Source organism: Cherax quadricarinatus, chromosome 4 (genome assembly GCF_038502225.1).
Source record: "Cherax quadricarinatus isolate ZL_2023a chromosome 4, ASM3850222v1, whole genome shotgun sequence".
Lineage (NCBI taxonomy): Eukaryota > Metazoa > Arthropoda > Malacostraca > Decapoda > Parastacidae > Cherax > Cherax quadricarinatus.
Window position 1 is genome coordinate 67,728,626 of NC_091295.1, and position 72,089 is coordinate 67,800,714.

At 41.0% G+C, this 72,089-nt stretch overlaps 1 protein-coding gene across 1 annotated transcript; it reads right to left on the reverse strand.

The window, feature by feature from the left end:
* Positions 1-10,363: 10,363 nt before the first annotated feature.
* On the reverse strand, positions 10,364-48,206 carry LOC128684315 (all trans-polyprenyl-diphosphate synthase PDSS2-like). Its single transcript, XM_070097161.1, has 8 exons — positions 47,946-48,206; positions 45,045-45,242; positions 44,011-44,139; positions 43,514-43,712; positions 31,187-31,325; positions 25,040-25,149; positions 12,575-12,739; positions 10,364-11,875 (listed from the first exon to the last, which is right to left on the reverse strand). Exons 1-8 carry the CDS (start codon positions 48,086-48,088, stop codon positions 11,717-11,719), a joined length of 1,242 nt encoding a protein of 413 aa, XP_069953262.1. The 5' UTR covers positions 48,089-48,206; the 3' UTR covers positions 10,364-11,716.
* Between the last annotated feature and the right edge of the window lie 23,883 nt (positions 48,207-72,089).

Below are 72,089 nucleotides of genomic sequence, written 5' to 3' on the forward strand. Positions count from 1 at the left end.
AGAAAAAAAAAAAGTTTGTGCACACATAAGCATTATGTACTCGCCTATGGAAGATTCTGAAGAGAAGTCGCAGAGGTTGGTGGACGAGTTTGGCAGGGTATGTAGAAGAAAATTAACCCTTTCAGGGTTTCGGACGTACTACTACGGCTTACGCACCAGGGTTTTTGACGTACTAGTACGCCTAAAATCTAGCGCCCTCAAATCTAGTGAGAGAAAGCTGGTAGGCCTACATATGAAAAAATGGGTCTATGTGGTCAGTGTGCGCAGTATAAAAGAAATCCTGCAGCACACAGTGCGTAATGAGAAAAAAAAACTGACTGTTTTTGGATTAAAACAGCGACTTTGCAGTGTATTTTCGTATGGTATTTATTGTTGTATTCTAGTTTTCCTGGTCTCATTTTATAGAATGGAAGACATATTACAGAAATTGAGATGATTTTGACTGGTTTTACAATGAAAAGTACCTTGAAATTGAGCTCAAAGTAGCAGAAATGTTCGATTTTTACCAAAGTTCAAAAGTAAACAAATCATGCTAAGCGTCCAATACACGTCAACTGGCGAGTCTAATATTCTTTCACAAGTGCGCCGATATTATTTATACCATTTCCACACTAATGCAGTAGTCTGCACAACAGTAAATCTTCTATTTTTTTGTGAGAATAAAAATTCAAAGTGGAAAGCAAAAGAATGTAAGAGGGGCATGGGGACGTGACTAATGAACAGAGGAAATGTTATTTTAGTTCCAGGAATGACTTTCTTGTTTATTCTGGACCCTATTTGGAAATTGGCATCTTTTGAAATTTGTGTGAAATTGGCAAAATTGCTAAATTCTGACCACTGTATTGGATAGTTGAAATCGGTAAACAAGTGGTTTCTTGTACTCATTCGATAGAAAAAAAATGGAGTTCTAGCAAAATAGTTATGATTTTTGTCGAATAGTACACTGGAATTGCCCGAAAATAAGGCTCAAAGTGGGCAAAATCGCCGACGCATAAACATTGTCGAGACGACTAACTTCGCAAGAGCATAATTCCCTAGGTTTTCCATCAAATTTCATACTTTTGGTGTCATTATGATCGGGAAATTATTCTCTATCTTTTCACAAGATTTTTTTTTTTTTTAAATTTGGGCGACCCTGAGAACAAGTGGGAGAGGGCCTGGGGACCCTGAAAGGGTTAAAAGTAAATATAGGAAAGAGTCAAGTGATGAGTACAACAAAAAAATTAGGTAACGAAAGATTGGACATCAGATTGGAGGGAGAGAGCATGGAGGAGGTGAATGTATTCAGATATTTAGGAGTGGACGTGTCAGCAAATGGGTCTATGAAAGATGGGGTGAATCAAAGAATTGACAAGGGGAAAAAGGCAAGTGGTATGCTGAGGAGTCTGTGGAGACAAAGAACTTTGTCCATGGAAGCAAAGAGGGGAATGTATAAGAGCATAGTTATACCAATGCTCTTATATTGGGTGTGAAGCATGGGTGGTGAATGTTGTAACAAGAAGGCTGGAGGCAGTAGAGATGTCATGTCTGAGGGCAATGTGTGGTGTGAATATAATGCAGAGAATTCGTAGCTTGGAAATTTGAAGGAAGTGTGGGATTACCAAAACTATTATCCAGAGGGCTAAGGAGGGGTTGTTGAAGTGGTTCGAACATGCAGAGATGTGGAACAAAATAGAATGACTGAGTGTATAAATCTGTAGTGGAGGGAAGGTGGGTTAGGGGTTGGCCTAGGAAAGGTTAGAGGAAGGGGGTAAAGGAGGTTTTGTGTGCGAGGGGCTTGAACTTCCAAAAGTATGCATGAGCATGTTAGATAGTAGTGAATGGAGACAAATGGTTTTTAGGACTTAAGTGCTGTTGGAGTGTGAGCAAGATAACATTTATGAAGGGATTCAGGGAAAACGGCAGGCAAGACTTGAGTCCTGGAGATGGGAAGTACAGTGCCTGCACTCTGAAGGAGGGGTGTTAATGTTGCAGTTTTATAACTAGTGTAAGTGTGCCTCTGGCAAAACAGTGATGGAGTGAATGAAGTGAAAGTTTTTGTTTTTCAGGCCACCCTACCTTGCTGAGAAATGGCCAATGTGTTAATAAAAAAAAGTAAATAACCTATGTATATGTGATTGCAAACGTCTAGTCCTAGCTCCTGGCCCTGCCCCTCAACTTGCCGCTTAGGAGATTTACACTCTCCTAGCCTCTTGGCCTCTATTGTGTCTATTCTTAATACTACATATGGAGCCTACCTCCACCACTTCTAAATCATTCTACTTCCTCTCAAATACTAATAATAGTACATGACAATTACTTTTTCACGGTGGGGAAAGGAGAAATTTTCTTGTTTTAATCATGGAATTCAAATTATCCTCCATTAAACACCATTGTACACCATAGCATTATCTAAATACTTCAAATTCAGCTTAATATTTGCTCATTATTTCACTCAAAAAACATGTGCTAACTAGACATATAGCTTAATTTCTTGTATGTCTTAGATAAAATTATCTCCTAATTGGCTAACAGAAATGGAGTAAAAATTTACATGGTAAAGATTTTTAATGTTTTAAATTTATTAAATCTTTCAGCATGATAGCCTAATTTCTTAATGGTCCAGAAGAGCATAACTTAAACCATATTACTAAAATAGCAAACTGGAGGCAATAAAGCACACTAAAAATAAATTTTAATTAAGATAGTAGGTTGGTAGACAGCAACCACCCAGGGAGGTACTACCGTCCTACCAAGTGAGTGTAAAACGAAGCCTGTGATTGTTTTACATGATGGTAGGATTGCTGATGTCTTTTGTCTGTCTCATAAATATGCAAGATTACAGGCATGTCTTGCTACTTCTACTTACACTTAGGTCACACTACACATACATGTACACATTTATTTATACACACTCATCTGAGTTTTCTTTGATTTTATCTTAATAGTTCTTGGTCTTATTAATTTTCCTTTTATATCCATGGGGAAGTGGAATAAGAATCTTTCCTCCGTAAGCCATGCGTGTTGTAAAAGTCAACTAAAATGCCGGGAACAATGGGCTAGTAACCCCTTTTCCTGTAAAGATTACTAAAAAGAATAAGAAGAAGAAAATTGTCAAAGTGGGAAGTCTGAATGTGCGTGGATGTTGTGCAGATGATAAGAAAGAGATGATTGTGGATGTTATGAATGAGAAAAAGCTGGATGTCCTGGCTTTAAGTGAAACAAAGCTGAAGGGGGTGGGAGAGTTTCAGTGGAGAGGAATAAATGGGATTAGGTCAGGGGTTTCAAATAGAGTTAGAGCTAAAGAAGGAGTAGCAATAATGTTGAAGGATAAGCTATGGCAGGAAAAGAGGGACTATAAATGTATTAATTCAAGGATTATGTGGAGCAAAATAAAGATTGGATGTGAAAAGTGGGTTATAATAAGCGTGTATGCACCTGGAGAAGAGAGAAGTGTAGAGGAGAGAGAGAGATTTTGGGAAATGTTGAGTGAATGCGTGGGGAGTTTTGAATCAAGTGTGAGAGTAATGGTGGTTGGGGATTTTAATGCTAAAGTGGGTAAAAATGTTATGGAGGGAGTAGTAGGTAAATTTGGGGTGCCAGGGGTAAATGTAAATGGGGAGCCTTTAATTGAGCTATGTGTAGAAAGAAATTTGGTAATAAGTAATACATATTTTATGAAAAAGAGGATAAATAAATATACAAGGTATGATGTAGCACGTAATGAAAGTAGTTTATTAGATTATGTATTGGTGGATAAAAGGTTGATGGGTAGGCTCCAGGATGTACATGTTTATAGAGGGGCAACTGATATATCGGATCATTATTTAGTTGTAGCTACAGTTAGAGTAAGAGGTAGATGGGAAAAGAGGAAGGTGGCAACAACAAGTAAGAGGGAGGTGAAAGTGTATAAACTAAGGGAGGAGGAAGTTCGGGTGAGATATAAGCGACTATTGGCAGAAAGGTGGGCTAGTGCAAAGATGAGTAGTGGGGGGGTTGAAGAGGGTTGGAATAGTTTTAAAAATGCAGTATTAGAATGTGGGGCAGAAGTTTGTGGTTATAGGAGGGTGGGGGCAGGAGGAAAGAGGAGTGATTGGTGGAATGATGAAGTAAAGGGTGTGATAAAAGAGAAAAAGGTAGCTTATGAGAGGTTTTTACAAAGCAGAAGTGTTATAAGAAGAGCAGAGTATATGGAGAGTAAAAGAAAGGTAAAGAGAGTGGTGAGAGAGTGCAAAAGGAGAGCAGATGATAGAGTGGGAGAGGCACTGTCAAGAAATTTTAATGAAAATAAGAAAAAATTTTGGAGCGAGTTAAACAAGTTAAGAAAGCCTAGGGAAAATATGGATTTGTCAGTTAAAAACAGAGTAGGGGAGTTAGTAGATGGGGAGATGGAGGTATTGGGTAGATGGCGAGAATATTTTGAGGAACTTTTAAATGTTAAGGAAGAAACAGAGGCAGTAATTTCATGCACTGGTCAGGGAGGTATACCATCTTTTAGGAGTGAAGAAGAGCAGAATGTAAGTGTGGGGGAGGTACGTGAGGCATTACGTAAAATGAAAGGGGGTAAAGCAGCTGGAACTGATGGGATCATGACAGAAATGTTAAAAGCAGGGGGGGATATAGTGTTGGAGTGGTTGGTACTTTTGTTTAATAAATGTATGAAAGAGGGGAAGGTACCTAGGGATTGGCAGAGAGCATGTATAGTCCCTTTATATAAAGGGAAAGGGGACAAAAGAGACTGTAAAAATTACAGAGGAATAAGCTTACTGAGTATACCAGGAAAAGTGTACGGTAGGGTTATAATTGAAAGAATTAGAGGTAAGACAGAATGTAGGATTGCGGATGAGCAAGGAGGTTTTAGAGTGGGTAGGGGATGTGTAGATCAGGTGTTTACATTGAAGCATATATGTGAACAGTATTTAGATAAAGATAGGGAGGTTTTTATTGCATTTATGGATTTAGAAAAGGCATATGATAGAGTGGATAGAGGAGCAATGTGGCAGATGTTGCAAGTATATGGAATAGGTGGTAAGTTATTAAATGCTGTAAAGAGTTTTTATGAGGATAGTGAGGCTCAGGTTAGGGTGTGTAGAAGAGAGGGAGACTACTTCCCGGTAAAAGTAGGTCTTAGACAGGGATGTGTAATGTCACCATGGTTGTTTAATATATTTATAGATGGGGTTGTAAAGGAAGTAAATGCTAGGGTGTTTGGGAGAGGGGTGGGATTAAATTATGGGGAATCAAATTCAAAATGGGAATTGACACAGTTACTTTTTGCTGATGATACTGTGCTTCTGGGAGATTCTAAAGAAAAATTGCAAAGGTTAGTGGATGAGTTTGGGAATGTGTGTAAAGGTAGAAAGTTGAAAGTGAACATAGAAAAGAGTAAGGTGATGAGGGTGTCAAATGATTTAGATAAAGAAAAATTGGATATCAAATTGGGGAGGAGGAGTATGGAAGAAGTGAATGTTTTCAGATACTTGGGAGTTGACGTGTCGGCGGATGGATTTATGAAGGATGAGGTTAATCATAGAATTGATGAGGGAAAAAAGGTGAGTGGTGCGTTGAGGTATATGTGGAGTCAAAAAACGTTATCTATGGAGGCAAAGAAGGGAATGTATGAAAGTATAGTAGTACCAACACTCTTATATGGGTGTGAAGCTTGGGTGGTAAATGCAGCAGCAAGGAGACGGTTGGAGGCAGCGGAGATGTCCTGTCTAAGGGCAATGTGTGGTGTAAATATTATGCAAAAAATTCGGAGTGTGGAAATTAGGAGAAGGTGTGGAGTTAATAAAAGTATTAGTCAGAGGGCAGAAGAGGGGTTGTTGAGGTGGTTTGGTCATTTAGAGAGAATGGATCACAGTAGAATGACATGGAAAGCATATAAATCTATAGGGGAAGGAAGGCGGGGTAGGGGTCGTCCTCGAAAGGGTTGGAGAGAGGGGGTAAAGGAGGTTTTGTGGGTAAGGGGCTTGGATTTCCAGCAAGCGTGCGTGAGCGTGTTAGATAGGAGTGAATGGAGACGAATGGTACTTGGGACCTGACGATCTGTTGGAGTGTGAGCAGGGTAATATTTAGTGAAGGGATTCAGTGAAACCGGTTATTTTCATATAGTCGGACTTGAGTCCTGGAAATGGGAAGTACAATGCCTGCACTTTAAAGGAGGGGTTTGGGATATTGGCAGTTTGGAGGGATATGTTGTGTATCTTTATATGTGTATGCTTCTAGACTGTTGTATTCTGAGCACCTCTGCAAAAACAGTGATAATGTGCGAGTGTGGTGAAAGTGTTGAATGATGATGAAAGTATTTTCTTTTTGGGGATTTTCTTTCTTTTTTGGGTCACCCTGCCTCGGTGGGAGACGGCCGACTTTTTTAAAAAAAAAAAAAAAAAAAACAGTGAAAATTGCAAGCCAACCAGAAGCAGCATTTTCCAGTTATTGCATGGAATCCAAGTCCTAGAAGAGTATTAACTGTTAATAAATTGGCAAATCTGAAGCTACAGAGCCCAGTATCAGTTCAAATTTTCCTCTAAATAAGATACAACAGTGCTAAAGGTTTAAAGCTTGTCAGAAGAGGCATTCTACTTTTTTTGCAGCAAATTGGCTGCATCCCACCAAGGAAAGGTGGCCCAAAAAGAAAATTTTTTTTTTTAAATTAATACAGTGGAACCTAGGCTTACGAGTGCCTCACCATACAAGTTTTTCAGGATATGAGCAGTTGCTCAGTCGATTTTTTGTTTCTGGACACGAGCAAAAATTCAGGATGCAAGCTTTCCCCTCAACTTTTTTTAGACCTCCAGATCTTACAAAACTAAAAGGAATATATAATTGTTCACTGTCATGATGTATTATGTTGTTTTTACTGATTAAGACTAACTGCAACAGAAATAATAGTATTTCTTACCTTAAATTGTGGGTGCTGGTGTTTGTTGATGATTGTGAAGAAAATAGTTATGCTGTTGCCCTACTGGGCTGAGGTGGATGGTAGAGGTTCTGGTACTGAAGTCGATGGTTGTATTGGAGTATGCATAAATTCTGTATTGGATTTCTTTTCTATTTTACCTTGCAGTACATTATACAACTGACGGTAAGGCATCAGCTGCTCTAGACATCATTTCAGGGCCCTCTTCAGTGAAAAAGTCTAACCAAATCAGTCAATTCATTCAGTTGGTCAGTCAAGTCATTCAGTCAAGTCAGTAAAGTCATTGTCAGTTAATCACACAAGCTCATATTTACCTCATTTTATGTGCACAAAGTGAGCAGGAATTTTGCTGGAATGGATTAATGGCATTTCAATTAGTTTAAATGAGAAAGTTGACTCGGCATACAAGCAGATCAGGATACGAGCAAGGCCACGGAACAGATCAAACTCTTAACTGAGGTTCCACTGTATATACATGAGAAGGGGTTAGTAGCTCCTTGCTCTCAACATTTTAGTTGCCTCTTACGACACGCACAGCTTAAGGAGGAAGAATTCTTTTCCACTTTCCCAAGGGCATTCTCTACTTAGATAGAAAATCTATTTTAAAATTTGCTTAATAAAATTGGCACTTATATTAAGTAATAAATGCAGAAATAGCAACTGTAGAGGAATAAGTTACTTCCGAGATATAGGCCTAGAACGCCGGCCGGCCCACCGTCTCAAAAAAAAAAGTTTTTTTTCGCGAAAATCGCGTTTGTTTGGGTGTATTTCTTAGTAAACTGATGTTCTAGTGCAGTTATCCTCTTCAAAACACCGTTTTCTCTTACTCAGAGACCAAAGAATACGACACGGAGACGACATGGAGAGCAGTAACTCAATATTTATCGAAATATTCCCGATAATCTTTCGCCATATTATGGTCTATTTTTTTCAGTCTAGAGTATATAACATGTTTGTATGTTATTTAGAGTGTTTATTATATCATATTAGAACAATTCTGATAGATAAATAAGCTGTAGAGTTGATATATAAGCTGATATAAGCGTAATAATGAAGTGATTTCTCCTGGCGCGGCAACCCTTCCGCGCATTATGATATGATTAATGACTGTTGCTCAATCTAGGGATAAGCTCATTCTGGTACAGCCCAATAACAGGAACTTTCCCTTGAGCAAAGCAGTGCTAAAATTTTGAAGATGACCAGTGGAGGCATTTTCAAGTTATTACATGGAGTCCATTGATTCCAAGATATTTAGACCAAGTACACTGGCAAAATTATACCTAGACAAACTAGTAGGATATCATCCTTCACATAAGATGCATCAACAATTAATAATTACCATTTAGATAAGGCATAGTTAAGATATCTCATTTTTCACGAGATATCCTGACTATGCCTCATCATCGTTTTAAAAATAAAAGCAGTAGATTGGCACCTACACTAACAATCCCAACCTACATCAAGGTAAAATGCAATAAACCTTGAATAGATTTTATATCATGAGCAAAATCTACTGGTAAAATTGTACATCCAACCCCTTTATTTTCAATGTTTATTGCAGTGTATCTGTAAATTGTGTTTTTTTTTTTTTTCAACAAGTCGGTCGTCTCCCACCGAGGCAGGGTGACCCAAAAAAGAAAGAAAATCCCCAAAAAGAAAATGCTTTCATCATCATTTAACACTTTCACCACACTCAAACATTATCACTGTTTTTGCAGAGGTGCTCAGAATACAACAGTTTAGAAGCATATACGTATAAAGATACACAACATATCCCTCCAAACTGCCAATATCCCAAACCCCTCCTTTAAAGTGCAGGCATTGTACTTCCCATTTCCAGGACTCAAGTCCGACTATATGAAAATAACCGGTTTCCCTGAATCCCTTCACTAAATATTACCCTGCTCACACTCCAACAGATTGTCAGGTCCCAAGTATCATTCGTCTCCATTCACTCCTATCTAACACGCTCATGCACGCTTGCTGGAAGTCCAAGCCCCTCGCCCACAAAACCTCCTTTACCCTCTCTCTCCAACCCTTTCGAGGACGACCCCTACCCCTCCTTCCTTCCCCTATAGATTTATATGCTTTCCATGTCATTCTACTTTGATCCATTCTCTCTAAATGACCAAACCACAACAACCCCTCTTCTGCCCTCTGACTAATGCTTTTATTAACTCCACACCTTCTCCTAATTTCCACACTCCGAATTTTCCGCATAATATTTACACCACACATTGCCCTTAGACAGGACATCTCCACTGCCTCCAACCGCCTCATCGCTGCTGCATTTACCACCCAAGCTTCACATCCATATAAGTGTGTTGGTACCACTATACTTTCATACATTCCCTTCTTTGCCTCCATAGATAGCATTTTTTGACTCCACATATACCTCAACACCACTCACCTTTTTTCCCTCATCAATTCTATGATTAAATTGTGTGTACAGTACTATATTAGTTACACAGAAGAGTACTTTAGTGCATTTTAACATGCTGTACAACATTTGTTACTTACCTTCAAGTCAGATAGGCGATGCCTAACATCCTAGAGTGGAGAGGGTGGCTGTGGCCCTAATATGCTGATGTGTAATCTTGGATTGTCTAATGCCTAACACCTGTGCAGTCTCCACGAAACATGCATCACCACTCAGCATCTCAGTTACCTTCATTTTTTTCTAAATAGGTATAGTTTCACACTTTTAATTTTCTTCCTTGCTTCACCAGTGTCACCTGCACTTGGTGTGTATTTTTTTTTTTAACTGGCTGTCTCCCACCAAGATAGGTTGACAAAAAAAAAAAAAACACTTTCACCACTGTCTTGCAATCGGTGTACTGATACTACAGCTCAGACATCCCTCCAAACTGCAATATTCCCACCCCTCCTTCAGAATGTAGGCACTGTACTTCCCATGATAAATAGCCAGAGATGAGATGGGGCAAATTTATAATAATAAAGAGACAAGACAGATGTCTCCTCCTGAAAGTCTATTATATAGACCCTTTTTTCTTTTTTACATGATGGGGTGAAGGAAAAGCTGAGTAATGTGCACCAAGGGAAATTATAATGGAAATGATGCGATACTACTAGAAATGAAGATCCGAATTTAAATCGCAGATTACTGAAAATGCAAGCTTATGCTCACACAACTTGCAGTTGTATCTGAGGAAAATCACCAAGCATAATCAGTACCAGGGTCCTCCCCCTTCCTACCCTCCAGTCTGCAAGACATCAATTCTAGGCGCCCTACCCCTTAAGTCACACAAGTGCCGGCTCTCTCAATGCACCGTGTTAAAACTTATTGATATAAAGTAGAAGTTCTAATGAAAGCAATTAATAAAATGTTTAAATAAAAATTTTCAATGAAGTGTCAGTGTATTTTTACAAATATCCTAATAAAAATATACATATTCAAAAGATAAATTATAAATAATTCAATTATTTTTTATTACATTGTTCTAAACAAAAAGGCATGTAGTAATGTACATTAGATAAAATTTGCTTATATCCATTAAATATTTTTTTTCAAATATTCTACTAAACAGGAATTTTAAAACCTACTTCACTTCTGGCCTCATTGGTATAAAATATGTCAATAACTGCAATATGATAAATTATACCTGTCGGAAATCTGTGGTAGAATAGCGGCAAGACAAATCAGGCTCTGCAAGCATATCAGTGCTAAGGAAAATTTTAACAAATTAACAGTTTTTGCATGGAATATGACACAGCAAAGGGAGAGCAGCACTTAATGTTTAGCCTGCGGAGACGGGGGTGGGGTAAATTACATCAGGTAATAATTAGAAATGTACACAATGCCTTCTAAAGTTTAAGGGATTAAAGGTGTCATGACCATTTGTTCCAGTGAATGGCTGTAAAGAGAAAAGCATTTTATTCCAGAATTAACAAGTGAACATCTATATAAAACTGGCAAGTATTGCCCACTTCCATCAAGGAGGGAAAGGGAAAGTGGATAATAGCACAAATATTCTTTATCATAAGCCATGGAAAAACTGGTACTAAATTCTTTACAAATGCTTAGTTATTAATATATTCAGTATCACAATGGCTGGAAGCTCAGATAATTAAAAATAAATGTCTGCCACATGGTCATATACAACCCTCTCAACATCTATTATTATTACATAGAATAAACAGTGACAACACTGAAGTCTTCTGACCTCTCCATTTATAATAAAAAATAAGGAAAAATCCTCAGAGTACATCAACGTAAAGTACTATACTTATGAATACCAATGTGAAAGACTGACATTCACTCATGTCTAGCATTGTTTTTTTACACTTCATTCTTAAATTTTCTTCGAGATAACTTTGCCATAGTTACTATACTGTACGTGCATGTTGAGCCATTACTGCATAATAGCCTCAGTGCTATTATGCAGTTATGGCTTAACACAAATGAAGATAAAACAAGCTTGTCACCAGAATTTATTAAATAATGACTAAAATATTTCGGTTAAAAGCAGAAGCCAAACAATACAACTTTATAATTAATCAATAGAACTAACGATATATTTAAAATTTTATTGTTTGTGCCTAATACTATTAAAATTGATTGACTAACATATTAAAAAATAATTACACAAGTCACAATGATTTTACAAATGAGATAAAAAAAATGATTAATTGGCCAGAAGACATCCATGCATGTGCCCATACCAACAGCCTCTTATGCTGTATATAGGACATTAGGTAGAATAATAAAGGATGTCAAACTCTATTATAAGAGCTGTACCCAAATACTCTTCAGTGCCTGACAATTCAATAGCCATTTTGACAAAAAAATTATGACTAATAGATTCTAAGTGCATTGATAATGTTTTCCAAGGCAGTGCGAGCATCAGAAGGCTCGAAGACATCCTGCAGAACGTCGAGTGCTGCCTGAGCATGCGACTGACACAGATCCTTTGCGTCCTGAACACCTCTTCCTGCCATAATCACATTGTGAATCTGAAATATTTAATGATTCATGTAAAAAAAAAAAAAATGAATATTTAACACAAGACAGTAATACCAATTCTTAAAATATTTTTTATTAGGCTACAGTTCTTGCAAAACACAAATACTTTTTGTTTAATTTACTTATGGGGAGGGAGGGTAGGCATGTCAACACTAGCTATATTACAAATTAAAGCAATTGCTATTATTTATCCAAGAATTTTTCAAAGTTTGTAATATTACTCTATATTTTTTCACGTTTCCTAGTGGAAGCAACCAACATACAAGTCAGCACAAAAAAGTGTTCAATTCTTTAGCAGAATCGTAAAATGCTCATTACCATGCAAAAAGTGACATTGAAAAATCTGCTGCTTAAGCTTACCCATCCCAGGAAGCTCCCAGACAAATCAGTGTACGTATGTCATCGAGTTTTTAACATCGCCCATCTTCCACCACCAAGATAGGATGAGATCCCCCTCCCATCCTCCCCCCCAAAAAAAAAGTCCACCATTCAATCAACAGACTAATAATTATTAATTCTAGTCCTTAACACTTAAAATATTCATGGAAATTCCTAAACACCATCTTTCATAGGAAAATAAAATATGAAACTACCATATACATTTCTTCACTAGCAGCACAAGACAATTCAAGTGGCAGCTAGAGCTTATAGCTCACTTCTAGAAATACAAGACATTAAAACAGGTGTACCTTCTTGAAATCACAGTTTTCCAGAGAGTCTCCAGCAGAAGTGATAAGACTTAATAATGAGAGGTCTCTCTGCAGGTGAAGGACGACAGGAGCAGAGGTCAAATCAAAGGCTGTTCCAGGAGGATAACGGTACAAATCGGTGAAGGGTTGCAGATCACTGTAAGCCTGAAATTGGATATACAGGCTGCACCATTAATGTCAACTTACTTTCATCTATGAAAATTATCAAGCCTTTACAAAATAATCTAATATACGAGTTAAATACACAAGTATGCAGTACAAAAATTATTTAAAATATTTAAAAGTCTTAAGGCACTGTGTATATTTAGTACACATGGGTTTCAATTATCTGTCTTTACTGATAGGCAACCAGTTTGGGGGGATATGTTGTGTATCTTTATACGTACAGTGGAACCTCTACTTGCGAGTTTAATCAGTTTCATGACCTTTCTCGCAACTGGATTTGCTCGTTTGCAGAGTCAATTTTCCTCATTTGAATTAACTGAAATGGAATTAATTCCTTTAGTGGAATTCCAGGCACGATAAAATACTTTAATAATTTCCCTAATAACAACTCTACAGCTTATTTATCTATCACAATTCATGTAATATGACATAATAAACAATATTAATAACAGAAACATGATATATACACTAGAATGAATAAAATACAAGTCATTAAGTATGTGGCTAGTGGTGGTGACAGCAGCCATTGTTGTTGGGGCTTATAGGGCCACCACAGAGGCCACTCTTGCTCTGACTACATGTGTAGAGAACCTAGGATAGCCCAAAAAAGTCAGTGACTTACAAGTGCTACACTCTTAATGCTTCACTTAATTGCTACACTCTTACTGCTACACTAAACTGCTACACTCTTAATGCTACACTTTGCCATTGCTGCTTCATGTTGTCTGCCACTGCTGCTTCATGTTGTCTGCCACTGCTGCCTCATGATGTCTGCCACCTCATGATGTCTGCCACTGATGTCGCCAAAGTATCGAACATTTCTGCTATTTTGAGCTCAATTTCAAGGTACTTTTCAATGTGAAACCAATTAAAATCATAATTATTTTTGTAGTATATCTTCCATTCTATCACATGAGACCAAATAAAACGAGAATACAACCATAAAAACCATACAAAAATATACCGCTAACGGGAGGCTAATGGCTGAGAAGTGAACTCCGTTATTTATGGTCCGATTTCTTTCATTTTTGGTGTACGTTAAGAAGCATCTTTTCATCACACATTGCCCAAGTTTCAATAAGATAGTCCAACAAACAACTGAGATCCAATTCCCTAGATCAAGAGCAAGAACCCCCTCATCAGTGTTAATTAACCTTCCTTGAGGCCCGCTCGCATCTGGAGATTTTGCTCGCGTCTGGGAGCAAAAAATCGACCGAGCAGTTGTTCATATCTGGAAAAACTCACACGGATGCACTCGTAAGTAGAGGTTCCACTGTATATGATTCTAAACTGTTGTATTCCGAGCACCTCTGCAAAATCAGTGATTATGTGTGAGTGAGGTGAAAGTGTTGAATGATGAAAGTATTTTTTTTTGGGGGGGGGGGGATTTTATTTCTTCTTAGGTCACCCTGCCTCGGTGGGAGAAGGCCGACTTGTTAAAAAAAAAAAAAAAAAAAAAAAAAAAAAAAAAAAAAAAAAAAAAAAAAAAAAAAAAAAAAAAAAAATAGAAAATTATCCATTTTTTTCCATTTCTGCCTCAATAGCTTTTCCATACCCAACACAAGGCACAAATCTGACATCCCCCGTGTCTGCCTCACCTTATGCAAAAAATGCAATATACAAAGGGCCCCAAGATCTGGAATTCACTGCCTAAACTAGCAAAAGGTCCCCTGTCTGCCAATCAATTTAAGAGCTATAATTAAAAATCACCTCATCTCCCAAACATAACTACAACACTGCTATACCAAACAACCAACTCGTCCAACTACTTCCAGTTTCTTCCTTCACCATCTTATAATCTTCCCATAGCTGGAAATCAGAGCCAGTTTGAGACTTAATAAATCCCAATTAACTAAAGATCAAATCAGTTTAAAGTGTTAATACACCCAATTTTGAATTATTGTAAATTGTGCTACATCTCTATTATAAATTTTATACTAATTTTAATATTTATGCTACCTCTCTTCTGCAATATTACATAGCTAAATTTACCTCTCAATAACCTATGTCTCATCTTACATAGTCTATACGCATTAGTATTAGTCTGCCAAAAATGCACAAGCTGCTAGTGGCTTTCTTTATGCTTAATATTTTATTACATGTAAACTACACTTTGTATACTACACAAAGACATACAGCTATTTATTGTTTTTATTGCTTATTAATATTTCTAATGAACATAAAGATGCAGTCCTCAAAATTGTTCATTGAGTATTTGGATACCTAAGATTTTGGGAACTGTCGAGTGAATGCATGGGGAGTTTTGAACCAAGTGTGAGAGTAATGGTGGTTGGGGATTTCAATACTAGTGGGCAAAAATGTTGTGGAGGGAGTGGTAGGTAAATTTGGGGTGCCAGGGGTAAATGAAAATGGGGAGCCTTTAACCCTTTCAGGATCCAGAGGCCAAATTTCAAAGTGTGCACCAGTGTCCAAGAACTTTCAAAAAATAATTGTTATTTTTTCTTATGAAATGGTAGAGAATCTTTTTCTGAAGGTAATAAAACAAAAAGTACGAAATTTGATGGAAAATTGATGAAATTATGCTCTCGCGAATTTTGATGTGTCAGCGACATTTACGCACTGGCGATTTTGCCGACATTGACTCCCATTTTAGGCCAATTACATTATTCCAGTTAACTAAATTCTTAGCTATTTCACTAATATTACTTTTATTCTATCAAATGAGCACAAGAATTCGCCAACTCAACTGTTTCAACTACAAAATAAAGTTATCGGAAATTGGTAATTTGGCCAATTTAATGCAAAGTTCAAAATAGGGTTCAGAATAAACAATGCAAGCATTCCTGGCACTAAACTAACATTTCCTCTGTTCATTAGTTACGTTTTCAGGCTTCACAAATGAATTCCATTTTTATTTTTTGTGCACATAATGAATTTTTATTCAAACCACAAAATAGAAGATTTACTGTTATGCAATATTGTAATAATTGTATAAATAATATCACCACATTTGTGAACATATATTAGACCCACCAGCAGATGTGTATTAGACGTGTGATGTCATTTGTTTACTCTTCAACATCGGCAAAAATTTAACATTTTCGCTATTTTGAGCTCAGTTTCAAGCTATTTTCAGTACTAAACCCAATCAAAATCAACTATTTCTGTAATATCTTACATTCTATCAAATGAGACCAAGAAATCGCAAATACAACTATAAAAAACATACAAAAAAAAACACTGCAAAGTTGCTGTTTTAACCCCTTCAGGGTCCAAGGCCAAAATCTGAAGTGGTGCTCCAGTGTCCAAGACATTTTGAAAAAAAAAAAAAATTATTTTTTCTTACAGAATTAAAGAGCATATTTTTGTGAAGGTAATAAGACAAAAAAAAAAAATTCTGATCAGTACTTACCGAGATACAGTGCCAAGAAGTTTGTCAAAAATGATGTGATGGCGGCAACATCGACGAATTCCACATACGCGCATTACATTATTTTGCAGTTTTAACATTTTTTTCTTTTCTTTTCCAATTTTTTTCTATTCCTACTAACATTTGGGGCCTGAGAGACCAATACTGTATACAATACAGTGGACCCCCGCATAACGATGGCATCGCATAGCGATTTTTCCGCATAACGATTACTTTTATCGCAAAATTTTTGCCCCGCATACCGATTAAAAACCCGCATACCGATTTTCGTCCGAGACGCGTCCAATGTGCCCTCAGCCAGCCTCACATGTGCCGCTCCGTCCCATTGTTTACCAGCCAGCCTCCGCGGTAACATCCAAGCATACACTCGGAATATTTCGTATTATTACAGTATTTTCGGTGCTGTTTCTGGAAAATAAGTGACCATGGGCCCCAAGAAAGCTTCTAGTGCCAACCCTGTGGTAAAAAGGGTGAGAATTAGTATGGAAATTAAGAAAGATTTTGAAGGGTTTGGGGCTAACCCTGAGAAGCCTATGCCAGTTGTGGAATCCATTGTGCCTACTTCAAAGATTAAGGAAATGTGTGCAGAGTGGGTTGAACTGCAAACCTTTATAGATGAAAATCACCCTGACACAGCTGTTGCAAGCCGTGCTTGTGACTATTTCAATGACAATGTTATGGCCCATTTTAGGAAAGTCTTGAAGGAACGGGAGGTACAGAGCTCTATGGACAGATTTGTTGTGCGACAGAGGTCCAGTGACTCTCAAGCTGGTCCTAGTGGCATTAAAAGAAGAAGGGAAGTAACCCCAGAAAAGGACTTGCTACCTCAAGTCCTAATGGAAGGGGATTCCCCTTCTAAACAGTAAGAAGATAATGCTCTCCCCTCCTCCCATCCCATCAATCATCACCAGATCTTCAATAAAAGTAAGTGTCATGTAATTGTGCATGCCTTTTTCAGTTTGTGTGTATTAAAATTAACATTTCATGTGGTAAAAAAAATTTTTTTTCATACTTTTGGGCGTCTTGCACGGATTAATTTTATTTCCATTATTTCTTATGGGGAAAATTCATTCGCATAACGATTATTTCGCATAACGATGAGCCCTCTTGCACGGATTAAAATCGTTAACCGGGGGTCCACTGTATATATATATAAACTCACTGTATTGAACACAATAACCGCACTAAAGTTATTATCCTATTATTGTTTACCACTGTTGTTTATTACAATAAACATGCACAAATCTTGTATAATACTAATGTTCTATCATATATTTACTTATTTACAATCACTGGACATGGTTTTAGAACTGCTGGAGCTTGTGGAACTCCTTGAAACAAGGCACCATATACACAGAGGAACCTTACATTCCTAACACATAAACCGAGTGTCTTTGCATCTTTGTTGCCATCATTTTGTTTGTGCACAGATGATGCATCTCTTCTGAGCAAATTTCTTCTGAGTTGAAGAAAGTTGTATTATGAAATGATCACCTTCCCTCCTCAAACGCTTGGGTATATCCTGAGTAATTCGAGGACCTTGTTGTATAGCAGGTGTTCTTACCCGGTACTTCATTATGAGCTGTCCGACAACAGACAAACAAGATTCACCATACGGTGGTCTGTTGCCAGTCTTTATTTGGTACATATTATATGCATTGAGCATTGAAATGTCCATGAGATGGAAGAAAAGTTTCATGTACCACTTGTAACTCTTACGAACACAGTCAACAAAACCAATCTGCATGTCACATTTGTCAACCAAGCGCATGTTTTGTGTATAATCAATCACTGTCACTGGTTTTTGAATACGTTCATTAGTCACTCGATCAACTTTGCCACTGTCTTGCATTTCATTACGGTGAATGGTTGTCAACAATGTGACATCTCGTTTGTCATGCCACCGTAATGCCATGATGTCATTGGCAGTAAACACCTGCACGTCATCACCACGAGCACCTGCATTGAGCCTGGGCATATATTTACGATTAGAACGCACTGTGGCACTCACATCTGTCTTGTTCACTCGCATGACATCACTGAGTAATGGGCTTTTGTACCAGTTTTCGGTATAAAATGTATGCCCCTTACCAAGATAAGGTGCCATCATGTTTCTCACTACGTCACCTGAGATACCCAATAACATCTTGGCATCTTTCAATGTTTTACTACCCATGTATACAACAATATCCAACACCAGGCCACTGTCACAATCACAGAGTACAAACAGTTTTATACCAAAGCGTTTCCTCTTGCTCGGTATATACTGCTTGAATGACAGTCTACCGTTGAACAAAATCAAAGACTCGTCAATTACAAGATTCTTGAATGGATAAAAGTATATGCTGAACTTTTGTTTGAGATACATGAAAACATTTCTAATCTTGTATAACCTGTCACTTCTGTCAGGCCTGGTTTTGTCAGAGAAGTGCAACATACGTAAGAGTAAGATAAACCTGTTCACTGGTATGATTTCACTGAAGACCGGGGTAGAAATTAGCCGATCTGTGGACCAGTATGCTTTTATATTATGCTTATACACATGAGGCATAAGCATTATTGTTGCAAAAAGCAAATACATTTCTGCAACAGTCGTCTCTTTCCACCTGTGTAGTCTTGACTGTGGTGATATGATCGTATTTGCCATGGTGTACTCAAAATACTTATTACTTTCCCTGACAATAGTTTCCATCAATGGCTGGTCAAAGAATAATTCCAAGAATTCCAGTTCATTGGCCATGGTTCCAAGGGGACAAGTAGGTAGAATTCCACTTTGAGAGTCATCAAAGTGGTGAGGCTTGGGAACAAAATTGCGATTTTGCTGCCAATCCCACATACGGTTTGCTGGTGGATACTGGACATCATAGGCTGGTTGTGCGGGTGGTTGTGGTTGTGGTGGGCTGGTGGCTGATGCTCCGCTTTGTCCTTGAACTGACGAGTCAGCAGCGTGGGTCCCAGCGTGGGCTGGTGAGTCACGCATGGCGGTGCAACTACCATCACCACTACCACCATCCACTGATGCCTGTGGTCTATCCATGCCAAGTGTAGCCACATCATCCTCACTATCACTACCTAAAACTGGTGTATGGCCACGGGATGTACTCCAGGATGTACTCCGGGATGTACTCCGTTCCCTGGGCACAGCATAGGGTACACTACCCAAGTGCATGCGGCGGCAAACATACCGACGCTTCACTGGTGAATATGATTCCTCACTATCACTACTCGAATGATCGTCGAGAGCAATAAAATCACAATCCACGTCACTATCATCATCATTACTGAAGTCAGAGGCCTGACCACGCGAAAATATTAGTTTTCTCTTGCATTGAGGAACAACAGACCGTGAGCCACGAGTGCCCACACCAAAGGTAGAAGGTTGAGGATCGTCAGGGTTTTCTGCACTTTCATCGATATCCTGGTCATTCTTTTCGGTCACTAACTGATCAAAGCCGTAGAATTCGTCTTCATTTCCACTTCCATCAGTGTCAGAACTATCAGATAGGAAGAGGAGAGTCCCAATTTTCCGGGGAGTGAGAGCTGACTTGCGACGAGGCATGGTGAACAAGGGTAACCGAGCTGGCGTTCCCACAATGCTATGCGGGCGCCTAGATTTTTTGTTTATGGCACACACCCACCATGCAGACCCGTTCTCTCACATGTAGGCCTATGAGCGTTTTCACGCTAAATTTGACGGCGCTAGAATTTTGGCGTAGATCTACGGTTTGGACACAACGTGAAGCCGTAGATCTACGGGATGGACCCTGAAAGGGTTAATCGAAAATTATGGCCTCAGTTTTTTTTCTCTCATTATGCACTATGTGCTGCAGGATTTGTTTTATGTGGTGCACACATACCATATAGATGTATTCTCATATCTAGGCCAAAATTTACCGCTCACAGCTTATCAGGGTGAGCTGAGCTCATGACTTAGATCCATGGTTTGGACCCTCAACGTAAAGCCGTAGATCTACGGCACGGATCCTCAAGGGTTAATTGAGCTATGTGCAGAAAGAGGTTTGGTAACAAGTAATCATATTTTATAAAGAAGAGGATAAATAAATATACAAGGTATGATGTAGCACATAATGAAAGTTTGTTAGATTATGTATTGGAGGATAAAAGGTTGATGGGTAGGCTCCAGGATGTACATGTTCATAGAGGGGCAACTGATACATCAGATCATTATTTAGTTGTAGCTACAATTAGAGTAAGAGGTAGATGGGAAAAAGAGGAAAATTGCAACAACAAGCAAGAGGGAGGTGAAAGTGTATAAACTAAGGGAGGAGGAAGTTCGGGTGAGATATAAGCAACTATTGGCAGAAAGGTGGGCTAGTGCAAGTATGAGTACTGGGGATGGTTGAAGAGGGTTGGAATAGTTTTAAAAATGCAGTATTAGAATGTGGGGCAGAAGTTTGTGGTTATAGGAGGGTGGGGGCAGGAGAAAAGAGGAGCGATTGGTGGAATGATGAAGTAAAGGGTGTGATAAAAGAGAAAAAGTTAGCTTATGAGAGGTTTTTACAAAGCAGAAGTGTTATAAGAAGAGTAGAGTATATGGAGAGTAAAAGAAAGGTAAAGAGTGGTGAGAGTGCAAAAGGAGAGCAGATAATAGAGTGGAAGAGGCACTGTCAAGAAATTTTAATGAAAATAAGAAAAAAAATTTGGAGTCAGTTAAACAAGTTAAGAAAGCCTAGAGAACGAATGGATTTGACAGTTAAAAAACAGTAGGGGAGTTAGTAGATGGCGAGATGGAGGTTTTGGGTAGATGGCAAGAACATTTTGAGGAACTTTTAAATGTCGACGAAGAAAGGGAAGCAGTAATTTCATGCACTGGCCAGGGAGGTATACCATCTTTTAGGAGTGAAGAAGAACAGGATGCGAGTGTGGGGGAAGTGCGCGAGGCATTACGTACAATGAAAGGGGGTAAAGCAGCTGGAACTGACGGGATCATGACAGAAATGTTAAAAGCAGGGGGGATATAGTGTTGGAGTGGTTGGTATTTTTGTTTAATAAATGTATGAAAGAGGGGAAGGTACCTAGAGATTGGCAGAGAGCATGTATAGTCCCTTTATATAAAATGAAGGGGGACAAAAGAGACTAAAAATTATAGAGGAATAAGTTTACTGAGTATATATATGTGAACAGTATTTAGATAAAGGTAGGGAAGTTTTTATTGCATTTATGGATTTAGAAAAGGCATATGATAGAGTGGATAAAGGAGCATTGTGGCAGATGTTGCAAGTATATGGAATAGGTGCTAAGTTACTAAATGCTGTAAAGAGTTTTTATGAGGATAGTGAGGCTCAGGTTAGGGTGTGTAGAAGAGAGGGAGACTACTTCCCGGTAAAAGTAGGTCTTAGACAGGGATGTGTAATGTCACCATGGTTGTTTAATATATTTATAAATGGGGTTGCAAAAGAAGTAAATGCTAGGGTGTTCGGGAGAGGGGTGGGATTAAATTATGGGGAATCAAATTCAAAATGGGAATTGACACAGTTGCTTTTTGCTGATGATACTGTGCTTATGGGAGATTCTAAAGAAAAATTGCAAAGGTTAGTGGATGAGTTTGGGAGTGTGTGTAAAGGTAGAAAGTTGAAAGTGAACATAGAAAAGAGTAAAGTGATGAGGGTATCAAATGATTTAGATAAAGAAAAATTGGATATCAAATTGGGGAGGAGGAGTAAGGAAGAAGTGAATGTTTTCAGATACTTGAGAGTTGACATGTCGGTGGATAGATTTATGAAGGATGAGGTTAATCATAGAACTGATGAGGGAAAAAAGATGAGTGGTGCATTGAGGTATATGTGGAGACAAAAAACCATTATCTATGGAGGCAAAGAAGGGAATGTATGAAAGTATGGTAGTACCAACACTCTTATATGGGTGTGAAACTTGGGTTGTGAATGCAGCAGTGAGGAGGCAGTTGGAGGCAGTGGAGATGTCCTGTCTAAGGGCAATGTGTGGTGTAAATATTATGCAGAAAATTCGGAGTGTGGAAATTAGGAGGTGTGGAGTTAATAAAAGTATTAGAGGGCTGAAAAGGGGTTGTTGAGGTGGTTTGGTCATTTAGAGAGAATGGATCAAAGTAGAATGGCATGGAGAGCATTTAAATCTGTAGGGAAAGGAAGGCGGGGTAGGGGTCGTCCTCGAAAAGGTTGGAAGGGGTAACAGAGGGAGGTTTTGTGGGAGAGGGGCTTGGAATTCCAGCAGGCGTGCACGAGCGTGTTCGATAGTAGTGAATGGAGACGAATGGTATTTGGGACCTGACGATCTGTTGGAGTGTGAGCAGGGTAATATTTAGTGAAGGGATTCAGGGAAACCGGTTATTTTTTATTTTTATATAGCCGGACTAGAGTTCTGGAAATGGGAAGCACAATGCCTGCACTCTAAAGGACGGGTTTCGGGATATTAGCAGTTTGGAGTGATCTGTTGTGTATCTTTATATGTATATGCTTCTAAACTGTTTTAGCAGAGGTGCTCAGAACACGTGATTATGTGAGAGTGAGGTGAAAGTGTTGAATGATGATAGTATTTTCTTTTGGGGGATTTTTTCTTTCTTTTTGGGTCATCCTGCCTCGGTGGGAGACGGCCGACTTGTTAAAAAAAATTCTTTATCCTTTTTAGGTAGTAGGTTGGTAGACAGCAACCGCCCAGGGAGGCACTACCGTCCTGCCAAGTGAATGTAAAACAAAAGTCTGTAATTGTTTTACATGATGGTAGGATTGCTGGTGTCCTTTTTTCCGTCTCAAACATGCAAGATTTCAGGTATGTCTTGCTACTTCTACTTACACTTATGTCACACTGCACATACATGTACAAGCATATATATACACACCCCTCTGGGTTTTCTGCTATTTTCTTTCTAGTTCTTGTTCTTGTTTATTTCTTCTTATCTCCATGGGGAAGTGGAACAGAATTCTTCCTCTGTAAGCCATGCGTGTTGTAAGAGGCGACTAAAATGCCGGGAGCAAGGGGCTAGTAACCCCTTCTCTTGTATAAATTACTAAATTTAAAAAGAAAAACCATTCGTTTTTCTTTTTGGGCCACCTTGCCTTGGTGGGATACGGCTGGCTTGTTGAAAAAAAGAAAAAATTCTTTATCCTAGGTAGTAGGTTGGTAGACAGCAACCACCCAGGTTGGTGCTACTATCCTGCTAAGTGAGTAAAACAGAAGCCTGTAATTGTTTTACATGATGGTAGGACTGCTGGTGTCTTTTCTGTCTCATAAACATGCAAGATTTCATTTAAGTCTTGCTACTGCTACTTACATTTAGGTCACACTACACATGCATGTACAAGAATATATATACACACAACCTTCTGGGTTTTCTTCTAGTTTTCTTACTAGTTCTTGTTCTTTATTTATGTCCACTTACCTCCCTGGGGAAGTGGAACAGAATTCTTCCTCCGTATGCCATGCGTGTCGTAAGAGGTGGCTAAAATCCCAGGAGCAAGGGGCTAGTAACCCCTTCTCCTGTATACATTATTAAATACAATAAGATCACAGTAAACAGGTGATTTTAGAATATGCAAAACAACCACTGTGAAAGAATAGAGAAATTCCAAGTGCATTGCTTTTATTGTTCCTTGATAATGCGAGTAGTCACGAAAGCGCTTGGAATTTCTCTATTCTTTCACAGTGGTAGTTTTGCATCTTACTAAATGTAAAAGGAGAAGCTTTCATTTTTCCTTTTGGGCCATCCCGCCTTGGTGGGATACAGCCAGTGCTTTGAAAAAAAAAAAAAAAAAAAAAAAAAAAAAAAAAAAAAAAAAAAGAATTTATCTAAAATTTTGACAAAGAAACAAGTAAAATACTCAGAAGAGTCTCCAGTTCTCTTCTCCCATCAACTAACCTCCCTCCTTCTCTTGCATTCCTTCCCCACTCCCATTCATACCCACCCTTCTCTCACAGTGTATCCGACAACACAATACAGGTGGTGGCTGCGACGGTGGTGGTGGCTGCTGCAGCAGTCCTGCCTCCCTTACTCCCATTTCCTTCCTCTTATCGTATCTGGCCTCCCCTCTGCATATGCTTTCCACACTGTTATGGTGAGGGTATTATGCCTGGGAATATATGGGAAGGCTGTGGCAAGGGTTGCTGTGGGCTGCACTGCAGAATGGGAGTGGTGTGAATATTCTAAGCTGTTGTACCTAGTACACTGATAAATACTGAATGATGTTGCAAAACTGCCACCTAGGAGACTAATGGAATTAATGCAAAAGTTCTTGACTGATCTCCAAATAAAAGTGAGCCCTCCACACATGCATGAAACAAAATACAAATGTATTTGGTAAAAAAAAAAAAAAATTATTATCTGCAGATCAACATTCTTAAGAAATGTCAAATTTATTCAAAAAGTGCCCAGTCTGTAAGTGTGAATCATCTGAAACAAAATTATGAACACTTAATTTTGAATTATTTACAGGAACTCTACAAATGGGAACACTCCCTTTCCTTCCTGAAAATTTGTAAGGACAACCATACCACAAATTATAAACTTTACAAATCAAATTAGTATCAGACAATATTTTGTTTTTTAAACATGTTGGCCATCTCCCACCAAGGCAGGGTGACCCAAAAAAGAAACGCTTTCACTGTCATTCACTATCACTGTCTTGCCAGAGGCATGCAGATACAACACTTTAGATGTCACTAAACAAATATCCCAATCCCCTCCTTTTGAGTGCAGACACTGTACTCCCCACCTCCAGGACCCAAACCTGGATAACCAGTAATTCATTTTCTTATTTTTAGTCAGCTATACAGAAGAAGGGGTTACTAACTCTTTGCTCCAAGCATTTTAGTCAGTGTTTACAACAAACATGGCTTATGGAGGAAAGGTTCTTATTCTACTTCCCATAGACAATATAATGTAATCTATTACTCACCTGCCATGCAAGGGCTATCTCTTTCCCAAACTCAAAACCTTTCTGCTGCATTTCGTCACTATGGCCAGCCAACACCAACGTTGCCTGACATGACTTTGCCATCAAACTTCCTGCACAAAGAAAAAAAAGATAAAGGTTCCCTAGTATAACATTTTATCATTAAAATTTTGAAGGTTTAATTTACTTAATTCATGGAAGTAGGTAATCTACCAGCAGATTACCATCCATTTCCCTATTTATTCTGCATTTGTAAAAAAAGTCCTTTATTAGTATATTTTGAATAAACTTAAAAGTCATGCAAATATTTCCTTAAAATTTAGTCTATTACAGACAGCAATAACTCAATTCATGTGAATGCAAAATCTCATACCAAGTCGGCTGACTTTACACTTATCACCCATACGGGACATCACTCGAACATCTTGCCAAGCACATACAACACGGCTCAAAGTCTCTTGCAAGTTAAAAGTTATATGTACTTAATAAAAGGACTGCAATTACTATCCTTTTCTATCCTCACCACCTGTCAGCACACTACCTCACTCCAGCTACCTGGGGCTGCAAGATTCCTTCTCATAAATGTAAACATTTTTATCTCTCAGGTAACCCACAAGTAATAACCAATAATTATCCATTCATCAGTTATTTGATGTGAAGGTTTCAGTTCCAAATGTTGCCCACCTTAAGCTACACTTACAACCAACTCGTGCTGCTGGCAAAGTTTTAACTTGCACAGAGTTACTTTAACCCTTTGAGGGTCGACAGGCCCTCTCCGAAACTCGTTCTCAGGGTCGGCCAAATTTCAAAAAAAAAAAAAAATTATTTTTTCTTATGAAAAAATAGAGTATTTTTTTCTAAACATTATAGGCTAAACAAAAAAATTTTAACGTCAATACTTACCGAGATATGGAGGTGTGAAATTTGCCAAAATTGAACAACATATGGTAACATCGCCGACTGCCGTCACCCGGTATTTTTCTATTTACTTTTTTATGTACTATTTTCAATTTTTTTTCAATTTTTCTTTTTCTGAGTAACTTTTATGGCCTCTGAGGCCAACATGATCAGTATTTTGTAAGTTATTTCTTTTTCAATACTACACAATAAGGGCGTAAACACTGTTGTCATTATTTTGTTTACAGAAAATATTTACACAAACAAACAATATGAAATGTTGTTTATTACTATTTTTCTATATTTTATATACACATATACAGTCACAGGACATGTTTCTAGAAGTTCTGCAGCCTGTGGAAGTCTTTGAAACATGGTGTCATGCACAGTGGAGTTTTGCACTCCTCACACATAAAACGAGTGTCTCTGCGTTGTCGTGGGCGTTTTTTTGTATGTGAACAGACGTAACACCTCTTCTGAGCCTTTTTCTTCAAAGCAGTAGCAGGCAGTTTTACCAGGAAGTGATCACCATGCTTCAGACGAGCAGGTAGTTGTTGATAATTTGGTGGGCGGTCAATTGCAGGTGCATTTCCTTGGTACTTGAATACTATTTGTCTGATGACAGACAAACAGAATTCGCCGTACTGTGGTTTGTTTCTGGTGCTCATCTTATACATATTATAAGCATTGAGCATGGAAATGTCCAGAAGATGGAAAAACAGTTTGATGTACCACTTATAACTCTTGCGAACACAATCAGCAAACCCAATCTGCATGTCACATTTGTCCACTGAACGCATGTTGAAGGTGTAATCAATCACAGCTGCAGGTTTTAGAATGGGTTCATTTCTCTCTCTATGCTGCCTGCCACTGTCTGCCATTTCATTAGGGTGAATTGATGACAACAGTGTGACATCTCGTTTGTCATGCCACCGAAATACCATGATGTCATTGGCAGCAAACGCCTGCACCTCACCTCTGCGAGTGCCAGCATCAAACCTGGGCATATGTTTTCGATTTGCACGCACTGTGCCACACACATCTGTCATGTTCACTCGCAAAAAATCACTGAGTGAGGGGCTTGTGTACCAGTTATCTGTATATAATATATGCCCCTTACCAAGGTATGGTTCTATCATTGTTCGAACCACATCACCTGAGATGCCCAATAACTTCCTGGTATTTTGCAATGTATAACTTCCAGTGTACACAATAATATCCAATACCAGACCACTGTAACAATCACAAAGCACAAACAACTTTATACCAAAGCGTTTCCTCTTGCTTGGTATGTACTGCTTGAAAGAGAGTCTTCCTTTGAACAGAATCAAAGACTCGTCAATTACAAGCTTCCTGAAGGGATAAAAATGAGTACTGAATTTCTGTTTCAGATACACAAACACATTCCTAATCTTATATAACCTGTCAGTTCTGTCAGGCCTAGTTTTATCTGAGAAGTGAAGCATACGTAACATTAGCACAAATCGATTCACTGGCATTATATCACTGAAACCTGGTGTTGCAATCAGGGGGTCTGTTGACCAGTATGATTTCACTTTGTGCTTATACACATGTGGCATAAGCATTATTGTGGCAAAGAAAAGATACATCTCAGCCACAGTTGCCTCCTTCCATTGGTGTAGACGTGATTTTGGTGAAAGTATTGTGTTTGCCATGGTGTACTCGTAGTATGTGTTGCTTTCCATGACAATACTTTTCATCAGTGGTTCGTCAAAGAATAACTCGAAACATTCCAGTTCAGTGGCATTGTTCCCAAGTGCACAAGATGGCCGTATTCCACTTTGGCTGCCATCAAACTGGTGGGGATTTGGAACAAAATTGACAGCTTCCTGCCAATCCCAGGTGCGGTCTGCTGGTGGGTACTGGACAATGACAGGTGGTTGTGGAGGTTGTGGTTGTGGAGGTTGTGGTTGTGGAGGCTGGTGTGGTGGGGGAGTGGGGGATGGTGGCCTTTGTTCTAGATCAGCTGAGGCAGCGGCGTGGGTGGCAGCATGGGTGGCAGCATGGCCCACTGCTGGTGCCTCACCGCCGGCACCACTACCACCACGCACATTTTCCATCCCAATTGCAACAGTATCTTCGTCATTTTCACTGTCTGTTCCTGTTGTACAGCCACGGGATGTACTCCGAGATACACTCCTTCCCCTTGGTATAACATATGGCACACTTCCAGAGCGCATATATCGTCGTATATACTGACGCTTCACTGGGGAATATTGCACTTCACTATCACTACTGGAACTAGTTTGAAGAGCTTGTAGTTCATATTCACTATCACTATCATCACCCATGCTCTCATCTGAGTCTGGGATTTGGGAAAATAGAAGTTTCCTCTTGGGTTCTGGAACAACTGAACGTGAACACGAGGGCCCAGCACCAGAGGTGGAAGGCTGAGGGTCGTCTGGGTTTTCTTCACTATTACCGATATTATGGTCATTAGTTTCGGTCAAAACCTCACTAAAACCACGAAACTCATCTTCACTGGCACTTCCATCACTATTAGAACTGTCACTGGGGAACAAAAGTGTCCCAATTCGCCGAGGAGTGAGGAGCTTCTTACCGCGAGGCATGGTGGACATTGTTTACTAAGAGGGCATTCCCACAATGCACCACTGGGTCCCAGATTTTTTTTCTACCGCGCACACTGACCACGCAGACCCATTCTCTCACACCTAGGCCTACCAGCCTTTTCATGCGAGATTTGAGGCCGCTAGAATTTATGCGTACTAGTACGTCAAAAACCCCTACGCGTAAGACGTACTAGTACGACGAAAACCCTCAAAGGGTTAAAAGAATTTAAATAATAAATGCAGTGCAATACTGAAAATTTGCTACATCAACACCTGTACTACTATCAAAGTGAATGGGAAATTCTAAACCATAAGCTTCATAAAAGCCTGGAGAATAGAGGTAATCAGATTTAAAGAGTAGAGCTAAAGCCTTTGATCAAGAGCCCTCCAACAACACCAAGACCTCCAGCATGGCAGAAATCACTAACTTTCGTTTTTCAAAATCTTTAGGGAACATGTAGAATGACTGATTTGACTAATTTGTCTATTACTATACCCAACAGCAAACCACCATTGAAGAGGTGTAGAATGAGGAAAGAAATTTCACAAAGTATGTGGATGTTGCTATTATGTGAAAAACTGTATGACTGACAAGGCAAGTCAGTAACCCAAAACAACTTATGCCAAGCTGCAACAGGAATTACTTTTTCAACCAATGAAAGTCTCACAGTGCTTTATGTGCTACCTAATAACTTTTCATTGTCATTTTACCCACTTTCATTTGTCATTTGAAGTAGCATAAAGAATAAATTAATTTTAAAAATAAATGATTCTAAGCACTTTGTATCATCTTTAATACTATGCATAAGAGGACCAACAATTTAAAGAAACGATAAAAAGTAAGGCAAGAATATTACACTAACATACTCAATATTACATATGATTGTATTAAAAGTCATCGGAGATTTACCAGTAATACAGAACTCAATTTTTAGTCATAGTATCTTTAAAAGTAGCCATTAACCCTTTGAGGGTCGGTCATATACAAGTACGTACGTCATTGCAGCCAGGGTCAGTCACGTACTTGCACACCTAAATTCTAGTGCCTTCAAATCTGGTGGAAGAAAGCTGGTAGGTCTACATATGACAGAATGGGTCTGTGTGGTCAGTGTGCGCAGTATAAAAAAAAAATTCTGAAGCACGCTGTGCATAATGAGAAAATGAAAACTCCGACCGTGTTTTTGGTTTAAAACAGCGACTTTCTAGTGTATTTTCGTATGGTATTTATAGTTGTATTCTAGTTTCCTTGATCTCAATTGATAGAATGGAAGATATACATTATTACAGAAACAGAGATGATTTTGATTGGTTTCATGATAAGTACCTTGAAATTGAGCTCATAGCGAAAATGATCGATTTTTGCCAATGTTCAAGAGTAAACAAATCACACCACGTGTCCAATACACGTCAACTGGTCAAATCAAATCAAATGCAGGGTTTAAAGATTTTAGGATATTGTGTGGTTTACATGTTATAAAATACTAAATTACAGAGGGGGCCACTATCACACCTAGCATGTCTAGGCATTTCGGGCAGACCTACATTAATTTATAACTAAATTATTACAGACTATGGAGTAAGTTAGTATTAAGGCTAAGCGACTACATTACGTATAGTTTGCGAGTTTAGTAATGTGAATGCTTTTGTTTTGGTACAATACATAGTTTCTATATTGGAGCATCACAGGCAAACTTATGGCTAGTTAGGATTCATTATTTTAAGATTAAGATTTCCATTTCTGTGTTTATAGTCAAATGGGTGAGTGTGCGAGTGTAAGTGTGAACCACCAGGTGGTTTTCATGTAGTTAGTTGACGGGATGTATCAGGGAGATAAGATGTTTTCTAACGGTAGTTTTGAAAGTGATGAATGTGTCTGCAGTTCGAGTTTTCATGTAGGGTGTTCCAGATTTTAGGCCCTTTGACATACATTGAATTTTTGTAAAGGTTTGGTCAGATACGGGGAATGTCGTAAAGATCAGTCTAATATTCTTTCACAAGTGCGCCGACATTATTTATACCGTTTTTACAATGATGCAGTAGTATACAAAACAGAAAACCTTATATTTTCTGAGAATAAAAACTCAAAATGGAAAGCAAAAGTAATATAAGAGGGGCCTAGGGATGTGATTAATGAACAAATAAAATGTTATTTTAGTGCCATGAATGTGTCTTGTTTATTCTGGACCCTATTTCGAAATTGGCATCTTTTGAAATTTGTGTGAAATTGCTCAAATTGCCAGTCTTTGACCACTTTATTGGGTAGTTGAAACCGGTAAATGGGCAGATTCTTGTACTCAGCTGACAGAACAAATGGAGTTCTACTGAAATAGCTATGATTTTAGTCAACTGCAACATTGGAATTGGCTGAAAATAGGGCTCAAAATGGGTGAAATCGCCAATGCATAAATATCTTCGAGACCACTAACTTCGCGAGAGCATAATTCCGTAAGTTTTCCATCAAATTTCATACTTTTGGTGTCATTATGATTGGAAAAAGATTCTCTATCATTTCATAAGAAAAATAATTTATTTTATCAAAAATTTTTCGACCCTAAGAAAGAGTTTGGGAGAGGGCCTCTCAACCCTCAAAGGGTTAACAGCATAAATAAACTGCACACTGGTCAAAAATCTCTAGTAATAATTAATAACAAAGAAAACTCACCAGCAGCCAAAAAGTTTTTCTCCTCCCAGTCAAGCACAGTTATGGAGGCATCGGGAATTGGGTTACCTTGGTTATCACGTATTCCAATAAATTCAGCCTCCATGAAATCACTGATAGCAGTACTGATGAGCTCTACTACCTGTAAACAAAATGAACATGCACACAAAACATTAATTACTCAGTCATAAATACAACATATGAGGCACCGAGAAGAAAAACAAACGCATTCACTAAATGTTACTTTTGTGAAAATCGCCTACAAACCTTTGCAACACGTTTACAACAATATTCAACTTCGATAAAACTGGTCTTATTTTGATGACCAGTTAACATTTTTGTATAGAGAATGCAATTTTCATTCACGCACATTTTGGTCACTAAGAGTTAATCTGTTTTCTTCTCAATGCCTCATATTACCAATATTATTTTATTTCTTAAAAGGCCAAATATCACACCATTTCCAATGAGCTATTAATTACCATTTCTAAAATCACCCAACCAAAGTTGGGTTGTGCCAACCTAAAATCTGAACTAAGGGTGAGGATAGGCAGGAAATAATTTTAAACCACATACTGTATTCACAAGTTTATAACTTATGCACTACAGCCCAGACAAAGACAGGCTGGATGGTTTAGGGAATGTAAAAAAAGAGAAAGATTGACAATTTTGTGTTTTTTAATTTTTTTACCAATTTCATTTATTTTGGTGTTTATCTGGCATACTTTTTTTTTTTTGGGGGGGGGGGAGGAGGGGGGCGGGGGTGGGGGCGAGTATACAAAGAGGATATGCATTTCATGATTTTACATTGTAGTAGGTTGGTAGACAGCAACCACCCAGGGAAGTACTACCGTCCTGCCAGATGACTGTGAAACAGAAACCTGTAACTGTTTTGCATGATGGTAGGATTGCTGGTTTCTTTTTCTGTCTCATAAACACGCTAGATAACAGGGATATCTTGCTACTCCTACTTACACTTTGGTCACACTTGACAGACACGCACATGCATATATATATACATACATCTAGGTTTTTTCTCATTTTTTCTAAATAGCTCTTGTTCTTCTGTATTTCTTCTATTGTCCATGAGGAAGTGGAAAAGAATCTTTCCTCCGTAAGCCATGCGTGTCGTATGAAGCGACTAAAATGCCGGGAGCAATGGGCTAGTAACCCCTTCTCCTGTAGACACTTACTAAAAAAGAGAAGAAGAAAAACTTTATAAAACTGGGATGCTTAAATGTGCGTGGATGTAGTGCGGATGACAAGAAACAGATGATTGCTGATGTTATGAATGAAAAGAAGTTGGATGTCCTGGCCCTAAGCGAAACAAAGCTGAAGGGGGTAGGAGAGTTTCAGTGGGGGGAAATAAATGGGATTAAATCTGGAGTATCTGAGAGAGTTAGAGCAAAGGAAGGGGTAGCAGTAATGTTAAATGATCAGTTATGGAAGGAGAAAAGAGAATATGAATGTGTAAATTCAAGAATTATGTGGATTAAAGTAAAGGTTGGATGCGAGAAGTGGGTCATAATAAGCGTGTATGCACCTGGAGAAGAGAGGAATGCAGAGGAGAGAGAGAGAGATTTTGGGAGATGTTAAGTGAATGTATAGGAGCCTTTGAACCAAGTGAGAGAGTAATTGTGGTAGGGGACCTGAATGCTAAAGTGGGAGAAACTTTTAGAGAGGGTGTGGTAGGTAAGTTTGGGGTGCCAGGTGTAAATGATAATGGGAGCCCTTTGATTGAACTTTGTATAGAAAGGGGTTTAGTTATAGGTAATACATATTTTAAGAAAAAGAGGATAAATAAGTATACAAGGTATGATGTAGGGCGAAATGACAGTAGTTTGTTGGATTATGTATTGGTAGATAAAAGACTGTTGAGTAGACTTCAGGATGTACATGTTTATAGAGGGGCCACAGATATATCAGATCACTTTCTAGTTGTAGCTACACTGAGAGTAAAAGGTAGATGGGATACAAGGAGAATAGAAGCATCAGGGAAGAGAGAGGTGAAGGTTTATAAACTAAAAGAGGAGGCAGTTAGGGTAAGATATAAACAGCTATTGGAGGATAGATGGGCTAATGAGAGCATAGGCAATGGGGTCGAAGAGGTATGGGGAAGGTTTAAAAATGTAGTGTTAGAGTGTTCAGCAGAAGTTTGTGGTTACAGGAAAGTGGGTGCGGGAGGGAAGAGGAGCGATTGGTGGAATGATGATGTAAAGAGAGTAGTAAGGGAGAAAAAGTTAGCATATGAGAAGTTTTTGCAAAGTAGAAGTGATGCAAGGAGGGAAGAGTATATGGAGAAAAAGAGAGAGGTTAAGAGAGTGGTGAAGCAATGTAAAAAGAGAGCAAATGAGAGAGTGGGTGAGATGTTATCAACAAATTTTGTTGAAAATAAGAAAAAGTTTTGGAGTGAGATTAACAAGTTAAGAAAGCCTAGAGAACAAATGGATTTGTCAGTTAAAAATAGGAGAGGAGAGTTATTAAATGGAGAGTTAGAGGTATTGGGAAGATGGAGGGAATATTTTGAGGAATTGTTAAATGTTGATGAAGATAGGGAAGCTGTGATTTCGTGTATAGGACAAGGAGGAATAACATCTTGTAGGAGTGAGGAAGAGCCAGTTGTGAGTGTGGGGGAAGTTCGTGAGGCAGTAGGTAAAATGAAAGGGGGTAAGGCAGCCGGGACTGATGGGATAAAGATAGAAATGTTAAAAGCAGGTGGGGATATAGTTTTGGAGTGGTTGGTGCAATTATTTAATAAATGTATGGAAGAGGGTAAGGTACCTAGGGATTGGCAGAGAGCATGCATAGTTCCTTTGTATAAAGGCAAAGGGGATAAAAGAGAGTGCAAAAATTATAGGGGGATAAGTCTGCTGAGTATACCTGGTAAAGTGTATGGTAGAATTATTATTGAAAGAATTAAGAGTAAGACGGAGAATAGGATAGCAGATGAACAAGGAGGCTTTAGGAAAGGTAGGGGGTGTGTGGACCAGGTGTTTACAGTGAAACATATAAGTGAACAGTATTTAGATAAGGCTAAAGAGGGCTTTGTGGCATTTATGGATTTGGAAAAGGCGTATGACAGGGTGGATAGGGGGGCAATGTGGCAGATGTTGCAAGTGTATGGTGTAGGAGGTAGGTTACTGAAAGCAGTGAAGAGTTTTTACGAGGATAGTGAGGCTCAAGTTAGAGTATGTAGGAAAGAGGGAAATTATTTCCCAGTAAAAGTAGGCCTTAGACAAGGATGTGTGATGTCACCGTGGTTGTTTAATATATTTATAGATGGGGTTGTAAGAGAAGTAAATGCGAGGGTCTTGACAAGAGGCGTGGAGTTAAAAGATAAAGAATCACACACAAAGTGGGAGTTGTCACAGCTGCTCTTTGCTGATGACACTCTGCTCTTGGGAGATTCTGAAGAGAAGTGGCAGAGATTGGTGGATGAATTTGGTAGGGTGTGCAAAAGAAGAAAATTAAAGGTGAATACAGGAAAGAGTAAGGTTATGAGGATAACAAAAAGATTAGGTGATGAAAGATTGAATATCAGATTGGAGGGAGAGAGTATGGAGGAGGTGAATGTATTCAGATATTTGGGAGTGGACGTGTCAGCGGATGGGTCTATGAAAGATGAGGTGAATCATAGAATTGATGAGGGAAAAAGAGTGAGTGGTGCACTTAGGAGTCTGTGGAGACAAAGAACTTTGTCCTTGGAGGCAAAGAGGGGAATGTATGAGAGTATAGTTTTACCAACGCTCTTATATGGGTGTGAAGCATGGGTGATGAATGTTGCAGCGAGGAGAAGGCTGGAGGCAGTGGAGATGTCATGTCTGAGGGCAATGTGTGGTGTGAATATAATGCAGAGAATTCGTAGTTTGGAAGTTAGGAGGAGGTGCGGGATTACCAAAACTGTTGTCCAGAGGGCTGAGGAGGGGTTGTTGAGGTGGTTCGGACATGTGGAGAGAATGGAGCGAAACAGAATAACTTCAAGAGTGTATCAGTCTGTAGTGGAAGGAAGGCGGGGTAGGGGTCGGCCTAGGAAAGGTTGGAGGGAGGGGGTAAAGGAGGTTTTGTGTGCGAGGGGCTTGGACTTCCAGCAGGCATGCGTGAGCGTGTTTGATAGGAGTGAATGGAGACAAATGGTTTTTAATACATGACGTGCTGTTGGAGTGTGAGCAAAGTAACATTTATGAAGGGGTTCAGGGAAACCGGCAGGCCGGACTCGAGTCCTGGAGATGGGAAGTACAGTGCCTGCACTCTGAAGGAGGGGTGTTAATGTTGCAGTTTAAAAACTGTAGTGTAAAGCACCCTTCTGGCAAGACAGTGATGGAGTAAATGATGGTGAAAGTTTTTCTTTTTCGGGCCACCCTGCCTTGGTGGGAATCGGCCAGTGTGATAAAAAATAAAATAAACATTGTACAGAACTTGTGAATAAATTTTTATTTTTTTTTTTCTCTGTGGTCTTCAAGCAAAACTTTTTTAACAGCCAGGTGTTAGCTAATTTTTGATAAACAGTCAAGAAATGTGTAATTTTCAATATCTCAAAAATCTCTTTTACTTTATAATGGATTTGCTTTATGCACCATCCATAAATCACAAAGTTTGGGAGATTGTGTTGTAAACCTATACTTCAACAGCCAATCAAATAGTTAATCCTATAGCTTAATAATTATAATGAACTTTGTAACACATCTAAAGTAGCTTATAAAACCTATATAATACAGAAATGATTGAAAATTATATTAAAGCAGTGCTAAGCCCATGTGGGTCATTTAGCAAGTATAAATACCACTCTCGGACATCGTTAACCCTTCATGACCCTAGTGAGGGAAGCAGAGGGGGGGGGGGGGGTTTGCCCATTCTTTCATGTTAATCTCCAACAGTCACAACCACCCTATCTCACTCTCCAGTTTCACTAATTAATCACCACAACACTAAAGATTAAAAGTAATATAGGTGACTGACAGACAGCAACCACCGAAGTAATACCATACTGCTATCTTGTCACAGAGGTGTAAAAGAAGCTTATCGAAAGTTTTGCACCGACAGGATTGCCATCTGAACATGCAAGATGGTATTAAATATTCAACTTCTACTCACATTTACTCTACACTTCTCTTTACTTCCAGTGCATTTCTAAAGTTCCTAAGCCTGTAATGCAATATTCCCTTCTAACATAGAACCATATCATTAAATAGCATACAATATTAGTGTAGTAGGTTGGTAGACAGCAACCACCCAGGGAGGTACTACCGTCCTGCCAAGCGAGTGTAAAACGAAAGCCTGTAATTGTTTTACATGATGGTAGGATTGCTGGTGTCTTTTGTCTGTCTCATAAATATGCAAGATTACAGGCATGTCTTGCTACTTCTACTCAAACTTAGGTCACACTACACATACATGTAAAGTTTATTTATACACACTCATCCGAGTTTTCTTTGACTTTATCTTAACAGTTCTTGGTCTTATTACTTTTCCTTTTATATCCATGGGGAAGTGGAATAAGAATCTTTCCTCCGTAAGCCATGCGTGTTGTAAGTCAACTAAAATGCCGGGAACAATGGGCTAGTAACCCCTTTTCCTGTAAAGATTACTAAAAAGAATAAGAAGAAGAAAATTGTCAAAGTGGGAAGTCTGAATGTGCGTGAATGTTGTGCAAATGATAAGAAAGAGATGATTGTGGATGTTATGAATGAGAAGAAACTGGATGTCCTGGCTTTAAGTGAAACAAAGCTGAAGGGGGTGGGAGAGTTTCAATGGAGAGGAATAAATGGGATTTAGGTCAGGGGTTTCAAATAGAGTTAGAGCTAAAGAAGGAGTAGCAATAATGTTGAAGGATAAGCTATGGCAGGAAAAGGGACTACAAATGTATAAATTCAAGGATTATGTGGAGTAAAATAAAGATTGGATGTGAAAAGTGGGTTATAGTAAGCATGTATGCACCTGGAGAAGAGAGAAGTGTAGAGGAGAGAGAGATTCTGGGAAATGTTGAGTGAATGCGTGGGGAGTTTTGAATCAAGTGTGAGAGTAATGGTGGTTGGGGATTTCAATGCTAAAGTGGGTAAAAATGTTATGGAGGGAGTAGTAGGTAAATTTGGGGTGCCAGGGGTAAATGTAAATGGGGAGCCTTTAATTGAGCTATGTGTAGAAAGAAATTTGGTAATAAGTAATACATATTTTATGAAAAAGAGGATAAATAAATATACAAGGTATGATGTAGCATGTAATCAAAGTAGTTTGTTAGATTATGTATTGGTGGATAAAAGGTTGATGGGTAGGCTCCAGGATGTACATGTTTATAGAGGGGCAACTGATATATAGGATCATTATTTAGTTGTAGCTACAGTTAGAGTAAGAGGTAGATGGGAAAAGAGGAAGGTGGCAACAACAAGTAAGAGGGAGGTGAAAGTGTATAAACTAAGGGAGGAGGAAGTTCGGGCGAGATATAAGCGACTGTTGGCAGAAAGGTGGGCTAGTGCAAAGATGAGTACTGGGGGGGGGGGGGGGTTTGAAGAGGGTTGGAATAGTTTTAAAAATGCAGTATTAGAATGTGGGGCAGAAGTTTGTGGTCATAGGAGGGTGGGGGCAGGAGGAAAGAGGAGTGATTGGTGGAACAAAGAAGTAAAGGGTGTGATAAAAGAGAAAAAGGTAGCTTACAAGAGGTTTTTACAAAGTAGAAGTGTTATAAGAAGAGCAGAGTATGTGGAGAGTAAAAGAAAGGTGAAGAGAGTGGTGAGAGAGTGCAAAAGGAGAGCAGATGAAAGAGTGGGAGAGGCACCGTCAAGAAATTTTAATGAAAATAAGAAAAATTTTTGGAGTGAGTTAAACAAGTTAAGAAAGCCTAGGGAAAGTATGGATTTGTCAGTTAAAAACAGAGTAGGGGAGTTAGTAGATGGGGAGAGGGAGGTATTAGGTAGATGGCGAGAATATTTTGAGGAACTTTTAAATGTTGAGGAAGAAAGGGAGGCGGTAATTTCATGCACTGGCCAGGGAGGTATACCATCTTTTAGGAGTGAAGAAGAGCAGAATGTAAGTGTGGTGGAGGTACGTGAGGCATTACGTAGAATGAAAGGGGGTAAAGCAGCTGGAACTGATGGGATCATGACAGAAATGTTAAAAGCAGGGGAAGATATAGTGTTGGAGTGGTTGGTACTTTTGTTTAATAAATGTATGAAAGAGGGGAAGGTACCTAGGGATTGGCGGAGAGCATGTACAGTCCCTTTATATAAAGGGAAAGGGGACAAAAGAGATTGTAAAAATTATAGAGGAATAAGTTTACCGAGTATACCAGGAAAAGTATACGGTAGGGTTATAATTGAAAGAATTAGAGGTAAGACAATGTAGAATTGCGGATGAGCAAGGAGGCTCCAGAGTGGGTAGGGGATGTGTAGATCAAGTGTTTACATTGAAGCATATATGTGAACAGTATTTAGATAAAGGTAGGGAAGTTTTTATTGCATTTATGGATTTAGAGAAGGCATATGATAGAGTGGATAGAGGAGCAATGTGGCAGATGTTGCAAGTATATGGAATAGGTGCTAAGTTACTAAATGCTGTAAAGAGCTTTTATGAGGATAGTGAGGCTCAGGTTAGGGATGTGTAATGTCACCATGGTTGTTTAATATATTTATAGATGGGGTTGTAAAAGAAGTAAATGCTAGGGTGTTCAGGAGGGGTGGGATTAAATTATGAGGAATCAAATTCAAAATGGGAATTGACACACTTTTTGCTGATGATACTGTGCTTATGGGAGATTCTAAAGAAAAATTGCAAAGGTTAGTGGATGAGTTTGAGAATGTGTGTAAAGGTAGAAAGTTGAAAGTGAACATAGAAAAGAGTAAGGTGATGAGGGTATCAAATGATTTAGATAAAGAAAAATTGGATATCAAATTGGGGAGGAGGAGTATGGAAGAAGTGAATGTTTTCAGATACTTGGGAATTGAAGTGTCGGCGGATGGATTTATGAAGGATGAGGTTAATCATAGAATTGACGAGGGAATAAAGGTGAGTGGTGCGTTGAGGTATATGTGGAGTCAAAAAACGTTATCTATGGAGGCAAAGCAGGGAATGTATGAAGGTATAGTAGTACGAACACTCTTATATGGATGTGAAGCTTGGGTGGTAAATGCAGCAGCGAGGAGACGGTTGGAGGCAGTGGAGATGTCCTGTCTAAGGGCAATGTGTGGTGTAAATATTAAGCAGAAAATTCAGAGTGTGGAAATTAGGAGAAGGTGTGGAGTTAATAAAAGCATTAGTCAGAGGGCAGAAGAGGGGTTGTTGAGGTGGTTTGGCCATTTAGAGAGAATGGATCAAAGTAGAATGACATGGAAAGCATATAAATCTATAGGGGAAGGAAGGAGGGGTAGGGGTCGTCCTCGAAAGGGTTGGAAAGAGGGGGTAAAGGAGGTTTTGTGGGCAAGGGGCTTGGACTTCCAGCAAGCGTGCATGAACGTGTTAGGAGTGAATGGAGACAAATGATACTTGGGACCTGACGATCTGTTGGAGTGTGAGCAGGGTAATATTTATTGAAGGGATTCAGGGAAACCGGTTATTTTCATATAGTCGGACTTGAGTCCTGGAAATGGGAAGTACAATGCCTGCACTTTAAAGGAGGGGTTTGGGATATTGGCAGTTTGGAGGCACATGTTGTGTATCTTTATACGTATATGCTTCTAAACTGTTGTATTCTGAGCACCTCTGCAAAAACAGTGATAATGTGCGAGTGTGGTGAAAGTGTTGAATGATGATGAAAGTATTTTCTTTTTGGGGATTTTCTTTCTTTTTTTGGGGTCACCCTGCCTCGGTGGGAGACGACCGACTTGTTGAAAAAAAAAAAAAAAATTAGGCAAGAGAAGTAAATGCGACAGTCTTGGCAAGAGGCGTGGAGTTAAAAGATAAAGAATCACACAAAGTGGGAGTTGTCACAGTTGCTCTTTGCTGATGACACTGTGCTCTTGGGAGATTCTGAAGAGAAGTTGCAGAGGTTGGTGGATGAATGTGGAGTATGCAAAAATAGAGTATAGATGAATAGAGTATGCAAAAGAAAATTAAAAGCGAATACAGGAAAGAGTAAGGTTATGAGGATAAAAAGATTAGGTGATCAAAGATTGGATATCAGATTGGAGGGAGAGAGTATGGAGGAGGTGAATGTATTCAGATATTTGGGAGTGGACGTGTCAGCGGATGGGTCTATGAAAGACGAGGTGAATCATAGAATTGACGAGGGGAAAAGGGTGAGTGGCGCACTTAGGAGTCTGTGGAGACAAAGAACTTTGTCCTTGGAGGCAAAGAGGGGAATGTATGAGAGTATAGTTTTACCAACGCTCTTATATGGGTGTGAAGCATGGGTGATGAATGTTGCAGCGAGGAGAAGGCTCGAGGCAGTGGAGATGTCATGTCTGAGGGCAATGTGTGGTGTGAATATAATGCAAAGAATTTGTAGTTTGAAAGTTAGGAGGAGGTGCGGGATTGCCAAAACTGTTATCCAGAGGGCTGAGGAAGGGTTGTTGAGGTGGTTTGGACATGTAGAGAGAATGGAGCAAAACAGAATGCCTTCAAGAGTGTATCAGTCTGAAGTGGAAGGAAGGCAGGGTAGGGGTCAGCCTAGGAAAGGTTGGAGGGAGGGGGTAAAGGAGGTTTTGTGTGCGAGGGGCTTGGATAGGCGTGAATGGAGACAAATGGTTTATAATACTTGACGTGCTGTTGGAGTGTGAGCAAAGTAACATTTATGAAGGGATTCAGGGAAACCGGCAGGCCGGACTCGAGTCCTGGAGATGGGAAGTACAGTGCCTGCACTCTGAAGGAGAGGTGTTAATGTTGCAGTTTAAAAACTGTAGTGTAAAGCACCCTTCTGGCAAGACAGTGATGGAGTGAATGATGGTGAAAGTTTCTTTTTCGGGCCACCCTGCCTTGGTGGGAATTGGCCAGTGTGTTAATAAAAAAAATTAGGTAACAAGAGATTGGATATCAGATTGGAGGGAGATAGTATGGAGGAGGTGAATGTATTCAGATATTTAGGAGTGGACGTGTCAGCAGATAGGTCCATGAAAGATGAGGCGACTCAGAGCTGATGAGGGAAAAAAAGGCGAGTGGTGCACTGAGGAGTCTGAGACAAAGAACTTTGTACATGGGAGCAATGAGGGAATGTACGAGAGTATAGTTATACTTAAGCTCTTATGTGGGTGCAAATCGTGAGTGGTGAATGTTGCAACAAGGAGAAGGCTGGAGGGACTGGAGATGTTGTGCCTGAGGGGAATGTGTGGTGTGAATATAATGCAGAGAATTTGTAGTTTGGAAATAAAGAGGAGGTGCAGAATTGCCAAAACTATTAACCAGAGGGCTGAGGAGGGGCTGATGAGGTGGTTCAGACATGTAGAGAGGTTGGAACAAAACAGAAAGACTGTAAATCTGTAGTGGAGGGAAGGTGAGGTAGAGGTTGGCCTAGGAAATCCTGAAGGGAGGGGGTAAAGGAGGCTTTGTGTGTGGGGCTTGTATTTCCAGCAAGCATGCACGAGCATGTTAGATAGGAGCGAATGGAGACAAATGGTTTTTAGGACTTGACATGCTGTTGGAGTACGAGTAGGGCAATACAGTGGACCCCCGACTTACAAACAGTTCCCAACTCGAACAATTATTAAGTATTTTTGTAAGTGCTTTTCTAAGTGTATTTCTGGGGGTCTGAAACAGAGTAATCTAATTTACAATATTCCTTATGGGAGCAAATTTGTCTGGTAAGAGCACCCAAACAGCATTCTGGAACGAATTAATATCCTAAGTTGGGGGTCCACTGTATTTATGAAGATATTCAGGGAAACTGGCAGGCCAGACTCAAGTCCTGAAGATGGGAAGTATAGTGCCTGCACTCTGAAGGAGGGGTGTTAAGGTTGCAGTTTTATAACTAGTGCAAGCGCACCTCTGGCAAGACAGTGACAGAGTGAATGATGGTGAAAGTTTTTCTTTTTCGGCCCACCCTACCTTGATGGGAATTGGCCAGTGTGTTAATAAAAAAAAATCGTCAAGATGATGAACAAGGCATTAACAATGCTTGGGTATGTTCATTGCTGTAGGATTTCACCTACTCAGGAGGCTTCAGTTGAATATATAAGCAACTTATCCTGGAGACAGTGGAAGAAATGGAAAGGTAATTTTCAGGTGTTCAGTCCCTCAAGCCATGAGACTGAACACCACAAACAAGGTTCAAAAACTGAACACCTTAAGAATTGTCTACACTTCTTCCACTGTCTCCAGCATAAAAATCACCTCTGTATCTGCCTGAAAAAAAGACTGCTGCACAGGCAAAACATTCTGACAATAAGGTGCACCCTGGAACTATTAATATATTGCACGTTCTTAGAACTTTTTTTGCAGCAGCACAGGAATTTGGGAGGTACTCCCAAGAAGTCCGTTCAAACTTTCAGAGAATTTTGCATTTCCTTCTTTTTAACACCAGTTGTCTCCCACCAAGATAGGATGACCCAAAAAAGAAGAAACACTTTTGCCATCAGTCACTCCATCAGTGTCTTCCCAGAGGCATGCCAATACTATAGTTAATGTGCCCCTCCAATCTAAAAACCCCCACCCTTCCTCCAGAATGCAGGTACTGTACTTCCTACCTCCAGGGAAAGTTCTGCTAACCGGTTTCCCTGAATCCCTTCGTAAATGTTATCTTGCCCGCACTCCAACAGCACACCAAGTCATAAAATCCACTCACACCTAACATTCACACATGCTCGTTGGATGTCCAAACCCCTTCCATGCAAAAACTTTCATCCCCTTCCCTCCAACCTTTCCTAAGGCAGCCCCTACCCCACCTCTCCACTACAGATTTATACACCCTCCAAGTCATCCTAGTTTGCTCCATGCTCTAAGTCTCCAAACCACCTCGACAACCCTTCCTCAGCCCTCTGGATAATACTTTTAGTAACCCTGCACCTCCTAATCTCCAAGCTATGAATTCTCTGCATACTACTACTTACAACACATTGCCCTCAGACATCTCCACTGCCTCCAGCCTCCCTCTAGTGGCAACATTCACAACCCATGCTTCACACCCATATAGGCTGGTACCACTATACTGTACTCTCATACATTTCCCTTTTTTGCCTCCATGGATAATGTTCTAGGCCTTCACCTATGCTTCAATAAACCACTCACCTTTCTCCTCCTCCCCTCATCAATTCTATGGTTCACCTCATCTTTCACAGATCAGTTACTAGTATTAAACAAATTTCAAGCAATAGAATTTATGTGCCACTACTAGTTCACCATTCACACAATTTTTTTTTTATATTTCATTAGTATAAGAGCTGGAGCATAGAAAGAAAAACCTAGCCAACTCACCACAGTGTTCCTGAGTGCAGCCAAGCCAGTACAAGCATTAGCCAGGAGATAATCACCAGACAAAATAGCAATCTTGTTTCCAAACTCCATATCTTGAAGTGTGGTACCATCAAATACTGTTGGGGACAGGTTGACAACTCCTTTATGGATTAAATGAGCCGTGTGAATCATCTCTGTAATCTCCGCTAAACTTCTCTGACTGTAACAATTACACGAGTATTAATTATCATATATATATAAAAAAATAAGATTAAAAACTCTTAAGTTAAACTAAAGTTAATTTTTTAAGCTTCCAAAACAAGACTACACTCAATACAGCACAATTTAAACCACAGTACAGGTGGAAATTGAATTCACAAGAGCTCAATCCCTGCCTGTACTGTGGTTTGTTTGCAATCGTGTCATTGTGATTTCCTGAGTCAGTATAATCAACTTACTGCGATGAAAGATTTAACTATAAAATAAAACTTAAAACTTTCGTAATCTTCCATACTGACCCAAGAGACACTCCTGCTGGCTGATCTTTTTCAAGTTCCTCTGGGTTAAGATGTCCAGCAGCCTTCGAAATTAGTAAAACAATGAGCCCTCGAGTCTGCATGTTGTTACGGCCATTGTAAATCAGCCTCCTAATAGTGAAAAAAAATTTAATGAGTACTATATTTTCAAACCAACTACAGTATTCTATACACATGAGTATTGCAAAAGTGTAAAGTGTAAAATCTAAAGGGAAAGTTGAAGACTGTTAGAAAATATAATGATTACCAGTGTATTTGAAGATAAAAATCTTAGAGTTAAACCTCAATCTAACAGACTCCAGTTTAATGAATTTTGGAATTAAGTGGACAATATCTGCAACCAGGAACCAATTAGAAGCAAATGGACAAAGTCTGTTAAATCAGAAATTGTCCGTTACAGCCACAGCCACGGAAAAAAACGTTCTCACAACTGAAATGTAACTGGCACCCTCTTTCCCCATTAGTCTACTAAAATGAGGAGTCACTAATTTATACACCTCTGTACTGCATTACAAAAAGCAAGATGGTAAACCAAATTAAAGAGGAAAATACTTGGCCATTGGGGGGACTACTGACCCCATTTCACATTTGTGTGCAGTTCCCTGGATAGCAAAACATCTTTAGATGCTCGATGTACATAGCTAAAAATGATGTATGTATACCCCTTTTTGTGGCAGACATCTTTTGATTTCTACAAAATTATTAATGCTGCCATTGTAACATTTCTGATCTTTTATCAGGAATCACTAATAACAATAAATTTGAAAAAAAAAAAAAAAACACATCGGCCTACCAACTACTTTAATTATTTTTTTTAATACTAATGCATCAATTTTAGAACATTAAGTTTACACTCTTTTTTCAGCATGTCATTAATCAGAACTCAAAAAATCTTTTAAACTTAATGCAACTGCAAAAAGCCTGAGAGAACTGAAATTTTCAGGCAGTTGAAAAATGCAGGACTAATTAATGCATGTTGAATGGCAAAATACCAACGAAAACTTCTGAGCCCTCACTTGGCAGTCTTCAGCAATGGGTGAGAGGAACCTACAAGCTTTCTCATGTGAATAGCAATATTGGACATCTCGTCAGACAACAAGGAACGGAGGGTCAAGTAGGAAGTTGGATAGCCAACAATCTTCTCCGCATCACTAACTGCCCGATTCCAGTCTGGCTTTTGTTGTGGTACAGTGCTATAAGTCTTGTGGACATGGCTGAGAAAATATTAAGAACATTAATAAATTTCTTTGAGTAACTAGTAATTTTGTAGCAAGTCAATTTTTTTTAACACGTTGGCCATCTCCCACCGAGGCAGGGCGACCCAAAACAGAAAGAAACACTTTCACCACCATTCACACATAATCACTGTCTTTACAGAGGCACTCAGATATGACAGTTCAAATGTCAAAAAGAAAAATGCAGCTTTTCAGTAACAAATTTTCAACAAACAATGTGCTTATTTAGGTACTATGCAAAACTGCCAACATAAGAAATTTCTTAAGAACTTCAGTATGAAACAATATACAATAACTATATATATTTTAATTTTTTTTTATCACTCCTACTGAAGACACTTAAATTTCCTATCAACAAAAAAAAAATTATATTACAGAGGCTATTCTTAAAATATTTTTTTAACATTTAAGAAAGTCATGCCTCAATGTGATTTATCCATAAAAATTAGCAGTTCCTCGATACTGTAGGTAGAGTAAAGCATTTTATAAAGATTAGCATTTAGGTACAGGTAATAATTGTATTCCACTATACACAATGAAAATACAGTACAACAAATTTATTTATAGCAAGATCAAATTTAGGTGAGATTTTATGAAAAACATTATAGGTTATACAGCATTAATCCAAAGCATACAGTTTGTACAGCATTTCATATAGGATTAATGCTAATACAGAAAATTTAATCTTGCAACATTCAGATACAGAATGTAAAATAAAATTCACAAAAATATATTCCTAAAACATGTTCAGGAAGCCTCTACTGAATTAATACAAAAATACTTACATTAAAACATAATTCCAATAAACAATAAAGTTTAATTATCAGTACTGTACTGTACTTGTCTTTTCCCTCAACTATTTCTTTTCTTACAGAAGTACACACTTTCTAAAGAACAGTAATGAAAACCATACTGAAACTGATAGTGTTCTGATCATATATGCATATAGGACCTGCTTCTGCTGTTTGTCATGGCCATCATGCCATGCACTAGCCAAAGTTTGGTTATGCTGAAGGCAGTCACATACAGAATAGCAACAGATGTGGCTGCAGGTTGTGACAACTTGCACTAGCAACACATAGGGTAAGCCAGTTAGGTTAGGTCCAATGCAAATCACAAGTAATACACTAGTCACAGCTACATTAGTCGGCACATGGATGTCCCATCATACACCAGCCACAGTTAGCTTAAGCCCATAGCTATCATACATCCTACATACATCATACATCAAGTGTTGCCCACACACCATGACCAGTACCAGTCCTCAGTCCTGACTGACTATTGGGTTATCCCTCGCTACATCAGTTAGGTGCTCATATGTGGGCAAATACCAACTTTGGTCCAGGTCTGAACTTCAGGCCATTATTTTACCCCAGTAACAATTTTTATTCTCGTGAAAATTTTTATTTCGAGATACTACCCAAAAGAATAAACTTATTTTGTTGTGAGCGGCACATGAGAGACAACCGAGGGTTAGCATTTAGTCATGTAACATTCCTTAGCAAATAAGTAAGCAAGTAAGTTTATTCAGGTATACACAAATACAGTTACATAGAATTATCATACATAGCAGCATATGTGTAGAGAACCTAGGATAACCCAAAAAAGTCAGACAGTGACTTATTTCCATTGGATGCAACAAAACCAAGGCCTTAATGTACCACTGGCAGAGGAAGGAAAGTTGTATTAGGTGATTTTAGGTTTGATTCCTAAAGTTAATTTAAGTTTCTTGTTATTTCCAGAAAATGAACTCGCCTAATATTGGACATTTAAATTATTATTATTATTATTATTATTATTATTATAATCAAGGGGGAAGCGCTAAACCCGGAGGATTATACAGCGCCTGGGGGGGGGGGATGTGGAAGGCATTCAGGCTTAATTCGGGGAACTGGAGCACAGATCCAATTCCCTAAATCAAGAGCCCCTCACCAACATCAAGGAACCTTCCTTGAGGGGTTGGACATTTAAAGGAATAAATTATCAATCAACTAAAGTTTAGGACCTGTACACCATATTACTATACGAGTGTTTTAAAGACAATAATAATAATAATATTTCTACAAGTACAAGGTATACAGACCATAGCTGACATCAGTGACATACTACTATATAGAAAGTTGCTTGTTATGCACAGCATTTCCATCAAATTAGGTCAGTTTTGTCCCAGGATGCGACCCACACCAGTCCACTAACACCCAGGTACCTATTTTACTTAAAGGGAACATAGTCAATCGGTGTAAGGAAACACGTCCGATGTTTCTACCCTCGCCGGGAATCAAACCCGGACCACCGTGTGAAGCGAGAGCTTTAGCCACCAGGCCACGGTGTACAGGGATTGTAGGTGTAAGGTGACTAACACCCAGGTACCTATATACTGCTAGGTGAACAGGGACAGCAGGTATCTTAACGAAACACATCGTAATGCTTCCACCCGTACCAGAGATCGAACCACGGACCTTAGTGTGTGAGCTAAGTGCACTACCGATCCAGCTACTCAGGAAAAGAGAGATATATATTTCTTGACTTAAATTATCCCTAGTTATAATTCTACAACTATTTACTACATAGTTATATATAAAATTAAGGCCAGTTGTGGCTGTGGCAAGAGCTGGAGCTCAACCGTCACATTATGGCCAGAAGTCTCCCACAAACACCACTACACAGTTAAATAAGACCCACCTGAGGAGGGGAGCCACCTGCACCTGCGGCAGCAGAGACCCACCTGCCGCAGGTGACTGTGCAGCAGCAGCCACCCACCGCCCCTCGCCGCCCACTGCACACCTCACCAGCCGCCCACACACACCCACTGCACTCTTGCTCATGCTTCAGGATATTACCAGGACACCAGGGGCATGCTAACAGGAAATAATATAAAAAAATAGAGCAGCAGGAGTCTGCCAGGTACTGTTGTCAGTGGTGCGTCCCACTGCACACTGAACCTCTCTTATATTTTCCTCTCCCACTACACTTCCCTCACCTCACACCACACACTTATATAACCTACAATTACCTCTTATTTTTTTCAGACTTGACCCATAATACTCATGTCTAAAACTCTATTTATTACTTTCTCAATGCGTTCCAACAGCTTTTCGACCAATAATAAATAAATTTATACATCTTTTTGGTGACCAATTTTTGCCCTTAAGATATATTTTTGTCAACCACCTCTCCATGATCTAATGTTGGTAATTTTTACCGTTGTGAACCATATGTATATTAATATGATGACTCCCGCCGCTTGAATGTACCCAAAAAAGACATTAAGATATACTTCCCTTCAAAGTTTGAAGTGAAGGGGTTGATATCTAACAGCAACATCTGCTGCTGCTTGACTCCATCACTCACACAACAGAATAGAAATAGAAAGTGTGATATCATGGCTCTTGGAAGCCAAATGTCAATCAATGGAACGAGAAAGTAAGATGACTTTCCTTTCTGGGATTTTCCAGAGATTCCACATTCTTGGGCAGGGACTGAACCATGGCATTTCCTTGGCCTCCAGACTGACCAAAAAAAAAAACCAGTATCCATAACACCGAGATATAGCATACAACATTTTCGTTGTTAATGAATCTGCGTCCATGAAGGTTGGTCAGAAGAATGAACATAACATAATTAACAACTATGGAAATAAGTCACTTTGTCTGACTTTTTTGGGTTATCCCAGGTTATCTACGTATGATAATCCATGTATGATAATCTATGTAACTGTATTTGTGTATACCTGAATAAAATTTCTTAATTACTTATCATTTCTTCTTGACAACATTTGCCTTAATCAGATAAATCACGAAGATTTAATGGAAGTAGTAATCTCACATAGCTAAATAATGTAATTAATTTCCGCTAGTAGAGCAGCATTGCGTAGAAAATGTAATTTGTGGGAAAGACTGACATAGTGCAGACTCCATTACATATTTCAGTGTTGTTTTGTTATGATAAAACTGGTAGTGAGGTGTGCCAGTAACTTGCCAGCTTGTCTCACTCACTAAATTCTTGTGACTTGTTAAGTTACTGCAGATGATAAACACATGGTGGTAATTATACACTTTATTCAGACCAAGTTTCGCCTGCACAGCACCAGCAGCACCAGCAGCATCAGCACCAGCAGCACCAGCAGCAGCACCAGCAGCACCAACACCAGCAGCACCAGCAGCATCAGCACCAACACCAGCAGCACCAGCACCAGCAGCTTCAGCACCAGCAGCACCAACACCAGCAGCATCAGCAGCAACACCAGCAGCACCAGCACCAGCACCAGCAGCTTCAGCACCAGCAGCATCAGTACCAGCAGCATCAGCACCAGCAGCATCAGTACCAGCAGCAGCACCAACAGCAGCAGCAGCAGCAGCAGCACCAACAGCAGCAGGAGCAGCACCAGCAGCAGCAGCACCAACAGCAGCAGCAGCACCAGCAGCAGCACCAACAGCAGCAGCAGCACCAGCAGTAGCAGCACCAACAGCAGCAGCACCACCACCACCAGCATCAGCAGCAGCACCAGCAGCATCAGCACCAGCAGCATCAGCACCAGCAGCAGCACCAGCAGCAGCATCAGCAGCAGCACCAGCAGCACCAACACCAGCAGCATCAGCACCAACAGCAGCAGCAGCACCAGCAGCAGCACCAACAGCAGCAGCAGCACCAGCAGTAGCAGCACCAACAGCAGCAGCACCACCACCACCAGCATCAGCAGCAGCACCAGCAGCATCAGCACCAGCAGCATCAGCACCAGCAGCAGCACCAGCAGCAGCATCAGCAGCAGCACCAGCAGCACCAACACCAGCAGCATCAGCACCAACAGCAGCACCAACAGCAGCAGCAGCACCAGCATCAGCACCAGCAGCACCAACACCAGCAGCATCAGCACCAACAGCAGCACCAACAGCAGCAGCAGCACCAGCATCAGCAGCATCAGCAGCAGCAGCACCAACACCGGCAGCCTCAGCACCAGCAGCACCAACACCAGTAGCATCAGCAACAGCAACAGCACCAGCACCAGCACCAGCACCAGCAGGCTTTATCAAGCCGTTACGGCTTGACAAAGCTCCTGGAGAGCGAAACGTTGCCACAATAAAATGTTACATTAGTTGCACTTGTGTCCTTTTACCTAACATATTGTCGGTAATTCTACAAACATTAATACTGGAACCCTGCAACAGGTCTACTGGAACCGTGCAACAGGTCTACTGGAACCCTGCAACAGGTCTACTGGAACCCTGCAACAGGTCTACTGGAACCGTGCAACAGGTCTACTGGAACCGTGCAACAGGTCTACTGGAACCCTGCAACAGGTCTACTGGAACCCTGCAACAGGTCTACTGGAACCGTGCAACAGGTCTACTGGAACCGTGCAACAGGTCTACTGGAACCATGCAACAGGTCTACTGGAACCCTGCAACAGGTCTACTGGAACACTGCAACAGGTCTACTGGAACCCTGCAACAGGTCTACTGGAACCGTGCAACAGGTCTACTGGAACCCTGCAACAGGTCTACTGGAACCCTGCAACAGGTCTACTGGAACCCTGCAACAGGTCTACTGGAACCCTGCAACAGGTCTACTGGAACCCTGCAACAGGTCTACTGGAACCCTGCAACAGGTCTACTGGAACCCTGCAACAGGTCTACTGGAACCCTGCAACAGGTCTACTGGAACCCTGCAACAGGTCTACTGGAACCCTGCAACAGGTCTACTGGAACCCTGCAACAGGTCTACTGGAACCGTGCAACAGGTCTACTGGAACCGTGCAACAGCTCTACTGGAACCCTGCAACAGGTCTACTGGAACCCTGCAACAGGTCTACTGGAACCCTGCAACAGGTCTACTGGAACCCTGCAACAGATCTACTGGAACCCTGCAACAGGTCTACTGGAACCCTGCAACAGGTCTACTGGAACCCTGCAACAGGTCTACTGGAACCCTGCAACAGGTCTACTGGAACCCTGCAACAGGCCTACTAGAACCCTGCAACAGGTCTACTCGAGCCCTACAGCAGGTCTACTGGAACCTTGCAACAGGTCTACTTGAGCCCTACAGCAGGCCTACTGGAACCTTGCAACAGGCCTACTGGAACCCTGCAACAGGTCTACTCGAGCCCTACAGCAGGCCTACTGGAACCTTGCAACAGGCCTACTGGAACCTTGCAACAGGCCTACTGGAACCTTGTAACAGGCCTACTGGAACCTTGCAACAGGTCTACTGGAACACTGCAACAGGTCTACTGGAACCGTGCAACAGGTCTACTGGAACCCTGCAACAGGTCTACTGGAACCCTGCAACAGGTCTACTGGAACCCTGCAACAGGTCTACTAGAACCCTGCAACAGGTCTACTGGAACCGTGCAACAGGTCTACTGGAACCCTGCAACAGGTCTACTGGAACCGTGCAACAGGTCTACTGGAACCGTGCAACAGGTCTACTGGAACCCTGCAACAGGTCTACTGGAACCGTGCAACAGGTCTACTGGAACCGTGCAACAGGTCTACTGGAACCGTGCAACAGGTCTACTGGAACCGTGCAACAGCTCTACTGGAACCCTGCAACAGGTCTACTGGAACCCTGCAACAGGTCTACTGGAACCCTGCAACAGGTCTACTGGAACCCTGCAACAGATCTACTGGAACCCTGCAACAGGTCTACTGGAACCCTGCAACAGGTCTACTGGAACCCTGCAACAGGTCTACTGGAACCCTGCAACAGGCCTACTAGAACCCTGCAACAGGTCTACTCGAGCCCTACAGCAGGTCTACTGGAACCTTGCAACAGGTCTACTTGAGCCCTACAGCAGGCCTACTGGAACCTTGCAACAGGCCTACTGGAACCCTGCAACAGGTCTACTCGAGCCCTACAGCAGGCCTACTGGAACCTTGCAACAGGCCTACTGGAACCTTGCAACAGGCCTACTGGAACCTTGTAACAGGCCTACTGGAACCTTGCAACAGGTCTACTGGAACCTTGCAACAGGCCTACTGGAAACCTGCAACAGGCCTACTGGAACCCTGCAACAGGCGTACTGGAACCTTGCAACAGGCCTACTGGAACCCTGCAACAGGCCTACTGGAACCCTGCAACATGCCTACTGGAACCCTGCAACAGGCCTACTGGAACCCTGCAACAGGCCTACTGGAACCCTGCAACAGGCCTACTGGAACCCTGCAACAGGCCTACTGGAACCCTGCAACAGGCCTACTGGAACCCTGCAACAGGCCTACTGGAACCCTGCAACAGGCCTACTGGAACCCTGCAACAGGCCTACTAATCCACTATAAGCAGGTCATTTGTTATATTAAAATACAATAAAAGATCTTTATTAGAAGTTACAATAATTAAGAAGTTCATCGTGGTTACAGTTTTTCTTTTTTTTTAATTTTTACAATTACGGCTCAAAAAAATACCTGCCACAGTTATATGGTCAAAATGTTAGGTTAGGTAAGCCTCCGGAAACAGGACAATTCGTTCCTGACGCGGGTGTTAGACCCACCACTGGAGATTTTGGTCATCTGACCGAGGCCTTCCACTGGCTTACCCGTCCACCCCCTTTATAAAAATTTATATTATGTTAAGTAATGGTCAAAAGAAAGTCACTCGATATGCAAGGCACTTCAGGCACACTAACTCTCCGATTTACATGTTATTTAACTCTAGTCGTAGCTTACAATTTTAGACAGCGAGTGGCTGTACAACGTCAGTAATTCATTCCATTCATAATGTGGATAAAATAAAAAAAAATAATGGGTAACAAGAGGAGTCTTGCTGTTGAAAAAGAAATAAACGTTCACTGAGTATACATATTGAAGGTGATCAGTCCCTAACCTGGAGTTTACCTGGAGAGAGTTTCGGGGGTCAACGCCCCCGCGGCCCGGTCTGTGACCAGGCCTCCTGGTGGATCAGCGCCTGATCAACCAGGCTGTTGCTGCTGGCTGCACGCAAACCAACGTACGAGCCACAGCCCGGCTGATCAGGAACTGACTTTAGGTGCTTGTCCAGTGCCAGCTTGAAGACTGCCAGGGGTCTGTTGGTAATCCCCCTTATGTGTGCTGGGAGGCAGTTGAACAGTCTCGGGCCCCTGACACTTATTGTATGGTCTCTTAACGTGCTAGTGACACCCCTGCTTTTCATTGGGGGGATGGTGCATCGTCTGCCAAGTCTTTTGCTTTCGTAGTGAGTGATTTTCGTGTGCAAGTTCGGTACTAGTCCCTCTAGGATTTTCCAGGTGTATATAATCATGTATCTCTCCCTCCTGCGTTCCAGGGAATACAGGTTTAGAAACCTCAAGCGCTCCCAGTAATTGAGGTGTTTTATCTCCGTTATGCGCGCCGTGAAAGTTCTCTGTACATTTTCTAGGTCGGCAATTTCACCTGCCTTGAAAGGTGCTGTTAGAGTGCAGCAATATTCCAGCCTAGATAGAACAAGTGACCTGAAGAGTGTCATCATGGGCTTGGCCTCCCTAGTTTTGAAGGTTCTCATTATCCATCCTGTCATTTTTCTAGCAGATGCGATTGATACAATGTTATGGTCCTTGAAGGTGAGATCCTCCGACATAATCACTCCCAGGTCTTTGACGTTGGTGTTTCGCTCTATTTCGTGGCCAGAATTTGTTTTGTACTCTGATAAAGATTTAATTTCCTCATGTTTACCATATCTGAGCAATTGAAATTTCTCATCGTTGAACTTCATATTGTTTTCTGCAGCCCACTGAAAGATTTGGTTGATGTCCGCCTGGAGCCTTGCAGTGTCTGCAATGGAAGACACTGTCATGCAGATTCGGGTGTCATCTGCAAAGGAAGACACGGTGCTGTGGCTGACATCCTTGTCTATGTCGGATATGAGGATGAGGAACAAGATGGGAGCTAGTACTGTGCCTTGTGGAACAGAGCTTTTCACCGTAGCTGCCTCGGACTTTACTCTGTTGACGACTACTCTCTGTGTTCTGTTAGTGAGGAAATTATAGATCCATCGACCGACTTTTCCTGTTATTTCTTTAGCGCGCATTTTGTGCGCTATTACGCCATGGTCACACTTGTCGAAGGCTTTTGCAAAGTCTGTATATATTACATCTGCATTCTTTTTGTCTTCTAGTGCATTTAGGACCTTGTCGTAGTGATCCAGTAGCTGAGACAGACAGGAGCGACCTGTTCTAAACCCATGTTGCCCTGGGTTGTGTAACTGATGGGTTTCTAGATGGGTGGTGATCTTGCTTCTTAGGACCCTTTCAAAGATTTTTATGATATGGGATGTTAGTGCTATTGGTCTGTAGTTCTTTGCTGTTGCTTTACTGCCCCCTTTGTGGAGTGGGGCTATGTCTGTTGTTTTTAGTAACTGAGGGACGACCCCCGTGTCCATGCTCCCTCTCCATAGGATGGAAAAGGCTCGTGATAGGGGCTTCTTGCAGTTCTTGATGAACACAGAGTTCCATGAGTCTGGCCCTGGGGCAGAGTGCATGGGCATGTCATTTATCGCCTGTTCGAAGTCATTTGGCGTCAGGATAACATCGGATAGGCTTGTGTTAATCAAATTTTGTGGCTCTCTCATAAAAAATTCATTTTGATCTTCGACTCTCAGTCTGGTTAGCGGCTTGCTAAAAACTGAGTCATATTGGGACTTGAGTAGCTCACTCATTTCCTTGCTGTCATCTGTGTAGGACCCATCTTGTTTAAGTAGGGGCCCAATACTGGGCGTTGTTCTCGATTTTGATTTGGCATAGGAGAAGAAATACTTTGGGTTTCTTTCGATTTCATTTATAGCTTTTAGTTCTTCCCGCGATTCCTGACTCCTAAAGGATTCTTTTAGCTTAAGTTCGATGCTTGCTATTTCTCTGACCAGTGTCTCCCTGCGCATTTCAGATATATTGACCTCTTTTAGCCGCTCTGTTATTCTTTTCCGTCGCCTGTAAAGGGAGCGCCTGTCTCTTTCTATTTTACATCTACTCCTCCTTTTTCTTAGAGGAATAAGCCTTGTGCATACATCGAGTGCCACCGAGTTAATCTGTTCTAGGCATAAGTTTGGGTCTGTGTTGCTTAGTATATCTTCCCAGCTTATATCGGTTAGGACTTGGTTTACTTGGTCCCACTTTATGTTTTTGTTATTGAAGTTGAATTTGGTGAATGCTCCCTCGTGACTAGTCTCATTTTGTCGGTCTGGGGCTCCTCGCATACATGTCTGAACCTCAATTATGTTGTGATCTGAGTATATTGTTTTTGATATGGTGACATTTCTTATCAGATCATCATTGTTAGTGAATATGAGGTCTAGTGTATTCTCCAGTCTAGTAGGCTCTATTATTTGCTGGTTTAAATTGAATTTTGTGCAGAGATTTAAAAGCTCGTGTGAGTGTGTTTTCATCAGAGCTGCCTCCTGGTGTTATTACTGCAACAATATTATTTGCTATATTCCTCCATTTTAGGTGCCTTAAGTTGAAATCCCCCAGGAGCAAGATGTTGGGTGCAGGAGCTGGAAGATTTTCCAGACAGTGGTCAATTTTTAACAGCTGTTCCTGGAATTGCTGGGATGTTGCATCCGGAGGCTTGTAGACTACCACAATGACTAGGTTTTGGTTCTCGACCTTTACTGCTAAAACTTCCACTACATCATTTGAGGCATTAAGCAGTTCTGTGCAAACAAGTGACTCTGCAATGTACAGGCCAACCCCCCCCTTTTGCCTGTTCACTCTGTCACATCTGTATAGGTTGTAACCTGGGATCCATATTTCATTGTCCAAGTGATCCTTTATGTGGGTCTCAGTGAAAGCCGCGAACATTGCCTTTACCTCTGCAAGCAGTCCACGGATGAAAGGTATTTTGTTGTTTGTTGCTGGCTTTAGACCCTGTATATTTGCAAAGAAGAATGTTATCGGACTGGTGGTATTGTTGGTACTGGGGGGGGATTTTTTTTCCGGCATTAGTATCTGTATCTGTTGGTTTGGAGTGGAGGCCATCGACTGTGGTTCCACTCCAGGAATGACTGGATTTGGTGTACGATTTCTGCCATTTCCTGCCAGTTTTTTTTCCTTCCTGGCACTAGAAAACCTCTCCCTCTTGAGTGGCTGTGGCTACCCAGGTTTTCCCATGGCCTGGATGTTTTGTATCTTTTTGTCCCCTTTAGATGGTATGCCTGGCAATTTAAGTTATAGCACAGTCTTTCCTGTACTGAAGAGGTACACATTTCAGGGTGAAAAAGCTTACAGGAAAGGAGTTTGCATTTTCCTGTTGTCATATGGGCATGGCATTTTCTAGGGTGGTCATAGTTGCACGTCCCATCTGTTTTTCCAGATTTCCCATGCCAGCAGATACCAAGTGCATAGTATGTGCAGAGGCTTGGTTTCCGCTTGCCTTGGGTTTCTGTGACTGTATTCCCTGTTGGTGCATGTTTCCCTGTCTTACTTCTATCCTCCCTAGCACCAACAGTGGAGCTCCCACCAGTTGTTTTTGGTAATTTATCCTCACTATTGCTATTGGAGTCCTCTTGTTTGCTATTTCCTGCGGTATTTCTAGTTTGCAATATTGGTTTTATCTTATCTTTGACTACACTTGTTTCCCTACTATGGCTCCTATCCCCTATGTGGTCATTTATATGTATTCCTTCCTGCGTATAATTCCCGACTACCTGGACAAAATCTCCAGCTTCATCATTACTGTCTCCCAGGACAGTATCTCCAGCTTCACCATTTCTGTCTCCCAGGACAGCACCTCCAGCTTCACCATTACTGTCTCCCAGGACAGCACCTCCAGCTTTACTATTACTGTCTCCCAGGACATCACCTCCAGCCTTACAGTTTGTGACTACATGGCCAGTATCAAGGGCAGTACCATTCAGCCCAGACTTTTTATGTTCCCATCTGTTGTAGAAAGCTTCCAGGTTTTCTATGAAAGCAGCTTTGATGTTGTCCTCTTTTAATACCCTTGTGATTTTAGTCCACAGATTTTCCTCATTTGGGCATACCCAGAAACACTTCTCTGTTTTAATACTGCTTGTAGCTAGTTTTGGGATATCTGCACAAGGGGCGTGACACCAATTTCCACAAAAATGACAATTTATCCATGTGGAGGCCCGTTTGTTTGACTGACCACAGACTACACACAGCTTCATAATGATTTGAATGGTTGATTTACTGCAATTCTACTAGCAACCTCTTGAATATTATATTAATAACCTTAAATGAAGCTCTAGCTATTTGATAAATAAATATTTGATAAATAAAACATTCTATAGACGGTGGTTAGTCCCTTAACGTTAGTCGACAATAAACAGTAAAATATATGTCAGGTGAAGTTGTGGGAATAGGCAGGAGCACTTTCAAGACGTGTCGCCACTAGCGACCTTTTCAGTTCTGACGAGTGAGGCTGTATAGTCCTTGTGGCTTAGCGCTTCTTTTTGATTATAATAATAATAATCAGACAAGTGAGAGAGCCACCTGTGGATTCATCTTCGGTAAATGTCTTAGATTCTAAATATGTCTCAGTCCCACAATTTTCCGTGTTACTAAACCTCTGTTCGTGCAATTAAGTCTGAAGAACGAAAAGGTCCATCACCATGACTGGAACAATACACAAATAACCCGCATAGAGGAGAGTGAAACTCACCATGCGTGCTGGTTACGTGTGTATAATTTCCGTCTACTTCCTCAGGTTACAGTACAGTTAACTAGTTTATATTCTCTTCTTCAAGCAGATTTCTTTGAAAGTCTCGTATCATCAATATAATATCAACAGCTTCAATACAAACCAAATACCATCTCTGGAACTGCATTCACAATGATCTGCACATCCAGCGAGGTGGATACAGCAATCTCAGAAGAAGGGTTGATGGAGGCTGATAGCTGAGTTGAGACAAGTCAAGGAAGGTACATCTCATGAAGGTAGCTACGAAGGTGGGGAAATGTCAATTACGAAGAGTAGGCTCTAAACAGATGTTGCAGTAGATCTCTACTTAAAGGATCCATCATCTGTTGTGTCTGGCAAGTTGTAGCGGTAGATGGTAGCAGTAGATGTGGCCGTAGATGGTGGCAGTAGATGGTAGTAGTAGAAAGTAGCAGTGGGTGGTAGCAGTACATAGCAGCAGTAGATGGTAGCAGTAAATGGTAGCAGTAGATAGTAGCAGTAGATAGTAGCAGTAGATGGAAGCTATAGATGGTACCAGTAGATAGAAGCCATAGATGGTAGCAGTAATTGGCAGTAGTAGATGGTAGCAGTAGATGGCAGTAGTAGATGGTAGCAGTAGATGGCAGTAGTAGATGGTAGCAGTAGATGGCAGTAGTAGATGGTAGTAGTAGATGGCAGTAGTAGATGGTAGCAGTAGATGGCAGTAGTAGATGGTAGCAGTAGATGGCAGTAGTAGATGGTAGCAGTAGATGGCAGTAGTAGATGGTAGCAGTTGATGGTATGAGAATGAGTTGCGGATTATCAACACGCAAGAGCAGTGAGTGGTAACTTCATTCATCCAACCTTTCCCTGCACCGCTAGTTTTGTCGTGTGTTATAAACAACCTCTAAGTATTTGTCCACTGGACGAACTACTACAAATGATCTGTTTATCACAGGTCATTAGGCGCGCTTATGTGTACATACCTAATTGTGGTTGCAGGGGTCGATCCATAGCTCCTGGCCCTGGCACCTGTCATGAGACACTTGGCCTGTTGTGTGTGTGTGCCTAGACTAACTTATTTGTTGAGGTGTGCACCCTCCTTCGACAACCCAACACAGTGAATGTAACTCACTCCTAAGATTTATCTTCAGAAAAGCACTGAATCTATCACTGGAAGATCGCCAATGGGATCAAGCAACATTTGCAGTACGACTGGGAGGTATAGGGGTGCGCAAGGCAACACAGATAACATTACCTGCATTTGTCTTTGTGCATTACATCCAGTGATTGTCCCTTAACGCTAGAGAGGTGCTGTAGGAGCTCTCGACTCAAAGTTCATCGAAGTAACTGCGCAGTGGGACAGCCTTAAATTTTTTTTCTGTCAGACCTGCTCCTCCCAGAGATCACAAATATTCCACTGGGACAGACCGATCGTGGAGAAAATCGCCCAAATAATGCCCAGAAATGCCTTAGGAAAGGACAAAGCTTGTTTCCTAGCCTGACTCACGAAATCGTAATGACACGATTGCAAACAAACCATACCCCGGCCGGGATTGAACCCGCGGTCAGAGAGTCTCAAAACACCAGACCGTCGCGTTAGCCACTAGACCAGCTAGCCACAATAAGATTCGTCCAACTAGGTATATTTCTACACCGGGGTATGGTTTGTTTGCAATCGTGTCATTACGATTTCGTGAGTCATGTTGACGGCAGTAAAGGGACTTGAGCTAGAGTTCGTCACGGCCACGCTAGCTGGAGATTCGTCTGTAAAAACTTGCATTTGTGGTCAGTGGTGCCTGTGCTAACCTTCGTATGGTGTAGAAATATACCTAGTTGGACGAATCTTATTGTGGCTAGCTGGTTTAGTGGCTAACGCGACGGTCCGGTGTTTTGAGACTCTCTGACCGCGGGTTCAATCCCGGCCGGGGTATGGCTTGTTTCCTAGCTGCGAAGGCACCACATTCAAATTTCCATATGGCCGTCCTTAATTCCGCCTTGAGCATTCGCCTCGACCCTCCTACCATTCGCTGTATTTGTATTTGCGGCAGGGCGTCAGCTGATCAATTCGAGCTGCATGATCTCATCCGACCGTCGGAAAGAAAGTATGCCAGACATCAGGACGTCAGTTACATCGTCAAACAAAGCGTCGTCACAGTCCACTGCCCAGCAGAAATGGAGCCTCAAGTACCGAGACCTGATGGAAACCAAAAGCGCCCAGATGGAGTCGCCATGCTACCCTGGAAGGATAATAAGCAGATTGCATGGGACAACACCTGTGCCTCTACATTAGCTGACATCCACTTACAATACTATTAAGCTGATGGGGTGGTGCCGCCAGTGTCAGGGAGATCCAGAAGACCAACCAATACAGTTGGCTGACACCATGCTATAACTTCATCCCAATAGGGTCGGAGATCCCTCGGGGCATGGGGCAAGTGTGTTCTCAGATTCCTTAAAGAACTGGGTGTCAAACTCGTCACGGAAACCAAGGGACCCAGAGAAACCAACTTCCTTTTTCAGAGACGCAGTGCTGGGATCCTGAGAAGAAATGGCTGCAGCATTCTGGACACACGACCCACTACCAGGGAGCTGGATGAATTATTGGAGATGTAGACTCTGTGATGTCATGTATGTTTTTCTCCTTCTCATTGTATTTTTTAATGTATTTTGGTTTCAAATAAAGTTCACAAACATAATAAATACGGGGAGATAGGAGAAAAAAATCAAACAGACCCTGGGAGAAACTTCTTGGATTTTTCCTGAGGTACGATCATTCTCTTCTCGGAGACTGTGGGTCCACAGTCAGTTCCAGCCGTCATACCTCCCTATATATATATATATATATATATATATATATATATATATATATATATATATATATATATATATATATATATATATATATATATATATATATATATATATATATATGCAAAACAACCACCAAGGTGGGAACTAGAATGATAGTTCTAGGCCTTTCGTGTTGCAATTAACACATCATCAGGAGCTTGCAAAATCGTTTGACTTCAGCCCACAGGATGGGTATGAGGTGCATAATAAACATATTAAACTAAAAAACTACACACAGTTCCTGGCGGGGCCAGGAGCTCGGACTCGACCCCCGCAACCTCAACTAGGTGAGTACACACACACACACACACACACACACACACACACACACACACACACACACACACACACACACACACACACACAAAATATATAATACGTGATTTCAGGAATGCAGGAAACCACAAATGAATAAACGATGACAGTTTTATTCTAGATCTCACTCTGTCGAGGTCACTAAATCACTGCGATTTTCATGCACATGCAACTTCGTCTTAAAAAAAAAAAAATGTTTTTTTTTCATTTCGTAAATAAAAACTTGTTACAGAATGGTTGCACTTCGTGTATCCTATAAAAAGAATACAAGGGACTCAAGGTTAACTTGCAACACCGTATATATTTTTCTCCTTGCGCTAATCTGTTCTGATATTTCTTTTGTGGGAAAACTGAGACGAATATGATTAAAAGCATTAATGTCCCCAGTGGACATAAGCCACTTTGATTTTTTTTTTTTTTTTTTGGGGGGGGGGAGGTCTTTTTTCCTAGGTTCTGTACACATATGCTGCTATGTTCTGTGTAACTGTATTTGTGTATACCTGAATAAACTTACTAATGAACTCAGAAAATATAGATGTTAAATGAGGCATTGATAGAAATGGTGTGAATTATGTATTGCGCAGTACTAGGTGACTTGTGGGTCAGTGGTAGGACCTTAAGGTCAACCACAGGACCTGGTGTCACTGAAAAGATCGCTGAAGTAGGCCGAGGTCGTGGCAGTGTAAGCTGTTGCGACGTTTGTCGCAACTCTGCTGAGTCCAGCTTACGAGGTTATTTGCTATCTTACAATGACATTGATATGAAAAGTTGGTCATATATATATATATATATATATATATATATATATATATATATATATATATATATATATATATATATATATATATATGAACTCAGATTAAGTCGTAATAAACACCTGTCAATGAATGAATAGAAAGATGCACGGGAGGCGTCTCACGTCAGTCTCCCTGTTTATTCACTGACAGGTGTTTATTACGACTTAATCTGAGTTCATGGACTCTGTGGCTTTGATGGAGGTCAGGACAGATTATACCGTGAAAGCTCCTGGGTTGTGGGAAGGAGCCAGTTGGGTTGCAGTCGATGACTGACGATACCTCTGACGATGCCTCTGACGGTGCTTCTGACGAGAAACGTAAAGAATTACTGTTTCCGAATCTTCTCTATTAGAAGCCTCGTTGCTTGAGCGGTAAAGCGATGGGCCTGTCAATCTCGGGACCATGATTCGCGCCACGGTGAGATGGAAACCTTCATCTCAAGATCTTCGTCATCAGGAGCTATGTAATGTTGCAAGAGTAACAGCAGGTGGACTGAGGAGAAGCCTTCTCAGAAATCGACCATTCTGAGTAGAAACAAGGACGGTCGTCACGCTACCTTTCCTCTGAGAAAACTTCTCAATCCACTCTTGCAACATTGCATAGCTCCTGATGACGCACGGAGACGTGTGAAAGATCTTGAGATGAAGATTTCCATCCCCCCGTGGCTTACCTTGCATTAAGATGATCTATCTACAACTGTATTGCATATATATATATATATATATATATATATATATATATATATATATATATATATATATATATATATATATATATATATATATATATATATATATATATATATGCAAAACAACCACTGTGAAAGAGAAGTGAAATTCCAAGCGCTTTCGTGACTACTCACATTATCAAGGAACTATGATAGTTCCTTGACAATGTGAGTAGTCACGAAAGCGCTTGGAATTTCACTTCTCTTTCACAGTGGTTGTTTTGCATATATATATATATATATATATATATATATATATATATATATATATATATATATATATATATATATATATATATATATATATATATATATATATATATATACATAATTTCGTTTGCCTATACAGTAAAGAGATGCAATATCCAAATAAAGATAGCAACTATGAATAGTGAATTATTATTATTATTATTATTATAATCAAGGGAGAAGCGCTAAACCCGGAGGATTATACAGCGCCTGGGGGGGGATGTGGAAGGCATTCAGGCTTAATTTGGGGAACTGGAGCACAGATCCAATTCCCTAAATCAAGAGCCCCTCACCAACATCAAGGAACCTTCCTTGAGGGGTATGAATAGTGAAACAGGATAGGCTCGAGACTATAAATATACCAACTCATCATAATAAAAAATGATGATTATCAGATATCCCTGAAACAGTGAAGATACTGGTCATGATTATTTTTTATTTAAAACTCTAATCACTTCCTCAAACGAGAAGCGAGTCATGGAGAACTAGCAGCAGGAAGCAGTTCAACTCTACTACTTCTCCTGCCATGTTTACCTACTCTTGTTGAGAGTGTTGAATTAACCCGGAGTTCCTGCTCATTCTGGACGCCAGAAGACCCACAGTGGGGTTATGTATTCTCCAGTTCGTGTTTTCCCACTTTTGGGATTTTAGAGATTCAACTTTGAAATGGAAAAGAAAAGAAATTATTAGCCAGAGGCTGGGGGAAGGTGAGCGAGTCTCACAGACCGCTGACACCTGCAAGGCCACTGTATATTGTCTCCGTTATAGATATGTCAGATACACTCATACTCACACACTCACACACTCACATTCACACTCACACACTTAACTTTCTTAACACACGTTAAACTTGAAGCTAATTTAGAGAAGCAGTAGGCCTACACAACACTAAAACGGTGAGGCTTAATCAAATCTAAATTGAATTGTGTAAAATCAAGCCTTCCCACATAAATTAAGAAGGGAACCAGGAGCTAAAACCCAACACCAGCATACTCAAATAAACATATGTAACCTAACACAAACCAAAAAAAATATGATTAATTATATAAGGCTGGATATCACGAGCGTAGCTCTGCTCTATATCACGAGCGTAGCTCTGCTCTATATCACGAGCGTAGCTCTGCTCTATATCACGAGCGTAGCTCTGCTCTATATCACAAGCGCAACTCTGCTCTATACAAGAAATAGACAGTTAAAACCTATACACACATACGGAATGTTGTAGACTGTACACCATGACCTTCAAGGTGGAGACAGTGTTCAGCTCTTGATTTAAGGAACTATCGTTATCCTCCGCTTCCTCAGTCTAAATAAATTCATTGTAACGTGCAACATGTCCACCCGTCCTTTCATAGAGTATGCAGCGCTGGTGTGTAGCCCTCACCTCACAAAGAACACCAACAAGCTGGAGAAAGCTCAGAGGTGTCATCAGGCTACCCGGAGATGAGGGACATGATCGTGACGTAGCTGATACTCTGCCAGGGTGAACAAGGATATAGTGATGAACATGGGAGGGACCAGAGCAGATTTTAACATTGAGCCACGGTAATGTAAACCATACCACGGGTAGGTATAGAACCCGCGATCAGAGCTAGTTAATGTAACCAAGTACTGTTTCAGAGGACGGGTTATGGATGTATGGAGTGATCACGTGATATAAAATAGTACAAATTAGTAACTTGTGATGGTTCAAAAGTATATATAATAAAATTCTGGAGACAAGGAAGTAAACACGCGTGTTGATTGAAGGTTAAGAGGCGGGGCAGGGAGCTGGAGCTCGACTCCCGCTGCACAGTTCGGTGAGTACTCACACAATTTAACATCTTTATTATACGCCATAATACTCATCCTGTGGAAGGTAGCCAAAAGATTACAGAGGTACATAACGAGTCCAGGGACTGGCCAACAAGGTTTTTATAGCGGAACAAGTTACAGTGGTAATGAACAAGTTACAGTGGTAATGAACAAGTTACAGTGGTAATGAACAAGTTACAGTGGTAATGAACAAGTTACAGTGGTAATGAACAAGTTACAGTGGTAATGAACAAGTTACAGTGGTAATGAACAAGTTACAGTGGTAATGAACCATTTACATGTTTATATCTGGTCACAATGAGTTATTTATGCAGACATAAATTAAGTCAGACATTAAAACAAGATTAAATGGTAATGCTTTATTTACAGTGAGTAAAGTCAGGGTATTTTTCCAGAATTGTTGGTAATATATTACTGTGGATAACATCTTACGACATTTCTTGAACATTTCTAAGTGAGATGTCTCTAAATTAATTAATCTAATAGTATTCCAGTACATAATGAAGCAAGGTGTGACAATTGTCCGTCGGGTAAAGTTTATATTTCGACTGTACACACGCAGTCACTCTCAAAAGTACATCCCAACCAACACGTAAATAAATACAAATGTGAACCCAGGACCAAGAGCTTAACCTCCAAATACACAGCTACTTGAATTCTCTCTCTCTCTCTCTCTCTCTCTCTCTCTCTCTCTTTCTCTCTCTCTCTCTCTCTCTCTCTCTCTCTCTCTCTCTCTCTCTCTCTCTCTCTCTCTCTCTCTCTCTCTCTCTCTCTCTCTCTCTCTCTCTCTCTCTCTCTCTTTCTCTCTCTCTCTTTCTCTCTCTCTCTCTCTCTCTCTCTCTCTCTCTCTCTCTCTCTCTCTCTCTCTCTCTCTCTCTCTCTCTCTCTCTCTCTCTCTCTCTCTCTCTCTCTCTCTCTCTCTCTCTCTCTCTCTCTCTCTCTCTCTCTCTCTCTCTCTCTCTCTCTCTCTCTCTCTCTCTCTCTCTCTCTCTCTCTCTCTACCTACCTACCTACCTCACCTAAACATATAACTATAAGCTATGCTGATGACATCATGCTCCACACAACTGGGCATAAGAAGATGAGTACCATTCTTAATGAAGTTCAAGCAATTTGTAATCGATTAGGCCTCATAATATTTTCCTCTAAAACAAAGATATTAACAAGCAAACGACATCCCCCACCCATCTATTTGCAGGGTGAAAACATTAGCTACGTTAAAACTTACAGATATCTTGGTGTAGATGTACCCTCTAACAAATCCACTATTCCACAACTAAATAAGAAATGCAAAGATAGGTTAAATGCTCTCAAAGCTGTTGCTGGCTACAACCCCAACTATGGTGCTAATGTTGCTGGCTACAACCCCAACTATGGTGCTAATGTTGCTGGCTACAACCCCAACTATGGTGATAATGTTGCTGGTTACAACCCCAACTATGGTGCTAATGTTGCTGGCTACAACCCCAACTATGGTGATAATGTTGCTGGCTACAACCCCAACTATGGTGCTAATGTTGCTGGCTACAACCCCAACTATGGTGCTAATGTTGCTGGCTACAACCCCAACTATGGTGATAATGTTGCTGGCTACAACCCCAACTATGGTGCTAATGTGAGAATCGTGAGAATTATGTACATAGTCTATGTTAGGTCTTTAATTGATTATGCTGTTCCCATGTTAATATTAGCTGAGAAAGTTCTCTCCGACCCTTGGAGTTAATGCAGAATGAAGCTCTCAGAATTATTCTTGGTTGTCCCAGATCTACAAAAGTTCTTAATATGAGGAAGGAGCTTGGTATTTCTAGTATCAGTGATAGGATTGTTGAGATTAACACTGTACTCGGTATTGCAATGTTAAGAAATGAACCAGACTCTGTCACAATGAACCTTACTAAGTGTCTCGAAATACACACAGATCTAAATGGATTGTGAAAACGTGCAGTTGCATTAAGTTTTATAACCTGCATGAACTGTATCACTGTAGGCAACAAGAGCATTTCACCCCTCCATGGAAGATGTGTTCATTTAATATCACATACCTGCAAGTTCCTCCCAAGAAGCTCATGGCTAGTAATCCCTTTCTTAAATCACTTGTTAAAGCAACTGCTCAAGAAGAAATTTCTGGCCTAGCTGGTAGTAATAGGTTATCACAAGTTATATACACTGATGGATCTAAACAGGAGTCTTCTGGCAGGGCTGCATCTGCTCTTGTTGCCACCTCCCTAGTTAAGAACGATAATAAACTTGTTAAACTAGGCATGAGAATTAACAACTGGGCGTCTACATTGCAAACTGAATTGTTTGCAATCCTAATGGCGCTAAAGCTAACCCATGACACTGAGCTTGACTCTATCGTCATTACTGATTCTATGCAATCATTGAAAGCTCTTAACTCATATAATGACTCCAACAAAATGCTCATTGGAGAAGCCAGGTATAGATACTCAAAAATCAGGGACAAAGGAATTAATGTACAATTGCTATGGATCCCATCACACATTGGATTACTCCTTCATGATAAAGTTGATATGTTAGCCAATAAGAGTACCCAGAAGGAGAATGTAGATTATATGTTTGTAGGTAAGTATGTAGATAAGTATATTTGTGGAGCAAGTTGCAATGTGAACAGACTGACTGATGTAGTAGTGGCCAGGCTTAGGCTTGGTTACAAGTACTGACTGATGTTGTAGTGGCCAGGCTTAGGCTTGGTTACAAGTACTGACTGATGTTGTAGTGGCCAGGCTTAGGCTTGGTTACAAGTACTGACTGATGTTATAGTGGCCAGGCTTAGGCTTGGTTACAAGTACTGACTGATGTTGTAGTGACCAGGCTTAGGCTTGGTTACAAGTACTGACTGATGTTGTAGTGGCCAGGCTTAGGCTTGGTTACAAGTACTGACTGATGTTGTAGTGGCCAGGCTTAGGCTTGGTTACAAGTACTTCTGGCAGTTTGAGAGACACACAGATGATGATCAAACTAAATGCAAATTATGTAATCAGGCATATGGTCACTGTCTTGAACACTATGTGCTTAATTGTCCACTTATTGAGGAATACAGAGACAGACAGTATAATAACCTATGTGACATGTCAAGATATCTTATTAATGAAAATAAGATACCAGATATACTAAGCAAATTTCCTAAATTTGCTTGTAACAGATAAGCGAAGTATAGATATTAGATATAAATCCATATGTACTCCTGTTAACCATTTGAGGCCTAGTTCCTGAGCCTTTTGTGTATCCAGCTCTCGCGCTACCGTCCACAGGATGGATATGGGGTGCACAATAAACTAGCCACTTCGGTGGCAAAATCTAATCTCTCTCTCACAAAGTAAGGAAGGATCTTGGCCTCTGGCTCAAAGAAGTCACATTAATTACCCAGGAAAGATGCTAATTTTTGAGAATCACTATGTTCTTTACGGTGGAGAAGGAAGGGGGAGGAAATAGGGAAAATGGGAAGAATGGGGAAGGGGTGGAGAGACGGTGGTGTAAACATCAAAGGAAAGAAATAGTTCCACAAGCAGGATTAAAAGAGGAATAAAAAAAAAAAATACTAGAAAGTGTCTGGTGTTATTAATGCCGTCCTAAATACCCAGTGCCCTTACTAGAGACGACCTGGTGTGATCATTGCCGGTCCACGCCCCCCCTGCCCTTGCTAGAGACGACCTGGTGTGATCATTGCCTGTCCACGCCCCCCCTGCCCTTGCTAGAGACGACCTGGTGTGATCCTTGCCGGTCCAAGCCCCCCTGCCCTTGCTAGAGACGACCTGGTGTGATCATTGCCGGTCCACGCTCCCCCCTGCCCTTGCTAGAGGCGACCTGGTGTGATCATTGCCGGTCCAAGCCCCCCCCCCCTGCCCTTGCTAGAGACGACCTGGTGTGATCATTGCCGGTCCACGCCCCCCCCTGCCCTTGCTAGAGACGACCTGGTGTGATCATTGCCGGTCCACGCTCCCCCCTGCCCTTGCTAGAGGCGACCTGGTGTGATCATTGCCTGTCCAAGCCCCCCCCCCTGCCCTTGCTAGAGACGACCTGGTGTGATCATTGCCTGTCCAAGCCCCCCCCTGCCCTTGCTAGAGACGACCTGGTGTGATCATTGCCGGTCCACGCCCCCCCTGCCCTTGCTAGAGACGACCTGGTGTGATCATTGCCGGTCCACACGCCCGCTGCCCTTGCTAGAGACGACCTGGTGTGATCATTGCCGGTCCACACGCCCGCTGCCCTTGCTAGAGACGACCTGGTGTGATCATTGCCGGTCCACACGCCCGCTGCCCTTGCTAGAGACGACCTGGTGTGATCATTGCCGGTCCACACGCCCGCTGCCCTTGCTAGAGACGACCTGGTGTGATCATTGCCGGTCCACACGCCCGCTGCCCTTGCTAGAGACGACCTGGTGTGATCATTGCCGGTCCACACGCCCGCTGCCCTTGCTAGAGACGACCTGGTGTGATCATTGCCGGTCCACGCGCCCGCTGCCCTTGCTAGAGACGACCTAGGTGTCTGGTGTGATCTGTGTAGCCTCAACAGAGAAAACAGCCTTCCATAATAGATGACGCTGCAAGGACAACCGCACTCCCACATCCGATGGAAAACTGCTTATTTGTCATCAAAAGGTGATCAGCAATGACGATGTTAAGTTTAACAGCTAAATTATTCCTCACAAACCCCATCGTATGGATGGTAGTTACTAGATACCTAGTGTGGCATGCAAAGAGTACGTAGCCTTTATTCGGCGCATGTACACACCCTCACTGAAAGGCTATCTCCCCCAACTAACGAACCAGGTGCTAAGGGTTAACGAAGGGGTCCCCGTCGTTCAATCAGTACCCAGGTTCCAGCCAATGAGAAGATGGTTTTGGCAATCGCAGAGGTGTTGTGGGCACTACTCACCTGTCTGCCCTTGTCATTCCCATTCTAGAGCTGGTTGAAGCACGGTCTGCTCTCTAATGGCTTCTGTTCTGCCTTGCTTACAGTGGAGTTCATTAATACCTATTGTTGTACATAGTGTATATAATTCTGTTCTTACTTGGTGAAGGATAATACAAGTCAAAAGTTTTTGTGCTGTGTTTTTCCTCCCTTTACACCCAGGATAACAGGCCTTTGGATTCCTGGGTTGTAATACCCATCCTGTGGGTAGTAGTCGCTAGATATCCATCCTGTGAGTGATAGTCACTAGATATCCATCTTGTGGGTGGTAGTTACTAGATACCCATCTTGTGGATGGTAGTTACTAGATACCCATCTTGTGGGTGGTAGTTGCTAGATACCCATCTTGTGGGTGGTAGTTACTAGATACCCATCTTGTGGGTGGTAGTCACCACATACCCTGTGGAAGGTAATCCAAAGATTACGGAGGTACATACTGGGTCTAATAACTGAGCTCCAGCACTCTGTTAGCTAAGCAAGTTAAGTTAGTAGTGAACTGTTAACTAGAACGATGGATACATTTCACTAGTGGTAGGTTGGCTACACAATAAGTGAACTCGTTTATATTGAAAGTTCTGAAACAGGACTGAAAAACAGAGGATAGTTGTGTAAGGGTTTGCTCTGCTGCACGTAAAGTGAGGACCTCAAGGTCACCGTCTAAAATACTGGAATGATCCGAGTCTCAGTGGTTCAGTTTTTTTTTGTTTACTGAAGATGAGAGAAACCCCTTTGTTTGATTCATCAAAGGGCAACACATTCAATACTTATAGCCCGTACAGGTCAGGACGAAGTTCTCAGGAAAAGTGAAGGACAAAGGGATGGGCAGTTTGGGCCGCTGGCGACGTACAGTTTGAGAGTTACAGACTACACAACACGCTAAGGTCAACGTGATACAGCAATAAGGATGAAGGCAGCGAGCAAGGTGTGTACAACTCAGCTGTGAACATACTTTCTGGCTGCCTCAGTCGACCTTCACCACCACGATCAGAGAAGGTCAGCACACTTCACCCCAGCGGAGGAATCTGAGCCATCATTACACACGGAAGTAGCATCAGTCGGATTTGAAATAGTGGACCAGGAATACTTGTTCTCTCTAGGCTGGAATACTGATGTACACTAACAGCTCCATTCAAGGCAGGTAAAATCGCAGACTTAGAGAATGTACAGAGAACTTTTACTGTTCTTATAAGTTCGGTCAAACACCTTAATTACTGGAAACGCTTGGAGTCTCTTGATCTGTAATCACTGGAACGCAGGCGAGACAGATACCTGGAGTTTACCTGGAGAGAGTTTCGGGGGTCAACGCCCCCGCGGCCCGGTCTGTGACCAGGCCTCCTGGTGGATCAGAGCCTGATCAACCAGGCTGTTGCTGCTGGCTGCACGCAAACCAACGTACGAGCCACAGCCCGGCTGGTCAGGAACCGACTTTAGGTGCTTGTCCAGTGCCAGCTTGAAGACTGCCAGGGGTCTGTTGGTAATCCCCCTTATGTATGCTGGGAGGCAGTTGAACAGTCTCGGGCCCCTGACACTTATTGTATGGTCTCTTAACGTGCTAATGACACCCCTGCTTTTCATTGGGGGGATGGTGCATCGTCTGCCAAGTCTTTTGCTTTCGTAGTGAGTGATTTTCGTGTGCAAGTTCGGTACTAGTCCCTCTAGGATTTTCCAGGTGTATATAATCATGTATCTCTCCCTCCTGCGTTCCAGGGAATACAGGTTTAGGAACCTCAAGCGCTCCCAGTAATTGAGGTGTTTTATCTCCGTTATGCGCGCCGTGAAAGTTCTCTGTACATTTTCTAGGTCAGCAATTTCACCTGCCTTGAAAGGTGCTGTTAGTGTGCAGCAATATTCCAGCCTAGATAGAACAAGTGACCTGAAGAGTGTCATCATGGGCTTGGCCTCCCTAGTTTTGAAGGTTCTCATTATCCATCCTGTCATTTTTTCTAGCAGATGCGATTGATACAATGTTATGGTCCTTGAAGGTGAGATCCTCCGACATGATCACTCCCAGGTCTTTGACGTTGGTGTTTCGCTCTATTTTGTGGCCAGAATTTGTTTTGTACTCTGATGAAGATTTAATTTCCTCATGTTTACTATATCTGAGTAATTGAAATTTCTCATCGTTGAACTTCATATTGTTTTCCGCAGCCCACTGAAAGATTTGGTTGATGTCCGCCTGGAGCCTTGCAGTGTCTGCCTGGAGACCTGGAGTTTACCTGGAGAGAGTTCCGGGTAAACTCCAGGTCTCCAGGCAGACACTGCAAGGCTCCAGGCGGACATCAACCAAATCTTTCAGTGGGCTGCGGAAAACAATATGAAGTTCAACGATGAGAAATTTCAATTACTCAGATATAGTAAACATGAGGAAATTAAATCTTCATCAGAGTACAAAACAAATTCTGGCCACAAAATAGAGCGAAACACCAACGTCAAAGACCTGGGAGTGATCATGGAAGACACTGTCATGCAGATTCGGGTGTCATCTGCAAAGGAAGACACGGTGCTGTGGCTGACATCCTTGTCTATGTCGGATATGAGGATGAGGAACAAGATGGGA

What these genes read in the sequence shown, in the direction of transcription:
- LOC128684315 (XM_070097161.1), bottom strand. Translation starts at nt 48,088, where the DNA reads ATGAGCAAGAGTGCAGTGGGTGTGTGTGGGCGGCTGGTGAGGTGTGCA. An exon ending in AGATAGCCCTTGCATGGCAG is followed by an intron (nt 12,740 to 25,039) that starts GTGAGTAATAGA and finishes ATCCAATTTCAG; the next exon opens with GCTTACAGTGATCTGCAACC. An exon ending in AAAACTGTGATTTCAAGAAG is followed by an intron (nt 11,876 to 12,574) that starts GTACACCTGTTT and finishes TAAATATTTCAG; the next exon opens with ATTCACAATGTGATTATGGC.